This window comes from Equus asinus, chromosome 15 (genome assembly GCF_041296235.1).
Source record: "Equus asinus isolate D_3611 breed Donkey chromosome 15, EquAss-T2T_v2, whole genome shotgun sequence".
Classification (NCBI taxonomy): domain Eukaryota; kingdom Metazoa; phylum Chordata; class Mammalia; order Perissodactyla; family Equidae; genus Equus; species Equus asinus.
Window position 1 is genome coordinate 45,628,293 of NC_091804.1, and position 72,089 is coordinate 45,700,381.

At 49.6% G+C, this 72,089-nt stretch overlaps 1 long non-coding RNA gene across 5 annotated transcripts; it reads right to left on the minus strand.

Annotated features, from left to right (window-relative positions):
- Window positions 1–17,756: 17,756 nt before the first annotated feature.
- Window positions 17,757–59,986, minus strand: LOC139040346 (uncharacterized). Of its 5 annotated transcripts, none has more exons than XR_011494705.1 (4): window positions 59,767–59,986; window positions 59,505–59,555; window positions 58,265–58,443; window positions 17,757–19,067 (listed from the first exon to the last, which is right to left on the minus strand). It is a non-coding gene; the product is annotated as an uncharacterized lncRNA (long non-coding RNA). The 5 variants fall into 5 exon arrangements; XR_011494702.1 differs by having other exon boundaries at window positions 59,505–59,636; XR_011494703.1 differs by lacking the exon at window positions 59,767–59,986 and adding an exon at window positions 44,043–54,002 and having other exon boundaries at window positions 59,505–59,758.
- Window positions 59,987–72,089: the final 12,103 nt, after the last annotated feature.

A 72,089-nucleotide genomic window follows, 5' to 3' on the forward strand; every position in this document is an offset into this window, starting at 1 on the left:
CATTGTCAAGGGTCCCATTACCTTCTCTTTTTTTCTAAAATTCTAATGATTTTTCTGGGAAAAATCAGAATTCTGTTTGTGTTTGCTTTTAATCATGTATAAATTTGTATCTTGTCTTAATCCTTCTTTTTCCATCTTCCTCATCCTACTGACCACACCAGACACCCCAGGCTGGCCGAGGCTGCACAGGCATGAGGAGTGGGCCTGGCAGGAGGTAGGAGCCTGAGTGACACCTCCAGAGGAGGAAACTGCTGCCCTTCTGGAAGGTTCTTCTTCCCTGGGGACTGCTTTTGCTTTGATGCCCCAAGGTTGGGCATGTGACCCAAGCTGGCTGATCAGAGAAATTCACAGCTCAGGAGCAGCCACATAACCTAAGTAGGCCCAATCAGAGTCCTTTTGGGGAATGAAAGGAATTCTGTAGGAAGATTGTGAGCTTATCTCTGAGCTTGCTAGCTGTGAAGATAATGGAAGCCCAGAGCTGCTGGAGGCCATCCCTGCTTTGATTTGGAACCCAATCTGCTCAATAATGAAGACAACTAGAAATAAGCAGAGCCACGAGATGGCTAGAGGAGAGTTAAGGTCAGCTCTTTATCAAATGAGCCCCTTGATACAACTGTGCCTGAAGTTCACAAAACTGCCCAACTTTCACGCTACGTATGTCAGCAAATTTTCTGTTATTTTCTTTGTTTATCTAGTTTATGTTTCCTTCCTTGTTCAAGTCACAGCTAAGGAACATCCCTGTGGGTATTCTGCCCACCTTCCTTCCCTTTGCCCCTCATGTCCTGCCTTACCCAGGCACAGCCTAGATGTTAAAGGTGACAAGGATGGAGAAACCCTTCTGGAACGTTTTGTCCTTCAAGACTCAGCTCAGGCATCCCCTCCTCCAGGAAGCCTTCCCTGGTGCCTTAGCATGCTCTCCCAGGCTGGTTAAAATCCTGTCTCTGCCACCCCACAGGCTTCTGTGAGGATGCCACCATGCATGAGAGCTGGGTTTTGCAACCCAGACATCCCTGATTAGAATCCCAGCTCTGCCGCTTACCCAGGTGTGACCTTGAGCAAATGAATAACCTCTCTGTTCTTTGCTTTTGTCCTCTGTAAAATGGGAGTTCACCTCAGTAGCTACACACGAGTTTGTTGTGAGAATAGAACAGGTTGATCCCTGTTGCTGACTTGGGACAAAACCCAGCACGTGGTGAGGACTAAGTACCAGCCATCGTTTTTATGGTCTGCGTTGCCCTTTAGTATAATTGCCTTTGATCTTCTTGCTTTGACCCATAGCCCTTCCTCAACACTTTTATTTCAATACCCTTGCTCCCCGGGGCCTCACGCGGTACCTGGCATGTCGTGGGCACTAAAGAATGTTGGCGGGCCAGCGTGTGCCCCTAGAATTAACAGGCAGCCCACAGCTCCTGCTCTCCTCTACCCTTCAAGAAGGACTCGGACTTCGCCAGCCCGGTTCTGGTTCTTGTTCTAGAAATAGGATTAATGAGTGACGGGGGCAGGGGCAGAGAAGCAGAGGCCGAGGGGGGTGAAGAGAAGCGCTGGGGGGGTCGAGAGGACGGAGGGGTGGGGACCTCAGGACTAGGGGCTTCTCACATGTGTGGGGTGTTGACAAACATGCCCACTGCCCCAGACTCTCCGCCTGCCCGTCTGGGCGCGGCGGCACCCGGCTGAGCCCCGTGGGACGGAGGGTGCTAAAAAGCTTCAGCGTACGTTAAGAATGGAAGCTCTTTGACTGTTTCTGAGAGATTTCAGCAAAGGCTAAAATTGATTTTCAATTATTTCTGACTCTCAGCCGGTTGTTTATGTGACTGTGACCCCATCCTGAGACTGGGCACCAAGGTGACCCGGCTTCATCTGCTTCAAGCCAGGGAGTGAAGGAGCCGACGGGGGAGGAACGCAGAGGAGGCTCCGGATCCCAGGCCCACCAGGCGTCAGGGGGGAGGCAGCGGGAGGGGGCGGCGTGAGGCTCCGATCCAAGGGCGCCCAAGAAAGCGCAGGGCTCCTGCGCCCGGTGAGCCCAGTGGAGCCTGCAGGCCCCGGGACCTGGTGAGACACGCCTGGGACCTGCCCGAGCAGGACAGCCCATCTGTTTGTGCCTTGGTGGCCCTAGATGGAGAGACCCGGAGGAGGGCTGGGGCGAGAGGAGTCAGGAGGAAAGAAGACGCTGTTTCCTCTCTTTCACGCTCGGAGCCTGGGAGGCTGGGCTGGTTCCCCCACACACCCCCCCGCAGCTCTGACAGAAGGACTGCTGAAGTCTGTGGGCATCTGCAGAGAGGGACCAAGGTGTCGATTCTCGGCTGTCCATGCATGTAGCCACCTGGCTGGCTGGCCAGCCGGCATGCCACCAGGTAGGGACAGGGGCACTGGGAGGGGAGACACAGTCATATGACTCCTGGAGAAGGGGCAAGGATGCCTGCCCTCTGAGTCCCAGTATGTGCTCTGCACAGAAGGTCTCAGCCGGTTCCCAAGGCATCCGCTCACCCACCCATCCCACGGAGGTCGGGGCTCACCCCGTGAGATGATTGACAGACTGGGTCACGCAAACCCATCACAGTGGCTGGAGCAGTGAGAAGGCTGATGGTCAGGCCTGGTCACCTGGCACCTTGGAGCTTGGGGATGCAGCTGGCTCCCCAAAGTGCATAGATGGAGTGCAAGGGAGGGCTGATTCCTGCTAGAAACTGGGGATTTTTTAACCAGAAGAAAGAGGAATGGATGGCGCAAGACCAAAATAATGACATGCCCTGCTGAGGTCTGGAGGGCAAGCTCTGTGGGCTCCCCAAGTCTCGGAGCGCCCCCTCTGCGTGTCTCCATCCACTGCCACCGCCCTAGGGCAGCCTTCATCGCTCCAGGAAGGACCCCCACCATCGCACTGCTCCCATCTCCCCACACTGAGGGCCTGGTGGTTTAGGGGGCTGCAGTTTGGTGCAATTCAATCCACACAAGCGCTACCTTAGAGTCATTGGGAATAATCCTGGTTCTCCCACAAATTAGCAAGTTACTCTCTGTGCCTCTGTTTTCTCATCTGTATAGTGGGTATGATATGGGCACCTACCTTAGAGGGTTATCATGAAGATTAAGTGAGATAATACAGATAAAGCCCTCAGAAACATGAGCAAAATGTGATCAAAACACGTCTCTGGTCTGTCCCCTTCTCTCCACTGGCACCGCCACCACCTCATCCCAGCCACCGTCCTTGCTCCTTCTGGCAATGCCCCCGCTCCTTGTGTGCCCCACTCTCCAGCTTTGCTCTCCTCTGGCCCATTCTCCACACAGCAGCCAGGGTGGGACCCCTGCATAAAATAACAGATGCCCAGCTGAACAAAATGAACAATTTTCAGCAGAAGTGTGTCCCATGCTGTATTTAGGACATACTGATGCTAAAAAGTTCTTCATTGTTTATTTTAAACTGAAATTTAACTGGGCAACCTATATTTGTGTTCACTAAAGCTGGCAACCTCAAGCCAGGGAGAACTTTGTAAAGTACAAATCAGATCTTTTGCTCCTTCCGTGACTTCATCACACGCACAGGCCACCCTAGGCCGGCCCCGGGCACTGCTCTGACTGCACGGTCCTCTTGACTGTTAGGAAGTTTCAGCAGCGTCGCTGGCCGGGCGGCACCCTTTCTGGTCCTGCTGTGCTTGCCCCACACCGGGAATTGATCACATTTATCAAATGAATGAGCAGAGGAGTCGGACGAGAATCCATAGGCCGGAGGCCGGGTCCTCCTTGAGAGCCTCAGCAGCGAGCACAGCCGGGCTGACACCTTGAATTTGGACTCCTGGCCTCCAGAAAGACGAGAGGATAAATTTCTGTTGTTTTAAGCCACTGGGTACGTCTTGGAAACTAAAGTAACGTTTAAATGTCCCCTCTGGCTGAAGTAGGCAGATCAGCCTGTGGGGGCAGGAGGGGCGCAGGGAGCCACGCTAGAAGCTGTCGCACTGCTCCCCCACGAGCAGGATGGCAGCCTGAGTCAAGGCAGGGACAGAGGGGGGAGAGCAGAGTGGGGGATTGAGATATGTTTGAATAACAAGAAAGACCAATATTTTACATTATTCCCCTCTCCCGGCACCAAGCTCTAATGGCCTTATGCAAATTATCATGTTTAATCCTGAATTAAACCTGGATGTTGGTTATCATCACTGTCACCATTTTATAAATGAGTAACCAAAAGAACAGAGAGCTTAACCAACATGCTTAAGATCACACAGCTAGAAGCAGCAGGGCACAGCTTCCAACCCAGGTGGTGTGATCAAAAGCCCACGTGTTTAACCACCTATGACACAGTCATATCAATGGCACTTGCTGGCATGAGAGACGGATGGGTGATGACAGAGAAAAGGAAACAAGACTGGCTTATTATAAATTAATAACTAATGACGAAGCAAGTGCAGGCGATGCTATTTAGAAAGACGGGGCGCGACACGGGGCAGGTTGGGGCCTGCTTGGCTGACTGGGCGGGCACCTGTCTGCCTCAGGAGGAGAATGGCCATTCCACTCTGGGAAGCCCTGGAGGAGGGCGGCTCTAGGTGCCCCCTCCTACGGCCTGCGGGGTCTGGCCAGAGCCGTGGACCCACTGCGCTCTATTAGCTCTCCGAAGGCAAACACAAGCCCACGCGGCCCACGGAATCCGGAGGCGGTTTGCCCAACGGCCACTGGCCACACAGGTCTGCAGCGGTTTCTCTGCCCTGGGAGCAGCATCTCTTCCACTCGGACTGGCGTCTGCTTCTCTGGGAGGCCGTTGGTTTTCCCTCCCAGCTCCCCCCGTAGCGCCCTTTCTCCGAATCCTCCCACTTGCAGACAAGAACTCCACTTTGGAAACAATAAAGAGGGTTACCATGGAGACAGGAGGAGTTTCCATCCCCGGCCGCCGTCCAGATAAACTGTCAGGCGTTTTTGGCGGCCCCGCCTGGGTCCCATGACTAGAGCACTTGGGAACATTGAGAAGCTCGCGTTCTGCGATCCATCTCTGAAGCGGGTCAGAGCTGCGAGGTCCGGCCACTAAAGTCAGGGAGGGCTGGCACAGGAATTTCACAAGCAAAGCCCGGCTTCCTCGCTTTGAAACTTTCGAAAGCTCTGTTCAGATCCATGACCCCGCGTGCCTGAAGTGCTAAGTGAGTTAGGGGTAATTCGATACAATATTGATCGCTGTTGCCGGCAGTTTTCAGCCTTGATCAAACGTGAAAATGGCGTCTGTTAATCAAGTTAGAACATATTACTTTCTGGGAAAATTGAGCTGAGCTGAAGAAGCAAGGTAGAGGGAAGAAAAAAACATCTCAGACCCTCTGTTGGGGCGAATCCACGTCTTTTCAACAGAAACAGGCCCGTCAGCAGTGACTGTCAGTCAGTAAATATTCACTGAATAATGGAAACAGCAGGTACTCCATACATTCTGAGCTCCTCCCGTGCAATGGGCTCCATCTAAGTCCAACAGAGGGGCGCAGAAGGTTCTGGAAGGAAGAAGGCAAGGCGCTCCAGGGCAGGGGCCTAAGGAAAACAAGAAAAAGATATGTCGTACCTCACACAAGCCTGGTACATAGCAGGTGCCCAAGAGATGTTTTTGGATTGTTTTTGTTAAACCTCTGAGGCATAAAAATGAGAGCATTTGGGGAGGGGTGTCCCTCTGGATGCCTGTCCTGGGAAAAGAGGGAGAAGCGCCCAGGCAAAAGCAGAGGAGGTGCAGGACTGGGGGAGGCAGGAGAAGAATGTTCTAGGCTGAGGGAACAGTCTGTGGTCACCCTTCTGATGGCAAAGCAGACAGGGTCCTGGCGATGAGTACGCGGCCCTCGCGGGAGCCCCGTCAGCAGTGAGGGGCCCGGGGAGCAGGGGCCGCTCCCCCTGCAGGAGAGGGCTGCAGTTTGCTAGAAGGCAGGGAGAGAGAGGGGAGGAGGGCAGGGGAGCGGCTCCTCTCTTCCTCCTGTTGCACAGCTAACTGAACCTCTTTTGAGATGCAGCTCAAAAGAAAGCTACTGTCTGAAGAGTGAGCGCTGAATTCTCCTGCAGTTTACCTCTCCCAGGTGCTGTTGGAAGCCTTCACCCACAGCACAGCCAGGCTCCATTTGCCCCAAAGGGTTCCATGGGGCAGAGCCGTAAAGAGGCTCAGGCCAACAGTTGTGGCACATGGGAGGCCATGGTCTGCGCCCACCCACAACCTCAGCTGGAGCACATTAATCACAGGGCCACCTGGACAGGCCTGGGTGTGGGGAGAGCTGCCGGAGGCTTTGGGTAATGGGGTCTGGTGGCGTGGGGTCTCCCACCTGTGGAGGCGACCATGGGTGGGAGCAAAACGTGCAGAATGGCCATTTGGCCCAAGCCAAACCTCCATTTGAAGCTTCGCACTGTCACAGAGCTGGCAGGACTGGGAGACGAAGGCGCGCACAGTCGTCTTAAACGCGGCCCCACCGGCAGGCCACGTAAGGATTAGTCGTTTTTCTGAGTGCTGCAATTATCTGGGAAGGTGCAAATTCTGTCCAGGAGTGTGCTGCTCAGCCACTCTCCAGGATGAAGGGGTGGAGATCCCCCTGGTTGGTGGCCTTTACCAGTTTCCACGGTGTAAACGCCCCACTAAGGCTAGCTGCGGGCCGTCAGCGGTTTAGGAACCAGCTCGCGAATTTTCTAAACATTTAACAGTCGGCTCTCATGAGCCTCTTCCAGCTGGCGTCGTCTCACTTTCTGCACGTAAATGAGTGTTTATTAAAAGTGAGCAGATGAACCGTACCACCATTTTGTAAACCCCAGGAGCCTCAAAAGATTGAGAGGGTGCGAAGAGTCTGTCTCGATCTCAGAAATTACACTTGTATAAACCGCTCTGCTCTGCTCTGTTCGAGCTGTTTCTAAACCTGGGAAGGGTTTTGCTCCAATCTCCATCCACCGTGGTCCTCTCCATCCTTCCCGCCTTCCGCCTTTATTATTTCACTGCTATGCCCCCCAGAGCCACGATGGAATGTCCCGTCCCCATCACTCATGGTAAGCGGTCCCGTCACTCCTCTCCCATAGCACACAGACTTACCCTAGAAATCACTCACTCATTCACTCGAGAAATATCCCCTGGGAATTTATTATCCCCAAGGTATACATTCTAGGTGCCAGAATAATAATAAAGCTATCTTGTTTTAAGTAAACATTTGGGAGGTCACAATAGTAATACATGTTCACAGCAGAGCATTTGGAAAATGCAGAACAGGATACAAAATAATTTTGTAACCTGCAATTCCATTATCCAGAGATAACAACTGTTAATATTTTGATGTATTTCTGGCCAGTTATTTTTCCTTGTACAAAACGCATGTTTAAAAACCCTATCATAGCCATTTAATAATACATTAGGGGCCTTTCTATGTCATCAAACATTTTTCTGTACAATATAATTTTAATAACTGTATAATATTCCATTGTGTGACTGTGCCATGATCTGTTTGCTCAATTTCCTTTGTTAAACACTTAGATAATACTCACCATTCCACTATTCTCAACCAAGCTGCAATAAAAACTCTCATAATTAGTGTTTGCACAAGCCTATGGTTAATTACCTAGGACAAATACTATTTTCCAGTTCATTTATGGTATTCTTTTTGGCCCAAGAGTTATTTAGGAGAAAATTTTTAAGTTTAATCTGTTGTGTTTTATTTTATGCATAACTCCTATATTTTTAGTATACTTCTTATTGATTAACATACCTGTAAAAATATATCAAATCATAAATGTCAGCTCAGTGAATTCTACTAAGTAAACACACCCACGTAACCAGCATGCAGATCGGAACGGAATGTTGCCACCACCTCAGAAACCCCCTTGTGCCCCGATGCAGACATGCCCTTCACTCTCCCATCCAGGGAGAACCGTTATCATGGCTTCTAACACCATAGATGAGCTTGCTTGTTTTTGAATTTTAGATAAATGGAATCCTAAAATGCAAATTCTTTCGTGTCTACAAGATTCATCCGTGCTGCTGTATGTGATAGTGTGCACTCGCTTTCATTGTCGCATAGTGTTCTGGTGCACGAAAAAAATGCCATGATGCATTTACCCTTCTCCCGTTGATGAACGTCAGGGCAGCATCCAGTCGGGGCTATTACCAACAGCTCTGTGATGAACGCTCTATTTCTGACTTCTGGTCAGCAGTGTACTGAAAAATGTGCAACAACGCCTCTTCAGGAAACAAGGCCCTGAGTAGCGTTTGTCAGTTTCCATGGCGTAAATCCTGCCCCTGTGGCTGATTTCAAGCTGCCAACGTGACAGCACTGAGAGTGGAGTCGGGAAGAGCCCGCGTGAGCCGGTTCCAGCACGTGGTGGCTTTGGGGGACCCATGCAGGCTCTTCTCTGGGAACACACATTGAGGAGTAGAATTGTGGGGTCAGAGGGCGGGCGTGTGCTCTGCTCTAGAACCAATAGCCACTCTGACAGTTTCCAAAGTGGGCGAGTTATAAATACATACATTCTTTCGATGATCATTTTTTTCATTAATTATACCTGGTTTTTCATTATTATGGTTAAAATATGTCCACATGATTTTTTTGGAATTTATTGAGGTTATATGGTCATTATGGTCATTTTTTTATTATTAAAGATTGGCACCTGAGCTAACAACTGTTGCCAATCTTCTCTTTTTTTTCTGCTTTTTCTCCCCAAATCCCCCAGGACATAGTTGTATATTTAGTTGTGGGCCATTCTAGTCGTGGCATGTGGGACGCCTAATGAGCAGTGCCATGTCCACGCCCAGGATCCAAACAGGCAAAACCCTGGGCCACCCCAGCAGAGCGCGTAAACTTAACTACTTGGCCACGGGGCTGGCTCCCTCACTATGGTTATTTTTAATTTTTATTCTGGTAACTATCCCTTGGATATCTCATGGAAGAGAAAGTATGTAGGATCAAATTTATTAATTAAATTATACCTCTATAGGTGTACTTTTGTCTCTATGAATGAACACTGAACAAACTAACATCCCCACCATATTGTGTGTCACAGAGGTGAAAGAATCAGCCACAACCGCCCGGAGAGCTGGGGAGGGTGCAGCCCCAGCCGCCGGGCCCGGGCAGCTGAGGTCAAGCAGCTGGGAGGATTAGCTATGACAATGGAGTCTGAAAATCTCAGCCCACCGTGGGAGAAATGTCTATCTGTTAAGCATTGACTGCTTATTTTCATCTTTTAGGTAAAATGCTGGAAGGGGCTGGATGAATATTGAATGAATAAGGAATGAATGAATGAATGAATGAATGTGCACATGAACCCGAGTGTGTGTATGCCCAGTCCTGTTGCAGAAAGGGATCTTTGTGGTTTGCAGACAAGAAGGGATGTTTGTTCTGTGAGCCTCTGGGGGGTCTGCAGAGGTGCTGTCCCCGGGCGGCTGGACCTGCCCCCGCCCCCTGCTGCGATGACGGAAGCTGCAGGGCGGTTTTCCCGGCAGCTGCGGCGACCGGCCCAGCCCAGCCTGCCATGCAGACCTGGCACTCTGGGACTCCGGAGGGAAAGAACAAGAGTGGCATTGTTGTCACGTCCCCGTGCCCTCGACTGTTCCAGTTACTCATCAAGGATGTTGGCGGGCCCGGGCCCGGAACACAGCGTGCTTGTCCCTTGATGAAGTGGCAGACACGCTCAGTGGCCCTGCAGGAGGTGGCTGATGAGTTCATCTCTTGGCCATTCAGACGACCCAACCGCATGGACTTGGGGAGAAGATGGGTCAGTGGGAGGCCATGCGGGGTGGTCCCCTCCAGAGAGGACACAATGAGAACATCCTCTCCCCAGGAGGTGCCCGGGTGAGTCAGAGGGGAAGGGGTGGTTTTGTGGCCTCCTTGTGCAGAGACCATCTTGGAGGGGCCGCTCGTGAGAAGAGCCCTGCCTGCTGCCCCTCGAGGGGCTGGCTGTGTCTCCAACTGAGTGGCTTCTTCAAAAACGAGGCCTTTTTAAAAAAAAAATCAGTGCTCCCCACTGTGCTGTGTGAAGCCCCGTGTGGCTTCCCGCTGCCCTTCCAACAAAGTCAAGGCCCCTCACGCCCGGCCTCCATGATGTGACCCCACGTCTTCCCGTGACCCTCGGCTCACCGGGTTTCACTCACACTCACGCGATTTCTGACCCTGAGACCACAGTCCGCTCTCCCTCAGGCCTTTCCTCTCTCCCCCCAACACTGCTCTCCAGGGGGCTGGCTCCTGGCGGGGCCTGCAGCTCAAGGTCAGGACACCTGGAAGAGGGCGCCCGAGGAGCTGGCAAGACGTCCGTCCAGTGCCAGCATAGGCCCGCCCCTGGAAGGCGCTCAGTAACGTGGGAGAGAAGGAGGAAAAGATGGAGAGAAAGTATAGTGTGACTTAAGTCACGCAGAGAAGGGAGGTGAGCAGAAAGGGTACCCTCTAGGGTTCCTCACTTGGCCCTCCCTTCGCACTGCCTGTGGCCGGACGCATTTCGTCCCCCACCACCAAAAGCACTTCAGGAAAGGGGCTCTACCTCGCTGAGTTGGGGGAACTGCACCCTAGAGCAGTGCGAGGTGGGGTCCCCGTCCCCTAACCCCATGTTGACCTCTCGTCCCTGCTCCAGCATCAGCTTCATCTCTTGAGGATCAAGAATGACAACATCCACTCACATCAAGATAATCCACACACAGACCGGTGGGACAATCGGTTTCTTCATCTCCTCAGTAAATCCTTTGTTAGGCCTACGATGTGCCCAACACAACATCAACGCGCAGCCCGCCTTCGGGGAGCCCCAGCCAGGGGCGCTGGGCAGACAGAACACCCCTGGCACGCGGAGCCTCATGGAGCCAATCTTATTTTTGCTGCCCATCACCCTCTTCAATTGGAGAGAACTCCGGCAGTGACGATGGCTTTGCTGGAACCCCCGCAGCAGACAGCCCTGAGATCAAGGTAAGTCACAGACACAGTGTCATTCAGCAATTGATAAAGCCCCGGTCTGGGGAAGAACCAAAACTTGCTCAGTGCTTTAACACGGACCCGCCTCCGGACGGGCCTGCAGCGAGCCGCCTCTGGCTGTTGGGGAGCCCTCACCCGGCCCAGGCATGAAGCAGGGCGGGGAGGCCAGGTGAGGCAAGGTGGACTCCCGGCACTGTCCGGGTCTCTTCTTTGCTCGGGGCAGGGTCGGAGCTCGGGAGAGGCTCCTCCGATGGACTGAAACTCCTGGCCGGGAGCGGGGACCCTCCTAGTCGGCTCCAGCCCTGGGGAATACCCTGGTGGCCAGGGTCCTGTAGAGGAGCCCTTTTCCCTACAGGAAAAGGGGGGGTCCAGGATCCTGGTGCCCAGGATTCCCGCAGCATTGGCTCCCAGATGGAGCCAACTAGGCTACCTTTCCCCATCAGGCGTGAGCACCCTGAGCCCCCTAGAGGCAGGGACGCATGGAGAGCCCTCTGAGGGTCCCAGAAAGCCCCTGCCGTGCGAGAAGTGAGGGGCTGCTCCGCCTCCCTCCCTGGGGGCCATACACCCTGTGCCACTGCAACTCACAAAACCTTCTCCTGGGCTCCTGCACACCGGCCAGCCCTCAGGCAGGACGTTCACCCCTCAGCCTCAGTGTCCTTGTCTGGACATTGGGAATGGTACTCCCTTCCCAGGCCTTGGGGGGAACCATGAGAACACATGTGTGAACTCGTGTAAGGCTCTGCGGGAACGTTTTTCCTATTATGGGGTATGTGGTCTCGGTGTGGAGTGAAGATGGAGGAAATCCTCCAGAACCTTCCAGGGGTGAGGAATAAAAACCTCCCTGACACACAGCCTGGGCTCAGCTAAGGGTTGGCTCCAGGCCCTGGAATCTTTGCACACTCTGAATTCACTGCGTTCCCAGCCTGAATCGTGACTTCTGAGCCCTTGCCGAGAACTGGGGTCAAGTCCACTGAAGTACTTCCTGGGCTGGGCCGGACTCTCTCCCGCCATGTCCAGCCAACTGTTTCCACATGAAACAGAGTGTCCCCATCAGAACCAGCAGGCTGTGCACATTTTGTGGTCACAGAGTCATTGCATCCTGCTGCAGACCAGAAACTTTCCGTGGGAATCCTGTGAGCCAGAGGCAAGACAGGTGCCCAGCGGCCAGGGCAGGGACGTCCTGGAGCCCAGCCAGGCACTGGAGTGAGGTGGCCATGTGTTCCCTCCAAGATGTCTCTGAATCTGAATTCCTGGCTGCAGCCTCTGGGAGAGGTGGGGGGCAGTCAGTCCGGCGGTCCAGAGGCAAAGCTCTTCCCCAGAGATCAGGGGGCAAAAGCAGGAAGCAGGATGAGATAAGGCTGGCTCTGGTCCCCAGCCCTCACCCGTCCAAACTCCAGGTCATTCATTTATTCTCTCATCCATTTCTTCCACAATTTTCATCAAGCACCACCTGGGACATGCAATTTGGACGGAGCAGAAAGAGAATAGACAAGGCCCAGGGGATTTAAATGCTACGAGGGACGGGAAATGACAATAAACAAGGAAGCAGACACGTCAACAAGGTAATGTCAGATACAGAGAGGACAAATGCCAAACAGAAAATACACCAGGGGTCTGCCTGAGAGTGTCAGTGGGGGAGGGGCTGCTTCAGCCCCCTGAGCAGGTGGAATGCCCGCAGCAGCCTGACTATGACAGCCTCGCAGCCGTGTGCAGGGCCAGCCAGCAGAACCATCCAGGCAGAGCGGCTAGCCTGGGGAGAGGGGCGGGGAAAGGCCTGGGCTGCCTTAAATAAGCAATGAGACGAACACTTCAAGACACAGCTCAAAAGACCAATGAAAAGCTTGTTTTTTCTATTGCCCCTTTATCACTGATGGTTCAAATAGCAAAATAGAACCTGTAGGAGATAAAGAAGAGGTTTATTGCAAGGCGTGGGCTTAGAGGACTGTGTGGGCTGGCTCAAGAGGTCCGAAATCTGTGGGGCAGGCCGTCTGGAAGGGCTGGAACCCTCAGGCCTGGGCCGAGGCTGCTGTCCACAGTGTATTTCTTCACCAGCAAGCCTGACTGAGCTTACAATCTTTCAACTGATAGGGTCAGGCCCACCCAGGCCATCTAGGATGGTTTCCCTTACTTAAAGTCACCTGATTATGGACATTAGTCACATCTACAAAACACCCCCACCCCTACCGCAGCACCCAGAAGAGTGAGTGATGGCTAGCTGGGGGCTGGGACCTCCAGGTGGACACCCCAACCTGACCGACACAATTACCTACCCAGACCCGTATGAAACATCAGGCAGAAACTGCCAACCTTCTTCTGATGGGATTTCTTCTTTTTAAAGTCGGGGTAGTTCTGGAGCCCCCTTTTTGAGGCTGGGCCCGCAATCAGTGACTCCTTCCCACGGGGAGGCACCCCGCCCCATTCACCACCTCCTCCCCGGCAGGGACCACGGCCAGCCATGCCCCATGACCTCCTCTGAGGCGAGTGCAGTGGGCAGGCTCTCAGGTCCCCAGCAGTGGCGTTAGGAATGCCAACAAGCATGCCTCACGACACGAGTGGGTGTTTATGGTCCCCTCTCTGGGACGGATGCTTCTCACTATCTGTGGGAGTTCCTCAGGGACGATGGGTCACGTAACCCCAGACGACGCTCCCCTGCTGGAGGGGAGACACGTGGACTTTACAATGAGATCGGAGGAGCTGCAGGCCCACAAAGTGGGTCTTCCAGAGAAGTCCATGTTTTTACATCTTCTTAAGCTATTGATTTGAAAAAGATAGGCAAGATGTTCTTTGAGAAATATTCCTTTATTTAACCCACTGATGTAAAATAAAGACAAGAGGCTGGCGGCCTTTACTTCTAAGGCTGATCATGGGCAGCCCCATTAACACGAGACAGTAACAGTGTAGTGCTGGCAAAGGCTGCTGTTTCTAGACGAAGCCACGTTTTCTTCGGCAATCTGGAGACCTCCATTTCCAAGTCTTTAAGTGATATGAAGTTTGTGTCATATATTTGTCTAGTTACTCGTCCTTTTTTTTAGGGCTCCCACTACCACGTAGTGACTTTTTGTATAATGCCAGTCATGTTTGGGGGTCATCTGTTTTTATCTCCTTTTGGTTTCGCTTATATGAGGACAGCGGAAGAGGGAGATTGTCATTTTCTCCAACACACTCTTCCCAGAAGTGATGTTTTCAGTCCTCGTGGGTTTCACCTCCGGAAACACACACTCTTTCTGAAGTGACTCATCTTTGCTTTGCCAGCAGAGAGCATCATAAAAGAGGGGACTGTCCTTTTACTCGGAGGTCCCACAGTCACATCAGGAGGCTGGAGTCTGGCTTTTGTGCTCAGAAGAGAACTTACCAGCTCGATAACTTTGCAGTCTACAGGGCATGGCGGCCGGTCGCACCAGGTGGGTGTAGAGTTAGGGGCCTTTCCTGGGGGGACACAGCTTGTGGTGGGTTTAGCAAAAAGGCTTGTTGAGGGCACCTTGTTTAATCCCCAGAGGCAGGCGTTACCAATACCGCTTCACAGAGAAGAGCGAGGCTCAGACAAGAGAAGGCATTTGCCCAAAGTCAACTCATTGTTGGCTCCAAACCCAGAAGACACTGAGTCCCAGGCCCGGCCCTCGTCCGTGTACCCACTGCCTCCCAAGGAGGGAAGGGCCACTGTTGGGAGGGCCTCAGAGGCGAGCCGGTGGCCAAGGCTGCTGCCGGGGACAGTGTGGCCGTGGGAAAGGCACTGTCCCTTGGGAACACGGTCAGCTGGACACAGTTGGCCGGGAAGCGCTTTGAAGCTGGGCAGCATCCAATGCACCGGCCAGTCCCTGGGGCCCCCCGGAGGCTGGGAATGCGGGCCTCTGCTCTGACGCGCTGCTCAAGCGCCCACCAGGCCCTTTGTGTGGGAAAGGGGACAGCCCAGCAACGGGCGACTAGAGTGTGGAGTGGAGAGAGGAGCACATCCCAGAGATTTGATGTTGGGCTGTTCCACAAAGAAAGGGCCCGAGGTCAAACCGCCTGTCCCAAGGTTCGTCAGCAAGTGCACGATCAATGGCAGCGGTGGGTCGCTCAGAGGGGCCTTCCGCTAAGCGCTTTATGCACATTATCGTAGGAGACAGACAGAGACTCTGCGAGCAGGAGGCTCAGCTTCGACCCTGGCTTTGCTGCTTCCTCGCTGGGCAGACCCGGGATTCCTCTTGAGGTGGGGATAGTAACACGGCCCACCTCGCGGGCAGATTCATGGGCAGGTGTACGTAAGGCACTCAGCATGTCCTGGTAATAATAGTGCAAGCCCCTGTCTCAGATGAGGGACCAGCAGCAAGGTGAGGATGAGCAGCTGGCACAAGGGACCCACTTTGGCAAAAGCCAACTCGATGGCAGCCAGAGCTCTGCCTCTTGCACAGGACAGGAAGGGGGAGTGACCTGACTAAGGACAGAGAGAGTATGAGGGGATTCGGCTCCGACCCAGACCCCTCGGACCCCAAACCCAGCACTCCAGGGTGGCCAACTCTGCCGCAAATGGAAAATGAGGGAGGCAGGAGGTTGGGCATGCCGGGAACTGAGGAGCTGGGCGGCCTCTGGGCCTCGAGAGGGGAGGCCCACCAATCAGCTCCAGCCACTTGTTTTCAGGCAAGAATGTGGCCCAGTGAAGCCAGAGCTCAAAAGATTTCCAGGAGAGTCAAGAAATCTGGATCTCTGTGGGAAATAATCTCACTTTTAAAGTCGACTACTAATTCGATGAAGATGTGCACCACGTCAGATGACTATGGCTCCCAGGCCTCTGGTTTGAGATCTCTTCTCTATCTCGTGCTGCCTAGAATCTTGCAAACCACATTCTCTCCATCCGTGGCCAACAAATTTCGGGAATTGCCTCTTGCAGAAAGGCTATTCGCACGTCAATTCACTCATGCATCCATCCATGCACCCATCATTCATACATGCATCCACCATTCCATCCACCCGTTTATCCATTCACCTACCCACTCATCCATTTATCCCTTCACCTACCCATCCATCCATCCATCCAACCATCCAACCATCGTCATCCATCCATCCAACCATCCAACCATCGTCATCCATCCATCCATGCATCCAACCATCGTCATCCATCCATCCAACCATCCAACCATCGTCATCCATCCATCCATCCATCCAACCATCGTCATCCATCCATCCAACCATCCAACCATCGTCATCCATCCATCCATCCATCCAACCATTCGTCATCCATCCATCCATCCATCCAACCATCGTCATCCATCCATCCAACCATCCAACCATCGTCATCCATCCATCCAACCATCCAACCATCGTCATCCATCCATCCAACCATCCAACCATCGTCATCCATCCATCCAACCATCCAACCATCGTCATCCATCCATCCAACCATCCAACCATCGTCATCCATCCATCCAACCATCCAACCATCGTCATCCATCCATCCAACCATCCAACCATCGTCATCCATCCATCCATCCATCCAACCATCGTCATCCATCCATCCATCCATCCAACCATCGTCATCCATCCATCCATGCATCCAACCATCGTCATCCATCCATCCATGCATCCAACCATCGTCATCCATCCATCCATGCATCCAACCATCGTCATCCATCCATCCAACCATCCAACCATCGTCATCCATCCATCCATCCATCCAACCATCGTCATCCATCCATCCATGCATCCAACCATCGTCATCCATCCATCCATGCATCCAACCATCGTCATCCATCCATCCAACCATCCAACCATCGTCATCCATCCATCCATCCATCCAACCATCGTCATCCATCCATCCATGCATCCAACCATCGTCATCCATCCATCCAACCATCCAACCATCGTCATCCATCCATCCAACCATCCAACCATCGTCATCCATCCATCCAACCATCCAACCATCGTCATCCATCCATCCAACCATCCAACCATCGTCATCCATCCATCCAACCATCCAACCATCGTCATCCATCCATCCAACCATCCAACCATCGTCATCCATCCATCCATCCATCCAACCATCGTCATCCATCCATCCATCCATCCAACCATCGTCATCCATCCATCCATGCATCCAACCATCGTCATCCATCCATCCATGCATCCAACCATCGTCATCCATCCATCCATGCATCCAACCATCGTCATCCATCCATCCAACCATCCAACCATCGTCATCCATCCATCCATCCATCCAACCATCGTCATCCATCCATCCAACCATCCAACCATCGTCATCCATCCATCCAACCATCCAACCATCGTCATCCATCCATCCATCCATCCAACCATCGTCATCCATCCATCCAACCATCCAACCATCGTCATCCATCCATCCATCCATCCAACCATCGTCATCCATCCATCCATGCATCCAACCATCGTCATCCATCCATCCATCCATCCAACCATCGTCATCCATCCATCCAACCATCCAACCATCGTCATCCATCCATCCAACCATCCAACCATCGTCATCCATCCATCCATGCATCCAACCATCATCATCCATCCATCCATCCATCCAACCATCGTCATCCATCCATCCATGCATCCAACCATCGTCATCCATCCATCCAACCATCCAACCATCGTCATCCATCCATCCAACCATCCAACCATCGTCATCCATCCATCCATCCATCCAACCATCGTCATCCATCCATCCAACCATCCAACCATCGTCATCCATCCATCCAACCATCCAACCATCGTCATCCATCCATCCATGCATCCAACCATCGTCATCCATCCATCCAACCATCCAACCATCGTCATCCATCCATCCATGCATCCAACCATCGTCATCCATCCATCCAACCATCCAACCATCGTCATCCATCCATCCATGCATCCAACCATCGTCATCCATCCATCCAACCATCCAACCATCGTCATCCATCCATCTATGCATCCATCATCCATCCATCCATCCACCCATCAGTCCATTCATAGATCCACCCAACAACCCATTCATTCATTTATCCATCCATCCACCCATGTATCTTTCCATCCATTCATGGAATACATGAAGCACACCTACCATGTGCTGAAGCTGGGAACACAAAGATGCAAAATGTGGTACAGGCTTACAATGGAATATTATTCAGCCTTAAAAAGGAATGAAACTCTGACAGATGCTACAACATGGATGAACTTTGAGGACATTATGCTAACTGAGTAAGCCAGTCACAAAAAGACGAATACTGTAGTATTCCACTTAAATGAGATCCCTAGAGTGGTCAGAGTCATAGAGACAGAAAGGAGAGTGGTGGTTTCCAGGCACAGGGAGGAGGGGAGAATGAGGAGCCATAGGTTAATGTGCACAGATTTTCACTTTCACAAGGTGAGAAGAGTTGTGGAGATGGACGGTGGAGATAGTTGCACAACCTTAAGTACGAACACACTTAATGCCACTGAACTGGACACTTAAAATGGTTCAGATGGTAAATTTTATGTTATGTGAATTTTACCACAATTTTTAAAATTGAAAAAAGAAAACAAAGAATGAGAAATCCCCAGGTCCATCCACCTGGCCAGTGACAAATCCAAGGATAGAATCAAGGCTCCTCCTGCTGACGCCACAAACCCATCTCCTCCACCACCAAACCTACCCAAAGGCCCTCACTTCTCCCTGGCCCCTGGGCAAGGCCAGCATCACCTCTTCTGAACGAGCACACCCGCTGCCTGGCCGGCCCCCCATTCCCACTGTCCTTCTTTCCCCTCCATCCTCCACACAGCAGTTGATCTTCTCAGAAAATCCTCTGTATTGCTTGACTCTCCTGCTTAAACTCGTTCCATGGTCTCCCTTTGTTCCTAGGCTTGCGCTCCAAAGCCGCGGCCCCACACTGTCTCTCACTGTTCTCCTCTGTCCGCACCGAACGCCACACATCGGCCTTGGTTCAGTGCCGCTTCCTGCCCCTGGGCATTTGGTCAAGGCTTCTCTGCCCGGAATCCCTTCCTGCCCCATGATTGGCTTCTTCTGCTCTTTCAGGTTTAGCTCAGATGTCACCACCTCTGGGACCCTTTGCACATTCTCCCCCAAACCCATTTCCTCCATGGCGGTATCACAATTTCTGGTCACGCCTTTGCTTCCTGGGTTATGTTCCATCTCCTCATGGACGGTGAAGTCTGTGAAAGCAGGGACTGCGCCTCATCGGCCGTGTGCCACCAGCCCAGAGACAGCATGCAGCAGGTGCTCAATAAATGTACCTTGAACAAATAGAGAGACAAATGAGTGAATAACAAGCCCTTCCTGTACTGCCAGTGGGCATGAAAGAGGACTGAGATGCAGAGAGAAGGAAGGGAGAGAACATTGGCGTAATTCTCTGATTTTAGTGACATTATTTTGGGTGTTTATTTATTCAGAGGCCATGAAGAAAGCTTCGAGGCCTCGGCAATTTTTAAATTTCTATGACTCAATCTCTGGGTTTGGAAGCATTTGCCAAATTTTGTCCACCACTTCCTGTCTCTGGGAGTTTCAGATTCCCTCTTTTAAAAAGATGAAGAAAATGGAAAAGGATTAAAATTCAGAAGCGTTAAGGACGAGGTGAGGTCCCTCTTTGTGTGTAGACGTCTATGTTGAACTGGGTACTTTGTTAAGCAAGACTATGGATTTCCTTTAAGTATATCTTGGTGATTTTAATAAGAAATTTTATTAGAAAAAGCAGAATTGAGTGGGAGATCGTGCTCTTCTCTCTGGTGCGGTGGGTCAACCTCCTGCAACTCCTAACCTCCAACTCCTGAAAATCGGGCCAGGAGGCGTGGCTGGGATGCAGCAGCCTCGGGGCCCAGAGGAAACGGGCCAGCCTCAGACTCAGGCACAAATGGAAAAGGCATGGCTGCCGTCCTCCCGTCCATCCAGCCAGGCCGCCAACAGCCAGCTCTCGAGGACTCCCAGCAAAAATGTCCAAGTTCTCTGCCTCTCCCCTCTGTAGCGCTCTGGCTCAGCTGGAGAGTTCACAGCAGGCATTTGCTGAGCACCGAGCGTTCAGAATACATCAGCTCGTTTCATCGGAGTACACAGGTCTTAGCTAGTACCGTGATTATCCCCATTTTTCAGATAAGGAAACTGGGCAGAGGGACGCTAAGTAGTTCATCCCAGGTCACATTGCTAGTTAGGGGTGAAGGCACTAAAGGGGCTAGAGCTGCACAGCCCTATGAACTCTTGAACTAACCCATCAGCGTTCCCTTCTGAGATGGGACCCAGACTGATGAGGAGCTGCTGGGCGTGGAGTCGAAATTGGCCGGTACAGGATCAAGAGAGACAAAGGAGCGAGAAGGTCTGGACGAGGTGGGGGTGGGGAGCAGAATCAGCCACCACGATTTTTCACACCACACAGAAACAGCAGAAAAGGACGATCTGGGAACCACAGCTCTTTCTAAAAGTTCAGCAAAACTGACCTCATGTGGAAGTGAGTAACGGAAAAGCACTGAGGTCAAACCCCATGCAGAGTTATAATCACTGAAATAGAGTGAAGACCAGGATAACATCCCTGCAGAAATGAAGTCATGCCAGGTAAACTTCTACTTCAAAATGAGGCAAAAATATAAAGAAAATGATGCAAGACACGAAAAAACAGTGTAAACCAGAATCAGAAAAAACTCAGAAATGAAGTGACAGAACTCAGGAAAGAACTAGAAATAAAGGAAAATAATAATTATAAAAATGAAGACTAAACTAGAAGAAATACAGGAGTGAATAAACACAGCAAATGACGCCCTAAGAGAATTAGAACATGAAAAAATTTTAAACTCCGAAATAAAGAGCTTGCAGCCAAGATGTTGTAAAGGGAGCAGATTTATGTTCCTGCCACAAACACTAAAAAGCCAAACAAAATACTTGAAACGATGATTTTCAGACATTGGAAAACAGGCGTCACAGACAGCCATTCCCTGAGAAAAAGAAAGAAAAAATGGACACCAAGGTGAGTCCTTGCAGCTCACAGCTTACTGATTCCAGGGCATCGTGCTAGGAGGAGGGACCCCAACAGCTTGGCAATCTCCCTGAGGTGAGAAGACAAAGTCGACAATTCAGGGAGGTCAAAATGGTTAGAACTTCAGCAGTGTCGCAGAGAAGAGAGAACTGCACAGAGAGAAAATTCCAGAAATCTACCAAGGGTTTCTCCCAAGTCGTCAGGCAAGTACTGACCAGTGCGTATGTGTGAAGAAATGCCCCAGAGCTGGGGGCAGAACTGCCAGAAAGAAACAGGCTGAGCAGTTCCTGGAGCTCACACAGGCGTGGGAATCACCACCAGCCAGGACAGGAAAACCCAGGAATACACAGGATGTCGGGTGGAGTACTCAGAGGGCATTGCCTCAGTGGTTGGGCCAAAGTAACCCTGGACTGTCGTGGTCTGGTCTGAAAATGATTAAAAACAAACTTCAAAAGGAGCAAAATGTTTTCAGGAAACATTACTGCATTCTAGAACAAAGCTCATAAATTAAAGGAATACAAAACTATCTAGCACCCTCAACAAAGTAAAATCTGTAATTCCAATTTAAAAAGCATGAAAATAATGAGAAAAAAGTTAATCACTATACAGATAATAGAATTAGCAGACAATATGGAAAAGTTATTATAACTATGTTCTATATGTTCAAGAAGATGGAGGAAAGTGTTAAGGAGAGACATGGAAAATAAAAATAACCCAATCAAACTTCTGGAGGTGAAAATAATAATGTCCTGACAAATACACTGGATGAGATTAATGGCAGATTAGACGTTGACAGAAGAAAAGATTAGTGAGCTTGTATACATCATAATTGAAAATGTCCAAAAAGGTAAAGAGAGAGGAAAAAACAACAACAAAAAGAAGAGATCAAAAGCATTTCAGGAAAAATGACAACTATTGAAGACTGGCAAAGAAGATCTAAGGAAGAGATAATAGGAGTCGCTGAGTAAGAACACCAAAGCAAAGAAACAGAACCAATGCTAAGAATGATAATTCAGGAAAACGTTGCTGAATACAAGGAGATTTGAATCTACACATTGAAAGCATGATGGAACTGGTTTATATCTTGATCACAACGGTGGTGGCGTGACTATGTCAAAACTAATAGAAATGTACAAGATAAAGAGTGGATTTTACTATGTGTAAATTATACCCCCATTTTTCAGGGTGATTTGAAATTACATACTGCAACAGAACACATGTAGAAACCTGCGAATGTCGGCCCAGGAGGACCATCACTGGGTCATAAAGTCAAATTACAGGACTTTAAAGAAAAAAGAGAAAAAATCCATTGGACATTTGGGCAAAAGCAGCAAGTGATTTATCAGAGAAAAGAAAATTAGATTACCATCACACTTCTCGACAGCAGTGTTTTACGCCAGAAGACAATGGAATAATATTTTTAAGGCATTCAAAGAAAACATGAGCCAAGGATTTTAAACTGCACAAGCCGCCTTGCGTGTGTGAAGGGCACAAACTGTAATGAACGTGCCAGAGGTCAGGGACACCCTCCCCGCGAGTGCTTCCCAAGGAATCTTGCCAGGAATGAAATCCCTTTCAAACAACCAAAATGACCAGAGAAAAACTGACATGAAGATTGATGGTGAATATTAAACATTTGTTTACTTTTAAACTGATAGTAGAGAGGGTTAAAGGGAGAGAACGTAGTGTGCAATGGCAATATCTTCCTCAACACGATACAGGGCAAGTGTGCAAAAGTGGAGAGAACAGGGAGGGCAGGGGCACAGATGCACTGCTGTCAGTGCAGCATCACAACTAAGCTGCTCTCCGGGATTATCTTGGTGGTGTTGGTATTAGAATTATTCTGAGACTGTTGTGGTGTTCTATGAGATAAACTAAGAGAATAGCTGTGGGGTATATTAATTCTGTCATCATCTGTGCCGATGAATACCTGGGTATTAAGTGAAAAAATCAGTAGTCCTAGATTTTCAATTTGAATACTTAATCTCCTAGCTCTGAGTGGGACAATGCCCTAAAAACAATAATCAGCCTGAGAGCAATGAGCGTCTGAGGGACCGAGAGTGCAATGTCAAAGTACCATTGCCCATCAGGAGAAGCCAGGGCTTCTTGGAGAAACGGCTGATTCAAGGTCTAGGGCAGAAATGTGCTCAGTGCGCCCAGAAAAAGTGAGAAAAGAATCCAGGTGTGCTAGAGTCATGTCAAAGGACAAAACAGCCAACTCAAAGAACCTTCCAGTAGCCGAAGACAAGGCAATTCGAACTTCAAAGACGATACTCTTTCTAACGGATTAAAACCCATCACATATGGTTAGATCGATGAGTTCATAATGATATTTAAAAAGTAACAATTGGTCATCTTTGAAGGATGATGAGGAATCAACTCATCATTTTGGAAATTGATGCAGGAAGAAAAAGGACCAGCTGTTCTATTTTACTCCTGTGAACTGTACCACTGGGTAAATCAGATAATAGATGAGGAGAAATATCTCTTTACACAAATATTTCAGCTAATAAGTGATGAAGGAACAATGGAATTAGAATATGACCATTTTGCAACCCCCGCTTAATCGAGAGATGTAAGCATCGAGCACCGAGAGCTGCTAACATCAGAAAAAGAGAGACATCGGAAAAAGACATCAGACGAGGCTCGCCTCTTGATGAAAGAACACAGCATCATCGTGGTCCAGCTAAAAGGATGGAACCTGGGTCTGATCAAGCCTCTGGACCAGCTGCCAATTTACAGCAAACACAGAGGAAAAGGAACATGTTGACCTGCCTAGAGTCTGCAGCAGCCAAGCCCAGACCGCAGGAAATTCTGCAGGTCAATTTTCTTGGGTTCGCCCAAGAAATTATAACATATTACAGGGGGAACAAGGAGGAAGGATGGAGGAGGAAAGTGTAAACTAACAGACATAACAAGTTTTTTTTTAAGAGAAGACTAAACCACAGTGGCTAAAGTGCAAAGCAGGTAATAAAACTATGAAGAAACACGAGAAAGCGATGGCCACAAAAGGTGGGGTCCTTTTACGGGCGTGGTTGGGCTATGTGGAGGGTCTTCGAGGGCAGAAGGCCAAGTTCTGCTTCTTCATCCAGGCGGGGCTGCGGGGCTGTTCTCCCGTAGTAATCCATTCAGCTGTAGAGCTGTTTTGAGCGCTTGTCAATCTGTTGTGTTTTACAATAAAAAAGGTTAAGAACCTGCATACACAGAATCATCTTGATGGTACTTAAAGCACATCTACTGGAAGGACAGAACAGAATCCCTGAAACAGCGACAGTGACCGTCTCCAGGAGAGAGGACTTTTCTTCGTGCCTTTCCGTATTTTCCACTGTGGCCTTTTAACCGGAGAAAAAGTTGTGTGTCTATTTTCGGCTTCTTTAATCTTTGATCTTTTAATTGGAGGTCCCAGAGGGAGGAAAGGTCTGATTTGGATTTTTCTGTCCTGTTAACCACTGTATCCCCAGTGCCTAAAACAGATGCCAAAATGTAAAGGGCAGTCGATACACAGTTATTGAATAAAGGAATGGCTGGACAGAGCCAGCATGTTTAAACATCCTGCGAGGGGAAAAGTAATTGGTCTCCTCACCCCAGCTCCTTTCAGAAAACAATTAACTCATCCATCAAAACTCACCGCCACCTTCCCACCTGACGCTCTGGCTCCGGAACTGGAACATCATGGCCTTGTTGAGCGCTGGTCCCTCTGTCAGTGGACAGCTGGCCTCCAGGACATTGCTGGGTACACTCCTGCTGCTAAGTCATCCCCACAGAGGAAACATGAAGACAGCTGCTGTCCTACCTGAGCGCCTGGGACGCGCCCTCCAAATTCAACCCTGCAGTGGGCTGGAGCAGGTGCCACCCAGCATGTCACAAGCATACAGCATTTGGAGACGAAGCAATGTTCATGTCACAAAAACAGAATCCTCATGAACACCCCTCCCCTCAAGGAAAACATCAAAGTGCTACTTACCAATAGGTGTGTTGAGGCAGAAAAAATTATGAGCACCATTATATCATTTCAGTAACGGAAATGCAGCAAAATTGTTCTCTAGGCACAAAAGTCATGATAGAAAAGCAGTTTGGACCAAACTATTTGGAGTGTTTGCTATGTGCTGGCCACTGTGAAATAGTTCATTGACTCCTACAGCCATAACTCTATGAAGGAGTAGCTATTATCATCACCAGGGTGGAGGAAAGAAAACTGATGCTCAGAGAGGTTAAGTAATCTGCCCAAGGTCACACAGCTCTTAAGTGGCCAGGTTGGGATTTGATCCCACTTCTGTCTAACCTGGAGCCTATGCTCTTAACCTGATGCTGGAGCTTGGGGGAGGTGGGGTGGGAGGCAAGATGCCCCCCTGCTCTGTAACTGTATCACCTTGGAAGTGACAGGAAATCGATCTCCAAACTACCTGAGAACCATTATTGGCTCATGTAGCAGGAAATCTGGAGAAGGCTGGGCTTCAGCAGCTTGGTGACATCATAGGGACCCTCCCTGGTGCCTTTCTATTTTGTTCTGCGGATCACTGTGTGTGAGACAGCTCCTGGGTGGAACGGCACCCACTCAGACGGGGCAGATACCAAGAAGCTCAGGATGGGCTCTTTCCGATGGTGCGGGGACCACAAGGAGCAGCGACCCCGCCCTTCATAGCAGCCACAGAAGCCGTCAGCCCTTTCCCAAGGAGGGGCCATCAGCACCTGGCAAGACCTGCAGCTCGAGGTCACCTGACAGAGGCTGAGGAATGCAGGCGCTGTCACCCCAGCTCAGCCAGGGGGAGCCAGGGGCATCAATTCCCCAGCCCCTCTGTCCTCCCGCCCTCCAAGCAAGTGCTGGGGCCTCCCATTGTACCCCCCCCCAACCCCAAGCTGGAGAGCAAGGGATCCCGGCCACACAGCAGTCCTCCAGGACACTGGGGCCCTCTGGCCTCAGCTTCTCCACCTGCCAAATGGGTGTGAGCTGCTGGACGCAGTGGTCGGAGGATCAAGTGAGGCGATCCTCACCGACGGCCTTGGAGCTCTTCACAGAAAGCTCCCTGGGGGGCTGCCCGTGGCCGAGGGGTTAACTTCATGCGCTCTGCTTCAGCGGCCCAGGGTTCCGCTGGTTTGGATCCTGGGTGTGGACATGGCACCGCTCATCAAGCCATGCTGAGGCGGCGTCCCACATAGAAGAACTAAAAGGACCTACAATGAGGGGCCAGCCCGGCGGCGCAGCGGTTAAGTGTGCACGTTCTGCTTCAGCAGCCCGGGGTTCGAGGGTTCAGATCCCAGGTGCGGACACGGCACCCCTTGGCACACCATGCTGTGGTAGGCATCCCACATATAAAGCAGAGGAAGATGGGCACAGATGTTAGCTCAGGGCCAATCTTCCTCAGCAAAAAGAGGAGGATTGGCAGCAGATGTTAGCTCAGGGCTAATCTTCCTCAAAAAAAATAAAAATAAAAAAATAAAAGGACCTACAACTAGAATATACAAGTATTTACTGGGACTTGAGGAAGAAAAGAAAAGGAGGATTGGCAGCAGATGTTAGCTCAGGGCCAATCTTCAAAAAAAAAAGTTCCTGGGCTCTGAAGGGGAAAGTTCTCACCCTCGGATCCCCCGCAGCTGGCTGAGTGCCTAGCAGTACGTAACAGGCACCTTTTAACCCCTCCTGGCTCCCCCCTCACTGAGAAACAAAGTCCTGACAATGGCTCTCAGGCTCTGCAGCCCCCAGTTGTCACCTCTCTGCCCTCATCTACTCCTCCCCCCGGACTCCCCTCCAGCCGCAACACACCACACTCCCTCCCACCCCAGGGCCGTTGCACATGCAACTCCTTCTGCCCAGAACACTCTCCCTCCCATGTCCACAAGGTGTGTCTACTGCTTTCAGGACCAAGTTCGAATGTCACTTCCTCAATGTGACCATCCTTGACCAGGGGTGCCTGAACCCCAGCCCGTTCACCCAGCTTTATGCTTCTTCTTGGCACCTGTCCCTTCCTGACACCTGAGCAGGTGTTTATCGCCCTAGAACCACATCTGTGTCTTGTTCCCCACTTCATTCCCAGCATTGGCGCCTGGCACATGGGAGACACCCATTACGTATCTGTTTCGTTACCTGAACCTGTATCACACACTCCTCATACATTCCTCGTCATCCTTATTACTCAGCACTTGGCTTCCGTCTGCTCACTTCATCCTCCAACAACAGCGCATCCTACAGCGGTGGCTGCGGGCGCTCGAGGTGCAGCCGGCCTGCCTCTCTTGGAAGCGCACAGCCAGACCTGTGCTGAGGGCTGTCTGAGCAACGCCCTGCCCGTAACCCCGTGGGGCAAGGCCTCCCCGCCGAGAGCCGCACACACAGCGAGCAGACTGCAAATGAACGAGTGAGTGGGCAGAAGTGTCACTGTGTGGTTAAACCGTCCCCCGCATAGTGTCTGAAGCGGTGGATTTCCTCTTCCCTGGCTGGCTTAATCGGAATTTCCCATCCCCAAGCGGGTCTGAGGGCTTGTTCCCAACCGGAGCCCACGAGGAAGGCTCCGGCAGCCTGGCGCTCTCTGCCTGTTGGAGAGCGGTCTCCCAGCCACCCTGCCTCGCCCTCCGCCTGGCCGGCGGAGTGGACAGATCCCTAGCTGCTCCCCTTTCTGTTTTATCAGCGTGTGGAGCTGTGAAGATGTTGAGTGGCTGCCACAGCGAGAGTTGCAGTCGGAAGCTTGGCAGCCTCTGGTCCTGAACCCTAACCACCGAGGACGGATGCCAGGGAGGGCCTGGGAAGAGGCCAGCAGGCAGGGCTGGGGACGCCCACACGGTCAGCCTCTAAGATCCCCCTTTGTCCCATTAGCTCTGCACTGCGCTGTGGGAAGCTCATGGCCTGTCCATCAACTGAGCTTGCAAGTTGGCATTAAAGACAATTTTCTGAGAACAACACGGGGCTGAGTCCAGGGAAGCACGGGGGCCCTGCCTCCTGTCCACGTGCTGGCCGGGCCAAGGGTCGCTCTGCAAAGAATGGCCATTGTCGAGGACATCAGAGGGCTGCCACCCCAGTGCCAAGCCCTGGGGTTTGGAAGTGGCTCTCTGGGAGCAGAATAACCGGCAGGCCCCGATGCTGGCGTGGGCAGGGCGTTTCCAGTCCCCGAGGCCCTAACGGGGATAGGAGAGAGGTCACCCAGACCCCGAGCCCAGTACAAGGCCAAGTAACCACAGAATAATTGCCGACATCTATGACGCACACAGTGTGCCAGGCTGGGACCAGTGTGAGCACTTAGTCATCCCCAAAATCCTGCACAGAAGAGGCCGTTCTGCCCACGTGAGACAAGAGCCCTGGGCTGGAATCCAGATCACAGCTGGGAGAGGCGAGACCAGCCATTTCTACACTCACAATTTGGCGCCCAACTGCCTGCCTCCTTCTTGCTCCTTCCAGTCCACTCAACACCCTGCAGTCAGAGCCGGTGAACAGAGACCTGCTTGTGCCCTGCCAAGCTCCATACCATTCAGTGGCTCCCCAGTGCTCCGGGGGGGAAAGCACAAACTCCTTGATGCGGTTCCCAAAGGAGCCCAGCAGCTACCCGGCCAGCCTTTCCAGCCCCATGCCCACCATGCTCCTCCCTTCTCATTCCTTCGTCCCCTCTCTCTGTCTCTCTCTTTATTTCTCTCTCTCTCTGTGTCTCTCTGTCTGACCTAAGTTCCTTTGTTCTTTCCAGGGTCCTGGTCTCTCTTGCTTCCATCTTTGTCCTAACACAGCACTTATCAGACCTTGCAGTAAGCCCTTTGTAAATTATGGGCATCCCTACACACACACACACTCACACACACAATTATAAATTCCACGAGGAGGGCAGGGACCATGTCTTTCCTGTCCACACTCCATCCCCACACAGTGCCTGGCGGCGGGCAGGTGGTCGGTGCACGTGTGTCCAGGCTTCAGTGATGGAAGTCCGCTGCTGAGGTCCTGGCTCTTTCCTCAACACCTCGGTGCTTCACAAGGTAGCTCGCTGTGCACTGGGGCTTGGTTGGTTTGGGGTTTTTTTTCCTTCTAAAAATGCAGCTCTGTGACTGTTTGAAGGTTAAGGGAAGTTCGGGCTTGTAGTCGGGGCAGACTTTCAGCAAGGAGCTGAGTCATCACTGTGCTCCCTTAAGGTCAGACTTAACCATTATTTCATGATCGTGTTCCGGGGAACAAGGGGCAAAGCCCTGAGTGGAAGGGGTGGTTCCCCTGCTCCGGGCTCATCCTTCCGCCTTCCGACCGAGGCCTGTGATGACGGCCGTCCCCTCTCCTATTTGGGTTTCTGTGAGGGTGGGAGAAGGTTATGCATTCTAAGGCTCTTTGAGTTGACTTTCTTTTTCCAGTTGTCTTAGTCAGTTTGAACTATTATAATAAAAATACCATGCACTGGGGGCTTAAACAGCAGACATCTATTTCCCACAGTTCTGGAGACGGAGAGTCCAGGGTCGAGGTGCTGCCGACTCGGTTCCTGGGGAGAGCCGCTCCTGGCTTGCAGATGGCCTCCTTCTCGCTGCGTCCTGGCCTGGCAGAGAGAGCATCTTCCTCAAGTCCTGTCTTATCCGGGCACCGATCCCCTCATGGGGCCTCCACCCTCACCACCTAACCACCTCCCAGAGGTCCCACCTCCTAACATGCTCGCAGTGGAGATTTGACTTCAACTTACGAATCCAGGAGACACAGGGTTCGGCCCGCAGCACCAGGATTAACCCGCCGCCCTGGCACTCTTCTCGTCCCTGCTGACTGCTGCGCTGCAGGGTCCTCAGACTCGGCAGGCACAAGAATCCATGGGCTGGGAGCCTCCCAGGAAGGTAGGCTGCTGAGCCTGCCCTCGATTCAGATTCAGGAGGACTCAGGGACCTGGAAATCTGCATGCCTGACAAGCCCTCCACATCACTCTAACGAAGTGGTCCATGCAGCACACTTTGAAAAACGGCGTCTAGGGTGTTGGGGATGCTCCACTTCTGTGTCATGAGCTGTCATTTCCTTGAACTCAGAAGCATTTTGCAACATACGAAGAGCCATGTAAATAAAAACAACTTAGTGTCAGCCATGTGCCAGACACAGTCATCGTTCATCTCATTTGTTACCACAGCAACCCAAGGAGGTCGTGCCGGCCTCCGCTTGCTAGGCTGCTAGGCTGAGGCTCCGGAAGTTACAGATCCTGCCCCAGATCACGCAACACGCAAATACCCAGGTGTCGCCCACCGAGGTGCTCGGACCCACGACGCCTCAGGCCTCTCCATTGGTTCATGACGCCCTGCGGGTCCAGAACCAAGGTCAAGCCAGGGCAGGCGATCAGGAATGAGACTTCGCAGGTTCATCTAGACTCAGGCAAGCACTAAATGGCGAGCAGACGGTGGACCATGGACAGGGACTGTGCTGGCCTTGGGCAGGTGGCAACTCTCTGCCTCAGCGGCCTCGTCTATGAGGCAGAAATCGAATGCCGACTCCACAGGGCTGCTCGAGGATTGCAACACGTGTCCAGAGCCCGGGACACAGGAAGCGCTCCGTGAGCGTAGTCATTGGGACCGTGGCAGATGTGGCGACTGTTGTGGGAGGTTGAGATGTCTTCGCTTAACAAGGTGGCTTCACCGATACAGATGTGGGCTTCCATTAAGCTTTTAAACTAGTTAATTGGCTGTTGAAAACATTTTAAAGATTAAGTAGTAAAAAAAATTCATTTCTAGTTAATTAGCAACTCACTCTATTATTAGTTTTCAACCCGTAATTTTTACAGCCCACGCTCCTCTCTTCTGCTCCGTCCTATGACTCGTCACCATCTCACCCAGGGTTGCTCTGTTTCCTCGTGACACCTCGTTGTCAATGTTGTTACTTAAGTGTGCGAAGCCTTATGGGATACGTTTGGAACAAAAGTCACTTTGCGAACAGAAATGAAGCTGACATACATTGCATTCAGACCTCTAGTGGGGACCACAGAGGGGACAAGGGAGAAGAGCTCATGGATGCCCTTGGTTGTGGGCTGAGAAAAACCGCCTCTCTCCCTGCCTGGTTGACCAAGAGGATGTTACTGAGAGAATCTCCCTGGGGAGGGAAAGAGTCCTTCCTTGCTTATGATGCAAACTGAAAATGAAAAGATAACACAAGAGCAGAGTTCCTTGTCTTCTCCATTCTGCTCCTCTCAGGGACCACGAAAGAGACACACAGGCTCTTTGCAAGTTCTTTGCAAGTTCTATTTCCATATCTGTGAAAATAAGAATTTGTTGGTGGTGGAGGAAGTGAGAGGAATGGGGCCAGTCCCTGCTGTCCGGATAGATTTGGGGCTGGGGCATACCAGCTGACGGATTTGAAAAACAAACCAAGAGCAGAGATGCTTTTAATCAAAGAGACAAACTCAAGAGTAGAACTACAATTGACCGCAAACCTGCTGGGAGCCACTCTTTGGCAAGTGGTGGGGGAAGGGCAGCTGGACATGTTTGGGGACCCTGGTTACAGGCTTAAAGGGTTTTGCTCACTTCTCTCCACCGGGATGTCCAGGGCAGCTGCCAGCCCATATGGTCCCCTTGTGCAAGTTAGGAAACACGTTCCCTCAGAGGGGGCTGCTCCACACCTGGCGGTTGAAATAGGGGCAGCCGGGCTGCATTTATACCCTCTGCTGAGCCCAGCGGATGCAGAGAGAGAGAGAGAAGCCATGTGTGGTATGCAGGGGGAAGTGCCCTGTCCCCCTTCAAGGAAGGACCGCCCAGCTATGTGAGCATCCTCCACGAGGTTCCGGGGCAGCTGGCATCGGTGACTGAGCCACGCTGGGGCACTAAAATCTGGCTCCTCAGGCTGCAGCCCCCGCCAGCGCCTGCATGGACTTCTCCCTCTGCCCAGCCCTGCTTCCCCCATCTTTGACTTCCATCGACAGGTGTTGGTCCCTAATAAACATGTCAGACCACAAATTCCATGTCAGCATCTGCTTCTTAAGAACCCAACCTGCATCTCCACATCCTGCCCTTTCAGTCCAGTTGGGGAGACAGACATCAGTAAAAGAATCTGGAACATATATGAAAAATTGCAGCTAAAATCTCTGGAAAAGGGGAGCTGCCTGATGGTGGAAGGATGTGGGGAGAAACAGGTCTGGGAGGGGCCTTGTTCAGGATGAATTCTGTTGGGATGGTGGGGTTATCTAGGGGAGGGGGAGAAGAGGAAGGGTCTTTCCAGGCTGAGGCACAGGCACAGGTCCTGGGGGGCAGGGGACAGAGAAGAGGCTGAGGTGGGGGAGCTCAGACCAGGAGGAGAGATGTGAGAAGAAGCTGGGAATCTGGCAGGGGCTCGACCGTGTAAGGTCTGGTGGACAGAAGTAAGGAGTTCGGCTTTTATTCTAAGGCTGATGTTTTTAAACCTGGGGTGATCTGATCAGATCTGCCTTGTGAAAAGCTCCTTCAGCCTGCTGGGAGGTGGGACGGGCCACGCGAGGCTGGGAGGGGGTCTGGACTATTTGAACACAAGGAACCACAGTCTTTCCCGTGCAGCTAAGGGGGGAGCTGTGCAGAGGGGCTGGAAGGACATTCCTGGGGCCCCAGCTTGGCTGTTTTCGGGCACTCCCCAGGATGCCTTGGCCAGCCCATCCTGTACTCCACCCATCCAGGGCGGGTGGGCTTCGTCAGCCCCCGGGGCCAGTGCCTCTGGGATGAGCTCAGCTCTCTGGCTCCTGCCTGCGAGGTGGCCTGCCCACAGGGACTCCCTACCAGAATACTTGCTGGCATTTGGGAGTGCCAGGGTCGCAGCCTTGCGTGGTCCTGTATTTTTCCAAGCCTGTGGGACGTGGGAGGCGAGAGACAGCAGTGAAGTGGTGACGGTGAAGGCAGGCACATGGTCTGTCACTGCAGCCCCGGATCCTTATTAGAACATTCATCAGGCGGACAGGTGGGGGGAGCAGGAAGGCGGCGGGGGCGGGGAGGGAGCGCTGGGCAGAAGTCACGTGAACTCGAGGAATGCCCTAGCTGGCATTTGGAGCTCTGGGATCTAGAGCTTGAGAGGCAGAGTGGACTGTGCTCCCTCTGGAAAAATGTCAGGTGTGGCTGTTGAGGGGAAAATTGAGAAGGGCGTTGTAAATTGTGGGGACTGTTGACCAGGTTCTACCTGTCCAGCCCATCTACACCACCATCCGAATGGACTGTTACGACCCCCACTTACGGGAGGGGAAACGACGTGCAGGAAGGTAAAGACGTGCTTGAGGCCGTACCGCTGCAAAGGCAAGGCCAGGATTCCCACCTGGGTCTGGGGGCACCAAAGCCACCCCCCAAGTCACCTGCCCACCTTCTGGGGGCCCAGGGGGAGCAGACAGGGCCCTTTGTGCAGGGAGCTGGCGGGCCAGGTGGACACCAGGCAGTAGCTAAGTGCTGGGCACTGGGACCCGCGGTGCTGTTGATAAGAGGTCCCTGACTGCAGGGGGCCTCCCGTGTGCAGGGCACCTGCGCGCCTCATTCTCACCTCCGCTCAGCAAGGGAGGAAGAACAGAGATTTAATAATAATAATAAAAATATCTTCCGTGGATGAACTCTTCCGTGTTCCTCCTGCTGAGGACAACTAAACCTGTCAGGGATGTTTGAACTCTGGCCGGACCCCGGCAAAGCCGGGGTTCCAGAGGACTCGCTGACATGGTCCCCACGGGCAGCCTCCTCCCGGGGAGAGGGAGGGATGGGGGGGTGGCTCTGAGGGGCAGACACCCAGCACAAACCGCTCCTTCCCCCTCCAGACTCAACATCCCCTCCCCATCTGCCACCCACCGCAGCTTATCTAGGCTCCTTATCACGGACCAAGTCAGGCATCCATCCAGTCCATTTGATAAGCACCTACTGTGTGCCAGGGATGCTTCTAGGCCCCAAAGACACAGAGGGGAAGACAACACAGTCCCTGCTCTCATGGAACTTGAGGGTGGAAGACACAAACACCTAAACTCATAAATGGATAAGGGGACTTCAGATAACACGACTGCCATACAGGGAACAAAGCAGGTTGATGTGCAGGAGGGCGACCAGGCGGACAAGGGCCGCCATGAGCCGAGCGGTCAGGGCAGTCTCCCCGACATCAGATGAGGAGCCGGGGCACCAGCTCCAGGGAGCTCTTGGCAAAGAGAACAGGGACAAAGGGCCTCCACGGGCTTCCCAGGTCCACTCCAGGTACTGGGCGTGGCTAACGCACGAAGTATATTAACACCTGGGGTCACAGTCGGCAATAATGGAGATCCCAGTGCAGTCATTTAAGATTCCTTGAGCTTGTTTCTCCAGCAAGACGAGGAAAGCTGTTGAAATCTATGTGATGAGTAGCAGGAATTCAGATCCCGGCTCCACCGTTTCATCCTCCTGAGACACAGTCTCCGATGGGCTCGGGACATCCCCTCCGAGGTTGTCGTGAAGATTAGTTCAGATCAGGACTAGACGTCAGTCAGTAGGCTGCCCTGAGCACAGCAGTTCTTAACATCCTTTATTATGGGTGGCAATACTGCTGTGAATGATGGAAACTAGCATCCATTAAGCACTTCCCATATGCCAGACGTTATTCTGAGTGCCTTACATAGATTAACACATCCTCACCACCCTGTGAGGGGGGACTATTATTACCCCCATTTTATAGACAAGGGAACTGAGAGACAGAGAGGCAAAGTCACTTCCCCAAAGTCACACAGCTGCTGAACAACAGAGCTGGGATTCGAACTCAGGCCGGCCTGGCCCCAGGGCATGATGCCAATGTTCCCGCTGGATTTTATCCCCCCAATAGCCCCACGAGGAGGGCAGGGTGGACAGGATTAACCTCGCTTCGTGCCTCCATTGCCATATCTATAAAGGGGACCTCAGTGTCTTGTTCAGAGTCACCGCAGCTCAGAGGCAGCAGAGCGCACAGGAGCCGGGACCTCGTCTCCCGGTTTGGCACCCAGCCCCGCACCGCACACCATTGCTCTCAGCGCCTTGCACACCCTGGTATTTGGCCGGTACCTAGTGGTCGTTTCTGAATTTTTCCCAGGCATTTTCCTTTGGATCACATCTCTTTCTAGACTTGGAGATGAAACTAGATACAACATTGCTGCAAAGCTGAGACCAGCCTGACTTTTGCCTGCTGCTGAAAGGTTGCTCCCTCCTCCTGAGGCTGAAGACACGACTGGTGATTACAACCAGCAAGAAAACCAGTGATAACGGAATCCGCCAATGTGAACGAACGACCCTCCCCAGCGACCGGTGCCACGTCTTTATGCTACAAGGAGACAAAGGCTGACGATTTCTTTTCAGATTTTATCACTTGCTTCCAAAAAGGCAGAGGCCCAGGCAGGGGGACTATCGGAGGATGGATGGGCGTCTGGCATTGATTGGTACCCAGCCTGAATAATATATCAAGGGCCAGTGACTTCATCACAAAAGCCTTGAGAGCCAGCCTCCTGCAAACCAGACTCCCCAGGGACTTGCCTCACCAGGTGTCTGAAATTGGAAATAAAGTGAGAGGAAAGTTCCTCACCAGACTCTTCAAGTCGGCCTCCCAGGCTGAGGGATGAAGGCAAAGGAGCGTTCCCGAGGCTCCTGGCATGCCAGGCCTCATAATAGGCCCTTGTGCCCCAGGGGTAGGCCCCCACAGCTCCTCTTGAGTTCTAGATGAGTCGATTGGTAAGGTAAGGCTGCCTCCTGGGCTTTGCACACAATAAGAGAGACACAGGAAGGAAGCGATGCTTAGGAAGGAGTGATGAGGCAGTGGGCCCCTGGGTGCCAAGCCCTGTGCTATAGGCTGCAAACAGGAGAAGGATGAGCAACCGGTCCTCCTTCCTCCCTCCTTTCTTCCTTCCTCAAACATCTGCTGAAGTTCTGGCTATATGGCAGGCACTGTGCTACGAAGCAGGCACACAGCACTCGACAGGCTGCCTCAGCCGCTGCCCCACACCTGCCTATCACTGATCATCTGTCCAGCACTGACTCTTGTCACCCACAGGATCAGTGGAGGATCAAGCCCACTTTGTGGAAGAGAAAAGGGAGACTCCAAGAGAGGTTATGCTCCGTCACTAGCCCTGTGACCTTGGGCAAGTGGCGGAATTTGGACCCATTTTTCCCACCTTATGTCCAGCTCACTCCTCTCATGCCTCCTTTCCTTCTATGTAGCTCTGTGCAAAAGGGTCAGATCTCCCAGTAGGAGATAACTCCTTGCTCATCCCTGTGTTCCAAAAAGAACCTAGCACAAACCCAGACACCATGGATTTTTTGTAGGGTTTTTTTTTTTTTTTTTTGCTGAGGAAGATTATCCCCGAGCTAACATCTGTGCCATTCTTCCTCTTTTTTTGCTTGAGCAAGATTAGCCCTGAGCTAACATCTGTGCCAATCTTCTATTTTATATGTGGGTCACCACCACAACATGGCTGATGAGTGGTGTAGGTCCATACCTAGGAACTGAAACCATGAAACTGGGCTGCCCAGATGGAGCATGCTGAGCTTAACCTCTAGGCCACGGAGCTGGCGCCCAGACACCATGGAACGAAGACAAGAACCCTTGGCCTTCCAGGTCATGAGCACCCTCACCAACTAGGTCTGGCTGCTGTCCATGGTACCACCCAGAAGCACGGAGCGGCTAATGTTGGGTGGCTACAGCCATTCTTGGGAAGCTAAAAGACCGTCATCACCCGATTCGTGGTTTTGACAGCCACCAATGGGTTTGATTGGGACTTGCCAACATTTCTTGCCTGCCTCCTTCTTCCTCTCCCAGGATCATTTCCATTGGCCAGTGGAGGCCTTGGATCAGCTGTCTTAGTCTTTTTTGTCTCTCGTTTCTTCCCAAGTTATTCTTAACCTTCAAAACAGAGAAAACTCACCACCAGCTGAACCTGGTGTAGCACATGCAGTTCCAATAGCTCTCAAGTTGTTAATAAAATATTTTCCTTTGTATTCAATATGTGTAGCTCTGTTGTCCATTATACCACATTAACAGAGACCCCAACTGTAATATATATTTGTTACGTGGTTTCCCAAATGTCAATCACCCTCATGCCTCCCACATGACCTTTGCCATCTTCTTATACCACCTGCTATTCCACATTGAATACATTTCCTCAAACCAACTCACTTTTCGAAAAGCTTTAATAGACCTTATATTTTACAGTGGTTTTAGATTTACAGAAAAATTGAACAGAAAGTACGGAGGGTACTTTCCCGCTCTTTTCTGCACGCATTCTCCCTGTTATTGCCATTTTGCATTAGTCTGATACATTTGTTACAACTGGTGAACAAACATTGATATATTATTATCAACTAAAGCTCACAGTTTACGGTAGGGTTCATTGTTTCTGTTGTATCGTTCTATACGACAAACCTGAGTTTTGACAAATGCATAATGACATGCAGCACACAGAATAGTTTCCCCACCAGAAACCGCCCTGGGCTCCACCTCTTTATTTCCATTCCCTCCCCATGAACCTCGGGCAGCCACGGGTCATTTTACTCCTTCTACGGTTTTGCCTTTTCCCCAATGTCATATACTTGGAATCATACAGTATGTAGCCTTTTCAGACTGGCTTCCTCAATTAATTTTTTTGACTTAAATAAGTTTATTTAAAAGAGAAATTGTATATCATCATCACAGATAGAGATTCAGATTCATTTAGAATGAATAAAAAGAAACCATAGGGATTCAGCGAAAATGGCAGAGTAATGATCTCTGAAAATTCTCTATTCCACAAAAGTCACGACAAAAGCTGGCAAAAATGTCAGGATCAACTTTTTCAGAATTCTTGAAATTAATGAGAGGCCTAAAGCAATCTGGAGAGAATTTAGTCAAAAAAATGACTGAATATCAGTAAAAACAGTGAGTTTCACAGCATATTAACTGGCTCTATCTACATCCCTTTTTCTCCAGCTCTGAGTTAGCCTTAAAAAACAACAGCCCATGACCACGGGGAAAACCTACAGCCTGGCAGCCCCTGGAAGGCACAGAATAAGGGTGGAGCCCCTTCAAAGCCTCTCTGAGAGAATCTTCATTATGCGACGTGTCTGGTGGGTCCCTGGAGGCCTCTACTTTCAAGGCTGTCCTAATTTGACCTTACTCAAACCCTGCCCAGGGTGGAAAGCCTGGGCATTTGTCAAAAACGATTAGGAGTAAATGATTAGCTTCCTGGCTGCCTGAGTGTTGAAGACACGCCCCCACATCCACGCAGAGCACCACAACAAGAACTGGGGCACTTAACAGTTCCAAGCATTTCAGGAAATCTCTATCCCATCGTTGGCTCACCAGTAAGCAAACTGAGCAGAGACTTCAGTGGCCACACATGAAAAACAGTATAATACACCGTATTGATAAAATTACGGCAAAAGCCACACAGTCATCTCAATAGAGGCAGAAAAAGCATCTGACAGAGGCAACATCCTTTCATGGTATACACAGTGAACAAATTAGGAATAGAGAGAACCTCCTCAACCTGACAAAGGGCACCTGTGAAAAACTCACGGCTAACGTCATACTTCATGGTGAAACACCGGCTTTCTCCCTAAGATGGAGAATAAGACAAGGACAGCTACTCTCACTTCTCCTGTTCAACATTGCACTGGAGGCTCCAGCCAGGCAATTAGGCAGGAAAAGGAAATATAAGGCATCCAGAGGGAAACAAAGAAATGAAACCATATGTATTTGAAGATGATAAATCTTGTCTACAGGAAATCCTAAAGAATCCACAAATAAACTGTTAGAGCCAATAAGCAAGTTCAGAAAGGTTGCAGGATACAAGATCAATGTAAAAAATCAACTGTTTTCTACACATTAGCAATGAACAACTCGAAAATGAAACTAAGAAAGTGATTCCATCTATAACAGCATCCAAAAGAGTAAAAGACTTAGGAGGAAATCTAACAGAAGAAGAACAAGACACATACACTGAAAACTATAAAACGTTGGTGAAAAAAATCAAAGAAGATTTAAATAAATGGAAAAACGTGCCAAGTCCACGATGAGGAGACTTACTGCTGTGAAAATGACAGTATTCTCCAAGTCGATCTACAGCTTCAGCACAATCCCCAACCTTGCATTAGGCAACGGTTTATTAGATACAACAGCTAAAGCACAAGCAGCCAGAGAAAAAATGGATAAATTGTACTGCATCAAAATTGAAAACTTTTATGCTTCAACAGACACTAGCAAGAAAGTGAAAAAACAACCCACAGAACAGCAGAAAACATTTGCAAGTTGTCTGACTGTAAGCCCAGCTGTGCAAGCTGTGAGGAGAAGGCAGCAGAGAGACGGAAGAAAAGAACCTGAGAAGGCGTACGAGACATGAGCGTTTACGTACGGGGAGTCCAGGAGCGGCAGGCTGGATGGAGTCGTGTGCCACCACCACAAACAGAATGGGCGTTGCTTAAGTAGGCAGAGGAACAAAGGCAACCTACTTACCAAAACCAACTGTCCTTGCAGGACCAGAATTCCAAGGACCAGCAGCTCACATGGAAGGGCTCTGTGTTCCTTCAAGACGTAATGCTCTTTGAGATAAGCAGATGCAGCTCTGGATTATTAAAACACCAGATGGTTGGTGTCACACTTCGAAGAAGGCCAGGAGGACCCATGGTTGCTATAGGATACATAGGTTATTACTGGGCAAGCGAGACCCTACACAAGTCATATATCTGAGAAGGATCTTGTATCCAGAACACAAAAAGAACTCCTTACGACTCAACAATGAAGACACCCAATTTAATGGGTAAAGAACCTGAATAGACATATCTTCAAGGAAGACACACAAATAGCCAAAACGCATATGAAAAGTCAACTTTATTAGTCATTAGAGAAACACAAATCAAAACAACGAGATACTACTTCCTACCCACTAGGATGACTATCAAAAAGAGGAACGATAACAAATGTTGGTGAAGTTGTGGAGGAATTGGACCCTTCACACATTATTGGCAGGAATGTAAGAGCGTGTGGCCACTTGGAAAACAGTTTGGCAGTGCCTCAGAGAGTTAAACACAGAGTTACCACATGACCCAGCAATTCCACTCCTAGCTACGTATCCAAGAGACCTGAAAATATATCCTCACACAAAACTTGTACAGGAATGTTCATAGCAGCATCGTTCATAATAACAAAAAGTGGAAACAACCCAAATGTCCATCAACAGGTGAATGGATACAAAAATGTGGTATAGATTCATACAATGTGATATTATTAGGCCATATAAAGGAATAAAGTATTGGTACATGCTACAACATGGGTGAACCTTGAAAACATGCTAAGCAAAAGAAATCAAACACAAAGGGCCACATATGATATTATTCATTTATATGAAACGTCCAGAATGAGCAAATCCACAGGCAGGAAGTAGAAAAGGCATTGCCAGGGGCTGGGAAAAGGGGAGAAGGGGAGAGACGGCTAATGGGTATGGAGTTTCTCTTGAGGGTGATGAAGAAGTTTTGGAATTAGACAGTGGTGACGGTTGCACAACTTTGTGAATATACTAAAAACTACTGCAATGTACACCTTAAAAGGGTGAATTTTGTATATATAAACTATATCTTAATTTTCTAAAAGACAATCACTAAAGTAAATACCATGACAAGGAAATAGTTGCTGTACATTAAAAGACAACATTAAAATGACAAAATTAAAAATAAGAAATGAATGTAACCATTTCACAAAAATGTATTCTTGAAAATAAGTTTATCGATGAGAAAAGGAAGCTCTATAAGTCACTAATCAAGGAACACTCTGTTTGATGTGGTTTTGTTTAATACGAGGCTTTATGTCAACTCTGTGACTTAGCGTGGACGTTAACCAGCACTGCGAATTCCAGCTCATCCATGTACATCGTCAGAAAGGACAAAACCTACGCAACCACTACGTTAGTTAAGATAGACGTGCCGGACATCAAAGCAGCTTAAACAAAAGAGATGTCACTCTTCCCTGCCCCGTAACCATCCGCAGCTAATAAGGCAGTTTCCTGGTGCTGGGCACCAAAGACTCCTTCCATCCTATCTCTCAGCCTCGTCTAGGGGGTAGCCGTTGTCCACATGGCCCCAAACAACTGGCCACCATGTCCCTTTCACGGTGAGGGGAGAAAAGGAGCGGAGGGCATTCCCAGACCTTTGAGGACATAACTGAGAACTTCTGCATATCACTTCTTCTTCTCATTCCCATTGGCTAACACTGTGACCACGCCCAGCTGCAAGGTAGTCTGGGAAATGTAGTCCTAGTCTGGGCGGCCATGTAACCAGCTAGCATTGTGTTGATGAGAGAACAGATATTTGTGGGGCAGGGGGCAAATGGCTGTCCCTAAGTCAACCTTCTCTGAGCGGTTGGATAATGAGGATTAATTAGGATGCAGGTGGTTTACAGACTGACTCAGAGGAAACTCTGCCTAGGCCAAGGAAATTGGAAAGAGTAATTGTTTACAGCCAGATTAGAAGAAAGACTGTAATGATTGAACTCGGTTTCCTGCTGAAAATGTGCTTTAAATAGCCAGGTTGGTCTTGAAGTTGGAATGACGATACAAATAATAATAATTCATGATTTGTGTGTTATTTGCCGTGTGCCAGCTCTCGAAAACACTGTAGGAGGAAAGTACTATTACTGTTCCATGTTTCAGAGGGGGAAACTGAGGCTCAGAGAGGTTAAGAGGCCTGTTCAAGGTCACTCTGCTGGGTAGGTGGTAAAGTCACACTCACACCCGGCACCAGCTGGCTGCAGAGCTGTGTTCCGGGCTTCCTCGAAGGGGTCCCGGTGGCGGGTCAGCCTGGAGATTCTGGGAACAGACGTCAACGCCAAGGTGAAGGCTGAGCTCCTCCCAGAGCTTCTCTGCTTCATCCCGACCGCCACGTGCCCGTCTCCATGCACGTTCCACACGAGGGAAGTTGTGACTGGGTCTGGGCTTGCTTTCAAAGCCTGTTTGTGAATATCAAGTCTTCCGGTTGAGTCCTCATTGAATGCTTTTGAAGATTTCCAGTTGTTAGGAACAAAGGAGAATTAAAATCCAAAGCTTGCCATCTGAGGCACCCAGGCTCCTGACATCTGGCTGCTCGTGACATCACCGCCCACGGTGCCCCTCCTGGGGCAGCGCCTTTGGATTCTGCATGAGTCATAGGACTCACTCGGCCCAAGGCATAAGCAAACGCCTTGTTTGTCTGGTGAGGACAGGGCCCTGGGGCAAAGTCACTGGTATTCTTGAAAGAAATGTTCCCCAGTCAGTAAGAGATGGGTTCACGGGGCGGGTTTGGGACCCGCGTGTCCCGTGGAAAATAGGACAGAAAGCATTTGATGGTGGATAGGCGAGCATCCTCAGAGCACCAGCAGAGCTTGGGGCTTCTTAAGAGCAGCTAGTTGGTTTCATTAAAGGATCAGGTCTCGTGCTAGAAACCGAGCCCAACGATAGAAGCAGAAATACCCGCAAGGATGCGTGTGATCATCCTAGCACTGCTCTGCTCCTCTTAAGGGAAAGAAAGGAGCGGGGAGAAGAGGAGGAAAGGGAGGGAGACAGGGAAGAAAGAAGAGGGGGACGGAGGGAGGGAGAAGGAAAAGCTAAATGCCCTTGGGAAGCCTGGGGAAGCAGCGGTCCCCGACAAGATGCAGTCGGCACATCGTGGAAGCCTGTTTCTAACACCCACAAACCCCACCCAGAGGCCCTTTCGTCGTGAACATCTGGAGGTTCCTGATGGAAAGGCACAAAGTCACTAATTTGCATCACACACCTGCCCGGTGCCAGCCCCTGCTGGACTCTGGAGCGTACCGATGGGAATAACAATGCATCCGATAATAATAACGGCCAGCATTTACTGAGCAGTTACTATGTGCCAAGCAATATTCTAAGCTCTTGATACGTATCAAATTCCTTAATTCTCATCACAACCCGGTGAGGTAGCGGGGCATATTCTCTCCATTCTACAGAAAGGGAAAATGAGGATCTGAGCAGAACTTGCTGAGGGGAACCGGCTGAGGAGCAGCTGCGCCTGAATTCCGGCCTGGCTCCAGAGCCCCCCTCTCACCGTGGGGAGACCTTGCCTCAGCAGCCCCAGCCTCAGGAAGCCCACAGGCCAGGGAGGGTGACCAGGCTGTAGGCAAACCCCTCCTAGCATAGGACGCACCATGAGCGAGGCACAGAGGAGGGAGTGGCACGTCACTGCATAGTGAGGCAGGGAAGGAAGAGGACAAGCGAGTTTGTGGGTCTGAGGTGGGCGAGACAAGGCATCAGGGGTCCAGATGGGAGGAGGCCCCCGGGTGGGCTGAGCTAGGAGCTGGGCTTTGTCTGGGGCAGGCAAGGGATCCTCGGCACAGGGCAGCTCGCCCAGGCTCAGCTCGGATGCCAGGCATCCTTCCAGGGCAATAACCCTCCTCAGGCTGCCCTGCCCGATGAACAAGCCCGAGCCCCTCCAGGTGGGGGGGCTCCTAATCCCAGGCGGGCACCCATCCCACTCCTGATGGGGCTGGGAGTGAACTCAAGATGCCTGTTCCAATTCCAGGCCCTTCCTTGTGGAACTTTCCATTTCCTGTGGGATGACGTGCTATTTGAGCTTCTGCAGCCACTCCTTTTTTTTCTTTTCTTTTCTTTTTTTTTTTGAGGAAGATTGGCCCCAAGAAAACATCCGTGCCCATCCTCCTCTATTTTATTTGCAGGATTCCTGCCACAGCATAGCTTGATAAGCAGTGCTGGGTCTGCGCCCAGGATCTGAACCTGCGAACCCCGGGCCTATGAAGCAGAGTGCATGAACTGAACTTAGTGCTACGCCACCAGGCCAGCCCCAACTTCTGCAGCCACCTGTGCTCTGTAAACCCACATGGTAGCGTGTGGCCTCAACCTCACCCACTGCAGAGAATAAGAATCGTCATGACGATGCCGACGACCGTTTAGGAAGCACTCTGCGCCGGCACTGTGGTGCACGCGCTGTCTCATTAAGAGGAATAGCGACACATAATAATGACAGCGATCCTGAGGGCCAGTGCTCCGGGGCTCACTGTGTGCCTACAGGTGCCCACGGACTGGCTGCACAACGACCTGCCGAGGCAAGGACAGTGGTCTTCCTCCTCTCACACTCTGGGTCACCGAGGAGCTTGTCTGAGAGCTCGCTGCCGGACAGAGACCAGAACTCAAAGCCAATGACTGACGACCCGAGTCTGTGTATTTAACCCTGGCGTGGACAGCACAGATTGTCCAAGAGCCCTCACAGCGTCCACGGGGCCCAGGGTGTTTCCTTAGTCGGTTGCATTTTCTTCCTGTTTTATGCCATTGTTTCGTAGAAGTGGGACCCAAACTGGAAAGTTGGGTCCCTCGTGTCCGTGATCTAGAAACGAACTTGTAGAAACACAGGCTAGAACTCGTACATTAAAAGAGCTCCTCACCTGGGCTGGTAAGAGCTCTCCTGGGAACGTCCTCCCGATGAATCCTCAGGACAACTGGGTTTACGGAGCACGCACCACGTGCCAGGCGATATTCCACAGGAGTTACCTTACCGAGGAGGAAACCGAGGCACGGGAGCGGAAGTCACTTGCCCGAGTCGCACAGCTAGTAAGTGGCAAAGCAGCAGCTTGGACCCAGCAGTGAGCTGCCAGAGCCCAGCAGGGCCGGCCGGCAGCCCCTCCCCAGCGCCTGAGAGTCCCAGTGAGTCGCGCGGTGACCTGCTCCCTCTGACACAGGGACTTTGTTCCTTGCGCTCCGGGAAACACTTCCATGCACGGAAGTCTGCCACGGCCAGAGGAGAATGTCGTCTTTCGGGGCCTGCTTTCCAAAAGGCCCGAGCAGCCCCCAGGTCAGGGCCTGGACTTAGTGATCTGCTGTTTCTTGAGCTCACAGAGCCTGGAAAGCAGCCCAAATTCATGGGTGAACCAGCAGACCCTCAGACCGACATGAACTAGACACACGAGCACTGCAAGATGAATCCACGTTTCAGAGATGATAAAATGCGAAGGAGAAGAGAAGAGCCTCAAGGGGTCAATGAGATGTGCTGCTGTTAGTATTACTAAAGGTGTTAATTTAATGCTAATTCTCTTGTTTTTCCTTTCCCCCAACTACATGTTTAGACCTAAAAACCTTTTCAAGCTTAAACAGTGAACACAGAAGGCAACCTAGTGTCATGGCTAAGAGTACAAATCCCTTCTCTGCTGCCACTCACCAGCTGTGTGATCCTGGCCAGGTTAATTTACCTCTCTGATCCTCAATTTCCTCACCTGGAGAAAGCAGACAAGGAGAGTGCCTGCCTCACGCATGTAAAACAATTAGCAGGTGGTCCACAAGTAGCAGCCACCCAATAAAATGGTGGAAATTATCAGTAGCAGTAGTTTGAAAAATCACTTATGTTGACCAAGCTAGTTTCCATGAAATGCCCAGAGATCCAAGATTCCCCCTGGGAGGCCTGGGACGGCGCCTGCAGCCTGTGGACACAGCCAGGCTCTGCTCTGGGCCTGAGCGAACACGCGAGGGTCCCACTGCCCCAGGGACTCGGCACTGCAGGGAGAGCCACCCTCTTTCTGGCTCCCGGTCATCTTCCAGCCAGCCCTGGGCCCAGCTGGTCTCAGGCTTGCACAGTGTGCTGCCAAGGTGGCGATTCTGGGAGGAAACTGGTTCCCTCTGTCATGGGGATGTATGTTTCCTGACTTAGATCCTGTCTCTTTGCGTCCCTTCCCCAGAGGCAGGGTGGGTGAAACGTGGGCGTGGGGACACCATGATGGTGGCCTCACCCCCTGTTGGGACCCGGAGTGGCCCGAGTGATGGAGGCCCTCGGAAACGATGGGAGAGGACTTGGTCCAGGGCCCCAGGGAAAGCCAACAGGAGTGCCTCTTGTGTAGTCAAGTGTCCTCTGACCAGCGTCTCTGAGAAGCTGCCGTGAGACTCCTCGTGAGACTGCGTGGTCCTCCAGGCGGGATGGCACAGTGAGCTCAGGCGTCAGCACCTCCTGCGGCTGCAGACTCATGGCTGTGACCGAGTCGGCAGAAAAGCAGAAACTAAACCCCCAGACCCGGCCCTCGTGGTGTGAGGGCCCTAGGCCCCCCCTTCCCACCATGAACCCCTGTAGACGTTTGTACGGAGCAGCTTTTTTCAGGCATTGGACAGCAGACAGTGCAGCTCCACGACCCTCGAGAGACGGGGTCCCACAGGCGGGTCCCACGTTCACCCAGGCTTCCTGACAGAGGGCAGGGGGGCGGTCTTTACAAACTCTGGTACAGGGAAGTGGAGCCCCAGCAGAGCAGTGGTCTCCATGGACAGAGAGGCAGAAACGAGTGTCCGGGGCTCCCAGTGCAGCTGGAATTTGCAAGACGGAGAGCTTCAGAGGAGACTGCTGCACACAGAAGGAGCTCCAGAAATCTAGAGAGGGATCCCTCTAGCCTTTGGCTGAATGCTGAGCTGCATATGCACGCGGCAAGCTTCTGTGACGCCTGGCGCGGAGCAGCGGGAGCTGGAGGCGGGGAGGGGAAGGGAGATTGCGATACGGCGCAGAGCTGGTAGCACGGGAGTTCTCCCCAGCCAGAGTGGAGGGCTCTGCACACCCTTATTCGGTTGACAGCCCGCAAAATCCACTCTTGCAGGACAGTTGGCGCCACTCTCCACTCATCCCAAGAGAGTATGAAACTCAATAATATACAGCATATAGACAAAACTATGAACACACTGGGAAGGATTAATGGCCAATTAGACATCACAGGACAAAAAATTAGTGAACTTGAAGTCATAATGATAGAAAGTAACCAAAATGAACCACACAGAGAAAAATGAAAGGGAAAAAAATGAGCAGATCATGGGTTGGCTCTGGGACGACTTCAGGGAGCCTAATATGTGAATAATTGCAGTACCCTAAGGAAGAGGGGAAGAGAAGAAAATATTTGAAGAATAATGGCTGAAATATTTTCCAAATCTAATGAAAACTATAAAGCCACAGAGCCAAGAAGCTCAATGAAGCTCAAGCCCAGGAAATATGAAGAGAACTACCACAAAATAAAATCAAGTGGCACAAAATACATGATAAATAAAAAATTTGAAGTGCTGCCAGAGGGGCAAAGCAGATCTCATAGAGAGGAACACACACAAGGCTGACAGCAGATGTCTCGTCTGAAAAGAAGGCAAGCCGGGAGGCAGGAGAGCATGGCCTTTCAAGTCCTGAAGGAAAGAATCAAAACAAACCTAGAATTCTATACCCAGCAAAAATATCCTCCAAAAACAAAGATGAAAGAGCAGCTTTTTCCGATGTACAAATGCTAGAGAATGCGTCAGCAACAGACGCACACCGCAGTAAATGCAGACAGAGTCCATGGGGCAGAAAGAAACGGACTCCAGATCCCCACAAAGGGGCACAGGGCACGATCCCAGGTCCCTCGTGTACCACACAAATGTTAGAACTAGCTTGTCCATTGCTGCAAAGACCCTGCTGGGATTTTGTTTGTTTGTTTGTTTGTTTTGGGGGGGTTTTTTTGAGGAAGATTAGCCCTGAGCTAACTACTGCCAATCCTCCTCTTTTTGCTGAGGAAGACTGGCCCTGAGCTAACATCCGTGCCCATCTTCCTCTAGTTTATATATGGGACGCCTACCACAGCATGGTGTGCCAAGCGGTGCACTGTCTGCACCCAGGATCCGAACCAGCAAACCCTGGGCCGCTGAAGCAGAACATGCGAACTTAACCGCTGCACCACCCGGCCGGCCCCTGGGGTTTTGATTAGGACTTTAGACAAGAACAAAGTTTGTGGACTCGCACTGTCTGATTCACAATTTACTTAAAGCACAGCATTCAAGCCCGTGTGGTATTGACACAGGGTTAGACAAACAGGCCAAGGGGACAGAACAGAGTCAAGAATTTGTAGGGTCCATTGATTTTCCACAAAGCTGCCCAGGTAATTTCCTGGCACACCTGCATGACCCTGAAATTTTGCCTTCTTCAATTCTGCGTCCTCAGCGCCCACAGGCCTCTCCCCAGTCCCAGCCCAGCTGTTGAACAATCACCTAAAAATTACGGTGGATGGAAATCTTCACTCCTTTGGGCCTGTATCAGACTCGCGTCCTACCGAGTTGGCTGAAAACTCCTGGAGGGCTGAGGTCCCATCTGCCGCGTCTTGTTCCACGATTGGGGCTTAATTGACACCCAAACCAAATCATTTAATGACCCCCAAACACATACACGTCCAGTCTCTCAGCTTTCCCTCAGTGACACCCCCTAAGAAATGGTCCCCTTCTTCTTGGGCTGACCAAGAGTCTCTTTGCTGGTTTTTAATTTCTAATTAAAGAAATTTAATTAGCTGATTAATTTAATTAACCTAATTAATTTAATTAACCTGATTAGGAACAGGTCGGCTTCCCCTGGAAACGAGTCTAATGACCCAGGCTGGGCATCAGGCCCTTCTTGCTCAGTCGAGCTGTAGCAGGTGCTGCCTGTGCCAGCCAGTTTCAGGAGACAGCCCCCCACACTCCACAGCATGCCCCCCAAGCACCTACCCCTCGTTGCCCGGGCAAGCTCTGCCTGAACACCACAGTTTCCCTGCCCCTCCGTGCGACTGCTCCAGGCAGCTATCCACACAGTAGCTCGGGGACCCCAGGAGGACTGCACCCCAGTTGCCCCCAGCATTAATAGCCCATGTACTGGTTTTTCCTCCCTTCCCTGTCTCTCTTTCCTCTCCCTCACCAGCTTCCTGGATCACCTTCCAAATAAACTACTTGTACCCAAAGCTTGTCTCAGCTCTGCTTTGGGGGGGACCCCAAACTAAGACTCAAGTTTCATCGGCATGTATGGGAATTCCAACAAAACTCCAATTTGTCAGACCAAGGGGCTGATTTTTCTCACCAATATGGGCATCTACTCTAAAATTAACATTTATAAACTGAGCTGAGAGCATCTCATGGGTTTGCTCAGTGGTAAAGTGGACCATGCAGCAGAGGGCAGGAGGGATCTAAACCTAGATGAAGTGATGTCACATTGCCATTGATTAGTGTCCCCTTTGCAGAGTCATAGTGACCCTCGTTGCAGAGCCTGGGTGGGGACATTAATAAAATCCATACTTGTGCCTCGGTATTTCCTCATATTCCGAAAATGTCTTTTTAAAGCTGAAACAAGCAAGCAAAAAACAACCACCAAAAATAAGGATGATGATGCCTTACATCCTTGCCGTTCAAAGTGTGGTCCCCAGACCAGCGCAGCAGCATCACTGAGACCTTGTCAGCAACGCAGAGTCTCGGCCCCAGCCCAGACCCACTGGGTCAGACCTGCTCGTGAACACGAGGCCCAGGCAGCTGGTGTGCACACGGCAGTCTGGGAAGTGCCGCTTTAAGGACAGCAGACACTGTACGGGGCGGGATGGCTAATGTGCGGGGTCTGGAGCCAGGCTGGCTGGATTCGGATCCTGGCTCCGTCACTTCCTGGCTCTGTGGCGTGGGGCCAGTCATGTCACCTCTCCAGACCTCAGTTCCCTCATTGGCTAGGTGCCTCCCGCATCGAGCTGCTGTGAGCCTTGACTGTGATAATAATCAACGTAAATGGACACAATGGACACAATAACATGACAGCTGGCACTTGGGAAGCGCTCCACAAATTTTAGCCCTGAATGTATTCATCCCAGCAGCGAGCTGAGGTCAGTCAGTGGACCCGGTTTCTCACCTGTACTTGGAAGGTTGCGCAATGACAAAATGTTGTGGATACACAGTGATCAGGGGTCAGAGGTCAAAGTCCTCATCTCAGCTCTGTTAGTGCCACCAGAACGAACGACTCCCGTGGCTGAGCCTCTGCTTCTCCATCCAGAAAATGAGAGAGCGTCCCTCACTGCCATGGTTCCCAGCCCTGACTGCCCAGGCGCATCGCCTGGGGGCTTCCAGCATCCTGGCAGCTGGGCCTCTCCCCGGGGACCCTGAGGTAGTGGCCTGGGCTCCCCAAGGCTTTAAAACTTCCCAGGTGACTGTCGTGACCCCCCAGGGGTGAGCAAGCACGACCTCCTCAGGCCCATCACCTTGGGACCACCTCCCGCAAGGAGAACTCGGCATGCAGTGAAAACCCACGGGGATATTTAACCCGAAAGATCACTTTTTAAAGTGCGTCATAAAGCCCCGATTTATCTTTCGTAGAAACTAAATTCCATGCAGAAAATCAAGATCTGCGTGCACAAGCTTCACGTCCATCTCCCTCCCACCGCCCAACGGCGTCTCATCAGCCCAGAGTTCGCTCCACATGGACCTGAAATCCGCCGCTCTCCCTCTTCTAAGAAGCTTTTGTTCTGTTTTTTGCTTTTTAATTGTCCTGTTATTTTCCCTTGGGATGAATTTTATGAAATATCCACAAATCCTCTAAGAAACCAGGAGGAGGATAAATCTTAAGAAAATGTAACTACAGATGTAATTCATCAGCAGAGTCTGTGACATTTCCGCGGATCACTCGTGAGCAGGAATAGCACATAACTCCGGGGAAGAGGAGGCCCATGTAATTGATCCCCCCGGTTTGATGAGCGCGCTGCCTCCGAGATTTCTGGCTGTGGAGGAACTATGAGGATTCATAGCAGCGCCAGCGAGAAGTCCACCAAGCTTTCGAGAGGGACGGACGAGGTGATGCCCCTCTCAGGACCGCGACGCCCCTGCCTCAGCGTCGGCACACCTCCACGCGGACCCCTTCCCCCCTCCCCAGGGCTTCCTAGCCCCCTGCATAACTAGGATTGCCAGACTGAGCAGAGGAAAACACAGGACGCCCAGTTCAATTTGAACTTCAAACAACAAATAATTTTTTAGTGTGAGTATGGCCTGTGTAATATTCAGAACATACTTACACTAAAAAATTATTTGTTAGGTGACTGTCTGTATTTTGTCTGGGAACCCTACTCATAACCTCCCAGCGTAGATTAAACCCCTCTGTCCCAGTGTCCGCGGGAATAAACATGAAGCAGGTGTATTGTTCCAATCACTGCTTTCCAAGAACTCTGGCAGGTGTCCTTTCCTATCTCAAGCAGAAACTGCTATTTCCCCCAATACCAGTCTTTACTTCTACTTAGTAATAGAATTCCATTGCCCACTGCCATCAGTTAAAAGACTATGCTCCCCAGTGTTCCTTATAGCTAGGTTTCGTCATGTGACCAAATTCTGGCCCATAAGACATAAGAGGGAGTGTTGTGGAATATGCCTGGGAATATTTCTTAAAAAGGAGTCTTCCTTTCCTGCATCCTACCTCTTAGAACATTGTTGTGATGACTGGAGCTCTAGCAGCCATCTTGGACCACGAGGACAAGGGTCACCTTCTAAGGATGGTGAAGTAGAAAACTGGAAGGAGCCCAGGTCCCTGAGAGCTTCATGGAGCAGAACTCCCACATCAGCCCTCAACTCCCACTTCCAGCCATTTCTTCTCAAGAAAGAAAAATCAATTTCTTTCTTGTTTTAGCCAATGTTATTTACGGGTTTTCTGGTTTTGCAGCCAGATCAGAACACAGCATCCTTTAATGACATCTTGGGCAGATCCCATCAATTTCTGGTCACAATCAGGGAAGTCCAGTTTAAAAATCCAATCTTGTATTCAATTTAAATCTTCTCTCCTCCCTTTGACTTGGGGTTGGGGGAGGAGGAAGATAAGACAAGCCATAGTAACTATGAGGAAAAGGAGACGCAGGCATCGAAGGATGCTTGCCAGAGGAAGATTGTTATGATGGAGGACCACAGAATGCTTCCGGCCGACAATGGTCCTTGAGAAACTGGGGTGTGATTTTGATGGACCGACCCTATGTGGGGTGGGGGCTGTGGCCTCAGTGAGGGGCTGAGCAGTCACCAAGGTGTGAGCTACACACAGCCTCAGGAGTGGAGATCAGGGACACAGAGTTCCGGGGCCCAGAGCAAGGCTACCGGCACCCACCCGTGGGCCACCGAGCACAACCCTCCCACGTGCGGCTGCCAAAAAGGGTTGTTTCCCAGCTCCACGAGGCTCCCTGCCCAGCTTCTCAGAGAAAACAAGTCCCCTGACCCTTCCGGGTGGGCTTTCCGACCCAATTTCTGACGGCCGCATCTGCTCACTCCCACCCTCGCCCGTCAGCAAATCTGAGCTAACAAGGGAAGCAACTCCCAAATCCAGGGTCTGCTTTGGGGTATTGAGCTGCAGTGGCCCAAGAGACACCCCCGTTCTTAGGGGATGGCCCCTCACCTGTCCAGGCTCGTGGGTGGACAGTCTCTCTTTGTGAGGCCCCGTACCCCTCGGTTACAGCCGAGCGGACAGGAATGTGTGCCTGCCCCTGGCTGGCCCCGTCAGAATCTCTGTCCTGGGGATTTGGACTCAGGACTCCGGTTTAGAGCTCTGCGCACAGGGAGAGCCCCTAACCCTTCCAGTCAATTCCCACGAGAGGCCAGCCTCTGCCCCAGGCAAACACAAGGACCATGATGAGGTCCTCGGGAACCACGAGTGAGTTTCTAAGCCTCTCGATGCCTCGGTGTCTCCGTCGGAAGAATGGGGAACGCAGCGCCAGGGGCTGTCCCCTCAGCCTTCACTGCACCCCTACTGTGCGCCCAGCAGCCACTGCTTCCTACGGGGCTCGAAGCCCCTGGAAAGCACCGAGGAACGTGAGGCTGCAGGTGTGCACGGCCTCGATATTACTGTCATCATTGCTTCTCCGGAGAGCCATCGACTCTGGCACACAGGGACCCCTGGAGTCAGTTTCATTAGAGAAAGAGCCAACTTAATTCCAGCCCAGCCAGGAGGCTCTGAACCAAGCGGCCGCCTTTTCCCTCAGAGCATCTTCAGGCTGACCCCGGTGCCTCCCAATCAGGGAAAGGACTGGCCCGCCCGGCAGTTATCGACAGAGATGGCAGGCGGACATTGATTGGGAACACGGGACGAGTCGCTTTCATTTCCAGGTGCCAGCTGCAAGTGAGTGACGGACAGTCTTGGGGAGATTTCGTGTCTCCCGGAGCTGGGTGATATGGGGACGTCGGTGAGCAGGGTCTGCCTGTCTACACAGTTCAGGGACATAATCAGCTGCAATGAGTCGCTGACCTTTAGAAGGAGAAAAATAATAATACGACCCAACAGCAGCTCCTGACCGATGGGTTTGAAACAGTGAAAATGTAACGCTTAAGTGACTTCAGAGGAGTAGCTGTCTGCGTTCTCAGCACACACATCTGTCCCACTCCCCGTGCCCCTTCCTGTCCCCGCTGCCCCTGCCCTGCAGACGTTTCCTCTCCCAGGAGGTCGCAGAGCTGGTCCCCTTGCCTCTTCATCCCCCAACTCGGGTCCATCCCAGAGCTCACGCCAGGGAAGAGCGAGTCTGAGGAGGGGATTGGGGTGCTCACACCAAAGGGGAAGGGAGCAGGTGCTGGGCAGGCTGGGTCTCAGGGCCCCAGGGCAACCTGGCTCTGAACTCAGCTGAGCCTTCAAGACACCCCCCACCCCAAGGTAGCTGCTGCCCAACACAGCGGTTACCGTACTGCGTCGCACACCTGCCTTACAGACCGTCCTCAGCATCACACCCAGGACCCCACCCATCGTGGGTGCCTCGTGAGCATTCCAGAAAGGTCTGGAGAGTTCCTGCGGCCGGGTGCTTCAGCAAGGCTCATGAGCCTTGCTTTCCCTCCCGGGGGCACGGCTCTGCATGCTGGCTCTGTCTGGCTCTTTCCCGCCCTCCCATGTGCACAGGCGTTCTTTCAAGCGCAGACACCCTGGCTCGCCATGAAGGGATCAAAGGTCCCTGCCAGGCAGCCCCTGTCAGCAGGGAGGGGTCTGGGAATCGGTCAGCGGCGGCGCCTCTCCCTGCACCGTCCTCTCTGGGATGGGGAGGGGAGCGAGGGACGGCCGGTGGCAGGCAGATTTGTGGTCCATGAGGTGCATCTGTCTGCCGGCTCGTCTGCGTGCTGTTCAGGGTTTCATCTTTCTTTGCCTTTTACGTAAGGCCTCAAACTCCTCTGGGCACTAGGCAGGGGCACAAAGGTCACGTAAATAAACAAAAACGGAGATGTGTCCTTGGGCATCGAGGGCTGAGTAGAGTGGCCCCAACACTCGGTCCTGCTCTGCTCAGTGGCCGACCCTTTCACGGGGACATTTCTGCTCAAACAGTGATGGAAACCGAAGCCTGCAGGCTGCCCTGGACCGTGAGCATCGGCGGGCAGGGCCGTCTGCTCCTGCTTCAGCTCACCACCCGCCCGGCAGGAGCGCAAGGAACGCTGAGTGATCGAGCGATTGATCGAACGGATGAACGAACCATTGATCGAGTGGATGAACTGCTTCGTCCTTCCTCGCCTTCTCCGTTAGGACAGCGTGTCCAGAGAGCAGCCACAGGCGGGGAAACTGAGGCAGCAGGGGCTGGAGCCTGCTCCATCAGGTCGTCCAAGGCCTGGAGGTGCCGGGGTGGAAGTGGGACGCCTTCCCGGGGAATCTGTTGGAAAAGTGCTCATCACAGCACAGATGTTTGCCCGGTCCCTGAGGAATTACCACTCCGCCTGCTTTTCGTGTGCGTGATCCCACGTGAGGCAGACTTTCTTGTCCCCCAACATCCCGTGCGGCCGCCCTGGCCCAGGCCACCGTCTCCCCGCCTGGCCCCCCTGCCTCTCCCCTTCCACGCCACCATCCTCCTCCTGGGTGCTGCCAGACCTGACACTTCTAAACAGGACTCTGAGCCTGTCGCCAGCCAGCCCAGAAACTTTCAGAGGCTTCTCATCGCACAGAACAAGATGCAGGCCCCCCCCCCCCCCGGCCAGGCCTGCAGGGCGCCGCGGTCTGCCGCCAGCCCGGTCCGTCTCGTTGCTCACCTGCCTTCGCATCATGCACTCTGCTCCCCCAGCAAGGACTCTGCGTGGCCCTTGAGGCACCCTTCGTCTCGATCGCTCTTTCCCCCAGTAGTCCCAAGTCTCCCTCCCTCCTTCCTCTGTCCCTGCTCAAACGCCACCTCCTCTGAGCAGGCTTCCCTGATTGTTCAGGTAAAACAACTCGGTGACCACTCGACTCGCCACCCACTCACCAACGTCTTACCTTCCCTAATACACCTCCCCGCCCGATGTCACACTGTGTGCAGATTCATTTGTTTGCTTACTGTCTGAGTCTCTTATCTAAAAGAGAGCTTTTGGGGCTTGCCCCGTGACCAAGTGCTTAAGTTCTCACGCTCTGCTGTGGCAGCCCAGGGTTTTGCCGGTTTGGATGCTGGACATGGCACCGCTCATCAGGCCATGCTGAGGCGGCGTCCCACATGCCACAACCAGAGGGACCTACAACTAGAATATACAGCTATGCACTGGCGGCTTTGGGGAGAAGAGGAAGAAGAAGAAAGAGATTGGCAACAGATGTTAGCTCAGGTGCCAGTGCTTAAAAAAATAAACATATAAAAAAAGAGAGCTTTCTGAGGACAGAGACCATGTCTGTCCAGTCACCACTAAGCCCAGTGTCTGCACACAGCAGGCGATCCCTACTCGTTTACTAAACTCATTCCCAGTTTAGAGACGAGGGGACTGAGACTTGGGGAGGCCAAGAAACGGCACGGGAAGATGAGTGCAGGCCTGCCAGGCTCAGCTCTTTCCAAGTCAAGGTGACAGTGGCCACCAGGGCAGGCGCAAGACCCCAGAAACGTGCCTGCCAGGCGCAGGTGTCTCCAGGCCCTGCCCAGATACCATTTTTACAGGTTATTACACTTGGCGAGAGACAGATAGCCATGTCCCTCGTACCACAGGAGGAGTGGCCTCTGCGAGAGCCCGGACCATTCTGCAAACCAGCGTATTACTAAATACAAATGTTTAACAGGCTTGCCCTCCCATCTCCCTCCTTGTCCACAGGCGTTTAATGTCATCTTGCAGCCGAAATTCCAACTCGGCACAGTCTTATGTGGGAGGAAGGAGATTTCAAATACACTCAAGATCCCAACTAACTTTCTTTTTTCTACTCTTAGTAGCAGATGAAAAAACAAAAGCAGATAGAGAGAACGTGCTGACAGTTCTAAAAGCCCCGTTGGCACTGTGGGGGGTTGAATGGTGTCCCCTCGAAATCCATGTCCACCCAGAACCTCAGAAGGTGACTCTGTTTGGAAATAGGGTCTTTGCAGATGAGATTCACTAAGACAGGGCATATTGGATTAGAATGGGCCCCAAGACACAGGGATGGTTCAACATCCGCAAGTCAGTCAACGTGGTACACCACATTAACAAAATGAGAAACAAAAACCACATGACCATCTCAACAGATGCAGAGAAAGCTTTCGACAAGTTCCACATTCATTTATGATAAAAACTCTCAATAAAATGGGTATAGAAGGAAAGCACCTCAACATAATACAGGCAGTATACGACAAACCCACAGCCAACATCATAGTCAATGGGCAAAAAACGGAAAGCCATCCCTCTGAGAACAGGAACAAGACAAGCGTATCCACTCTCACCACTCTTATTCAACGTAGTACTGGAGGTGTTGGCCAGAGCAATTTGGCAGGAAAAAGAAATAAAAGGAATCCAAATAGGCAATGAAGAAATAAAACTCTCGCTGTTTGCAGACGACATGATCTTATATATAGAAAACCCCAAAGAATCCATTGGAAAACTTTTAGAAATAATCAACAGCTACAGCAAAGTTGCAGGGAATAAAATCAACATACATAAATCAGTAGCATTTCTATACTCTAACAACGAAGTAACAGAAAAAGAACTCAAGAACTCAATCCCATTCACAATCGCAACAAAAAGAATAAAATACCTTGTGGTGAATTTAACCAAGGAAGTGAAAGATTTATACAATGAAAACTACAAGACTTTCCTGAAAGAAATTGATGATGACATAAAGAGATGGAAAGACATTCCATGCACATGGATTGGAAGAATAAACATAGTTAAAATGTCCATACTACCTAAAGCAATCTACAGTTTCAATGCTATCCCAATCAGAATCCCAAGGACATTCTTTACAGAAATTGAACAAAGAATCCTAAAATTCATATGGGGCAACAAAAGACCCCGAATTGCTAAAGTAATCCTGAGAAAGAAGAACAAAGCCGGCGGAATCACAATCCCTGACTTCAAAGCATACTACAAAGCTACAGTAATCAAAACAGCATGGTACTGGTACAAAAACAGGTTCACAGATCAATGGAACAGAATTGAAAGCCCAGAAATAAAACCACACACCTATGGACAGCTAATCTTTGACAAAGGAGCTGAGGGCCTACAATGGAGAAAAGAAAGTCTCTTCAACAAACGGTTCTGGGAAAACTGGAAAGCCACATGTAAAAGAATGAAAATTGACCATTCTTTCTCACCATTCACAAAAATAAACTCAAAATGGATCAAAGACCTAAAGATAAGACCTGAAACCATAAGGCTTCTAGAAGAAAATGTAGGCAGTACACTCTTTGACATCAGTATTAAAAGGATCTTTTCGGGCACCATGTCTTCTCAGACAAGGAAAACAATAGAAAGAATAAACAAGTGGGACTTCATCAGATTAAAGAGCTTCTTCAAGGCAAGGGAAAACAGGATTGAAACAAAAAAACAACCCACCAATTGGGAAAAAATATTTGAAGTCAAAAAATGGGCAGGAGAAATGAAGAGACATTTCTTCAAAGAAGATATACAGATGGCCAATAGGCACATGAAAAGATGCTCATCATCACTGATCATCAGGGAAATGCAAATCAAACTACACTAAGATATCACCTTACACCTGTTAGAATGGCTAAAATAACCAAAACAAAAAGTGACAAATGTTGGAGAGGTTGTGGAGAAAAAGAACCCTTATCCACTGCTGGTGGGAATGCAAACTGGTGCAGCCACTATGGAAAACAGTAAGGAGATTTCTCAAAAAATTAAAAATAGAACTACCACACGATCCAGCCATCCCACTACTGGGTATCTACCCAAAGATCTTGAAATCAGCAATTCCAAAAGTCCCATGCACCCTCATGTCCACTGCAGCATTATTCACAATAGCCAAAAGGTGGAAGCAACCTAAGTGCCCATCAACTGATGACTGGGTAAAGAAGAGATTGTACATATATACAATGGAATACTACTCAGCCGTAAAAAAGGATAAAATCGTCCCATTCACAACAACATGGATGGACCTCTAGGGTATTATGTTAAGTGAAATAAGCCAGATAGAGAAAGACAATCTCTGTATGACTCCACTGATATGTGGAAGTTAAACATGGAGACAAAGAGAACAGATTATGGCTACCAGGGGAAAGGGGTGGGTGGGGGCGGGCACAAATGGTGAAGTGGTGCACCTACAACACGACCGACAAACAATAACGTACAATCATGTACAACTGAAATTTCACAAGGTTGTAAACTATCATAATCTTAATAAAAAGTTAAAAAAAAAAAAGAATGGGCCCCAAGGCCACTGACTGACGTCCTTAAAGAAGACAAGAGGAGACAGAAGAGACGCACAGGGAGGAGCCGTGAGAAGAGGGAGGCGGGGACGGGAGCAATGTGGCCACAAGCCAAGGACACCTGGAGACGCCAGAAGCCGGAAGAGACCAAGAAGGGTCCCCTCCGAGCCTCCGGAGGGAGCACAGCCCTGCCGACCCCGTGATTTGGACATTCAGCCTTCAGAACTGTGAGAGAATATGTTTCCGTTGTTTTAAGCCTCTCTGTTTGTGGTTGTTTGTGACAGCAGCCCCAGGACACTAACATAGGCACTTAGGAATTTCCCAGGGCCCACCTGAGCTCCTTTCCGTCAGAGAGCCAAGCCAGGCCAGGAGGGGCACGTGAGCAGCGGTTTCTGAGTGCCTCAGTTTCTGAGCCCTCACATGGGCTCCCGGAGCCCTGCCTCCAGGCGATCACTCTCCTTTCCTCTTGAAGGCCCCTTGCTTGACGCACTAGCGTTTCTGGTGACGCTGCCTGAAGGGACACGGGCTGTGTCAAGGCGACACCAAGGACAGGCTGCACGGGGTCAAGAGTAAACCGAGAGCACCTGCAAAGAGTAAAACTCAGGGCGACCTGGTGCGCCACGGGGCCATCTTTATCCCCGACTGTGACCTGGATTCCCTGCCCTCCCTCCCGCTCCCCACGCCCACAGCGACAGGTGTCCCACCCCCATCGGGGAGGTCGGCCCAGGCACCGAGGGAGATGGGACGGGTGTCAGCCTGTGCCACCCACACCCGACGTGCCCAGAAGGCCCCGGGCATCCTGTCCAAGCCCAGGTGCTGATGCAGCAGGCGGAGGCCTGGGGGGGAGACCCCGCATTTCTAACAAGCCCCAGGGGATGCAGCTGCCACTGAGCCAGGGGCCACACTCGGTGGAACAGCTCTCTGCTCTTTAATCTCTGACTGGTCTGTCCCCTGAAGGGACCGGATGTTTCAAGGATCAAAGAGAATGAACACGCCCCAAAGCATCACAGAGAGAACAGCGTCCGTGCTGGCTCTGGTTTGGATTTGTTCAAATAGGGAAGTCGATTTCTTCTCTGGCAAAGGAGAGAGACACAGCAGGACAGCCCTAAGGAGAAATGAGCATCAACACTCTCTTCTTAACAGCAAGAAGGGGACAGGCAGGAACAGGAAGTCGTATGGCTCGTCTACCCAGCAGCACCCTTACAGATTATTCCAGAACATTTCTGAAAATCATCTGAAACACTTCTGAAAAATCATCATTTCTCCAAAAGAGAGGAAAACTAACCTTAGCTGTGCACTCTGAGCTGTCTCCAATCCATTGACTTGTTTCATGCTTATGAGCACTCTGTGAGATGGGTGCTGGTGTCTCGTCTTACAGATGAGGAGACAGAGGTTCAGAGAGGGTAAGTGACTTACCCAAGGTCACACAGCCCACAAGTGTTGTGTAAATCGAGAGCCCTGGCTCTTCTACTATGTGACATGTTTTGAGAGTTAAGTGACTTTCAGGGATCATTTCCCACCTGGAATGATCCTGAGAGAACAGACAGGGGAGGGGAGACTGGGGGGACTCACCAAGAGGTGCCAAATTCTGTAAACGAGGACATGAAGCTCTTCGGCCCCTTCCTGGTGATTCAGAGATCAAGACAAAGGGACGATGAGGGGGAGGATGTCTGTGCCTCTCCGGGGAGGAAGGAGCAGAAGGAGCTGGAGGAGATTAGAGGCCGGTGGGAGGACAGCGAGATGGAGCCGGGAGAACATGGAGAATTGCCCAGCTCTGCCAGGAACTCCACCCTCCCTTCCCCCCCCACCCCGGGGAAGCCCCTGCTCCCCTCACCGCATCTGCCAGGCTGGGACCCCGTCAGCGAAGGCCCCGGCGCCTCGCGGGGAGCTCACTTTGGAGATGGTAGCAAACCTCAACCCGGGGTGCCAGTAAGTCCCTCACTGTGAGCCGGTCCTCTCACGCTGCTCAGGGCGGCACAGCAGAGAGCAGGCCCAGCCGCTGACCAGGCCTGGACTCTGGACTGAGACAGACCTGGGTCTGACACGGGGCCCAACGCCTCCTGCCCGAGTGGCCTTGGGCGTGCCGCTCAGCCCCTCTGTGCCTCCTCCCCCACGAAAGGAGGTAAGCCACCTATCCCCGGCTGAACTTTAATGAACCAACTTCACCCAAATCGAAAGAAGCAAAAGGATCCAATCAGGCAGTGGCCCCAAAGGGGACTTCCCCACCAAGACGGGAGCTTCCCCCAGGTCACACTCTGCTGCATCTTCTGGGGACCCCCAGCCTGGAGGTTCCTCTCTCTAGAGACCTCAGTGCCAGAGGAATAAATGGCTCAAATATCTTCTCTTTTTGCCCTAAAAGACAGACCATTACCACCAGAATGGACCCAAACCATAAGTCCCGGAAGCAGCGAGGCCATGCCCATCGTTCCCCCGTCAACTGCCAGCCTCCAGCCCGGGGCCAAGCGCACGGCACGTGCTTGATAAATAATTCTCAGTTTATGAAAAAGCGAATGTCAGAGCCAAGCTCTGGAAGTCCCGGGAGATCTTTTAAAAAGATGCTTTTTTAGGGCTGGCCCCGTGGCCGAGTGGTTAAGTTCGCGCGCTCCGCTGCAGGCTGCCCAGTGTTTCGTTAGTTCGAATCCTGGGCGCGGACATGGCACTGCTCATCAGACCACGCTGAGGCAGCGTCCCACATGCCACAACTAGAAGGACCCACAACGAAGAATACACAACTACGTACCGGGGGGCTTTGGGGAGAAAAAGGAAAAAATAAAATCTTTAAAAAAAAAAAAAAAAGATGCTTTTTTAAAGACGTATTCCCAAATTCTCCAGCCGGGATGGTGACTGATGGCTCTGGAAGCAGCGCAAACAGGCCGGGCCAGGCTGGCGCTTTACAAGGACAAACGCGGATCAGGCGCTCCGTGCCCTCAACGGAGCCGCGCTTTATCTCCGCCTGCAAAACGCATCGATCTCGACGTCAATCAGAACCAGCTCGCCTCATAACTCACACGACAGGCTGGGGAGCTGATCAAACGCTCTGTTAACGCGGCACTTTAATAACAATATCGCTTAGATCTCAACTGCTTAATTAGATTTCACTCATTGCCATCACTTGCCTCATTTGAACGGCTCGTTTATAATTTACGGTCTTTATGCATTTGGTTGTTCATTTGTAAAATAGGAGAGAACAACCACCAGGCAAAGGAAAGCGCAAGAAGAAATGGATTTGACTTCTCCCAGGGGCCAAGGGGCCTGCAAGTGGGAGGCCTACGGCCAAGCGGAGAGCAGGCTCAGAATCTCTTGCTCCTCTGCTAGAAGCTTCTACGGTTCCTCTGCACAAGTACCCCCGGCCCTACGTCTTTGCGGTTGGCGCTTCCTCCAGCTTCAGACATAGGCTCCGGCCATCAGCCTGTCTGACTCCGATCAGCCCCAGGATTAGTTCAGGAATAGGCACATGATCAACCCCACCCAATGAGAACGAGCCCTGGGATATTTGCTGCAATTCCCAGGACAGAGTCTGCAGCGCCAGGGGGCCAGCCTCCCTCCCAGGTGGGCGGGGCGGTGGATGGAGCCTACACAGAGGGAAGCAGGACTGGGAGATGGGGCGGACAGGTTTCTGGCGACATTTCTGAGCACCTGGATTCAGTGACGCCTGGACCACCCCCGGATATTTTCATTTTGTAAGTCAGAATGTTCCCTGGTTTCCTTAAGCCTGTTTGAGTTGAGTTTCTTCCACCTGCAACAGAAAGCTGCTCAGCTAACATAACGTCAGAGGCAATATCATATCCTCGCCAGAAGAGCCTGGTCCCCAATTCTTGTACAATCCCAATTAGCCACTAACTTCTAAGCATGAAAAAATGCGAGAAGTGCTCTTATGATGTACAAGATGCCGTTTTGAATTCAGAGGAAAGAGAACAGTTGTCTTTATGAGGCTTTCCTGAGTTACCCAGAATTTCAACGTCACCTCAACCCCTCAAAACATAACACACCCCCTCGCCCTTCATTATTTTTTCTCCTTAGCAATTATGTTCTAACATACTAAATATTTCACTTCTTGAATATATCGCTGTTTACCTTTTTTATCATCTGTCTCTCCCCACTGATTATCAGCTCCACAAGAAAAGGGATTTTTTTCTGTTTTGTTGACTGGTCTGTCTTCATGTCAGTGGGGACTGGTACAGACTAGTCATTCAATAAGTTATCATTGTATCTGACTATAGCATGAATTAATCTGTTGTAGGAATTACATTCAATTACTGGTAAGAGATGGAAAGCAAGCAATGTAGGAGTTTATTTCTCATGCATGTAAAAGAAATCCTGAGGTAGATGGTCCAGGGCTGGTGTGGTGACCATACAGTGTTCTCTGGGACCCAGGTACCTTCTATCTTTATGTTCCTCTGTCTTCAGTGCATAACTTCCTTCTTCAAGGTCATCTTATAGCCCAACATGGCTGCTGGTGCTCCAGCCCTGTCATCTGCATTCTATGTAGGAAAAAAGGGGAATCCCTTTTAATGTGCTTTCCAAGAAGAACAATTAAACAACTTCTAAATACATTTCATTGGTCACCCCTGACTCCAAAAGAAGTTGAGAAATAAGTACATTGCCACTCACAATAAAATCAGTTTTCTTTTACTAAAGAAGAAGAATGAAGGTGGATCTAGGGTAGCAATCTCTGTGGGGAAAAAAAAACACCTGGAATCCATGCAACAAGCATAATCAAACAAACCAAACAAACAATATCATTTTAAATGATAGTACCTCCATAAAATAGAAAACTATCCAGCCATTAACAATCTAGTTTTTGGAAAAGTCTTACTGTGACCGGAAACCAGGCAAGGAAGGGGTTAAAGAAAATCTGAGCCATAACCAAACATAGTCCGTCAAATGTTTTCAGACAAGGAGAAAGTGAAATGTGCTGTTTTTCAGAAGCTGACGTCCTCGTTTTTGCAGATGCTGCCATCCTACAGTGAAACTCACGTGGTTGCAGCAGGACCGCTGCAAACTGCTCCAGCTCCAAGTGTCCAAAGTTCCCACGACCGCTTATGTAACGGGTGCCGCCTTGAGCTCACTGTGTAACCGCATTGAGCTCATTATGTAATGGCCTGCTTTGGGAGCTATCCACCGTGCTCTCCATTGCTTGTGCAAGCAATAAAGCTTTTTTCTTCGCCCACTTCAGCCTTGGTTGTGCTTTTCAGCTCTACACTCACCAAGAGGCAAACTCAATTATGTTAATAACAGGAGAGAATGTCCAGGATACAATGTCACATGCCAAAAAAAAGCATATAAAACTAACCAAAGACGTCCATTTTTGTAACCACACTTCCCAACTGCACACACAGACTCATACAGACACACACACACACACACACGACAAAGACTTCAAAGAAATACACCTCGATTTTCATATCATTTCTCTAATTAGAGTAGTTACAGGTGGCTTTTACTTTCTTTTTAATGCTTCACTTTATTTTTCAGATGTTTTCAATAAACATATGTGGCTTCATGGTGAAAATAGACAAGTTGTTAAAACTTCAAGTAAAAAGTAGAAGTGAGTGGAATCCTGCACCCTGGTTTGGGTTGGTGCCATTTTACCGTGCAGCAAAGCCCCGGGGTCAAAAGGGAAAGAAAGAGAGGGAATGGAAACGGGAAAAGACAAAAGAAGAGGAGAAAAACAAAGAGGAGAAGGGAGGGGAAGTGGCTACAGAAAGGAACAATCAGGAAGGAGAGAGAGGGGAAAGCAGGGTGGAGGGGCGGGGGCAGGGGAGGGCAGAGGAGAGGAGAGGAGAATGGACAAAGATTTCCGAGATGCTGTGCTTTTTGCTGGGAAGGACTTCAAAAAGAGCCCTGGAGCTGTGTTTCCTCCACAAACTCCCAAGAGCCCCTGCGCACCCTCACCCCTCCCACCCCACGACCCCATCCTCTCAAGGGCAAGCTCTGAACCAGGCCCTTGGATGTTTTCTTTCATCTCGGAAACCCTGCAGCAAGCCCCACAGCGACACTGACTCATTCTCTCTCTGCATGTCCCCTGCCCTCATTTTTGGCAACCCCTGGATTCTACGAGCCTTGCAGCTGTTTCAACTCAAAAACCTCCCCCAGACCTCACCCCAGGCTTGGGCTCGCACCCAGCGGGGGCTGGAGATGGGGTTCATCTCTAGGCAGCTATGCCCTAAGAGGAGACGGAAATCAGATCGGACAGATAAATAGAGCGGTTCACCAGCCCTTCCAGACGTCCTGTTTGGGGCAGTCATGCCCTGGAAAGGTTCATGGGAAATCCTGGGATCAAATGCTTATTCAGCAACCACAAGCTGTATCTTGGATCTGAGTCCCAAAAAACAAAGATGTAAGTTTCTTTTAAGATGCTCTCCTCTCCTCACCAGCCAGCACGCCATTTCCAAACATAGGGGCCTCCAAAAACAATCCTGAAACAGAGCTCAAAATTTAAATCACATTCTCAAAACTTGTGCAGTCAGCGTCCTGCTTCGGCTGCCCAGGGTTCGCTGGTTCCGATCCCAGGTGTGGACCTACACACCACTTGGCAAGCCATGCTGTGGCGGGCGTCCCACATGTAAAGTAGAGAAAGATGGGCACGGATGTTAGCTCGGGGCCAGTCTTCCTCAGCAAAAAGAGGAGGATTGGCAAAAGATGTTAGCTCAGGGCCAATCTTTCTCAAAAAAAGAGAGAGAAAAAAAACCTCATGCAGTCAAAACACAGGTCTGATGTAAGAGCTTACTGGTGATGGGAAATGTGGTCCTACCCATGCTCCCCTCTCAGAACTTCCAGCCACAGAGGAATTCAGGATGTGGCCAGACCTGGACTGCTCGGTTCAGTGGCCATCAGGAACATGTGGTTATTGAGCACCTGCAACATAGATAGTGCAACAGGGGAGCTGATTTTTTATTTTAAGTTGAATAAGCTTTCATGTTAAAATGGTACAGCAGGGGCCAGCCTAGTGGCTCAGCGGTTAAGTGCGCACGTTCCGCTTTGGTGGCCCGGGGTTCACCGGTTTGGATCCTGGGTGCGGACATGGTACCACTTGGCACGCCATGCTGTGGTAGGTATCCCACGTATAAAGTAGAGGAAGATGGGCATGGATGTTCGCTCAGGGCCAGTCTTCCTCAGCAAAAAGAGGAGGATTGGCAACAGATGTTAGCTCGGGGCTAATCTTCCTCAAAAACAAAAACAAAAAAAATAAAAATAAAATGGTACAGCAAAATATTTTTCTGTAAGGCAACTTTATTGTTTTGTGGAGCTACTGTATTCATTTCCTATTGCTGCCATGATAATTTACCAGGAATTTTGTAGCTTATAACATGTATTTTCTCTTGCAGTTCTGGATGTCAAAGGTCTGACGTGGGTCTCACTGGGCCAAAATCAAGGTGTCTGCAGGGCTGGCTCCTTCCCCGAGGCTCTGGGGAGAATCCCATTTTTTGCTTTTCTAGCTTCTAGAAGCCACCCACATTCTTGGCTCTATCTTCCTGTCTTCAAAGGCAGCAATGTTGGATCTCTCTGACTACTCTTCCATAATCATAGCTTCCTCTGACCACAACTTTTAAGGAAGGTTATGGTTTCATTGCGGCCTCTCTGATAATGCAGGAGAAGCTCCTTATTTCAAGATCAGCTGATTAGTAACCTTAATTGCATCTGCAACCTTAATTCCCTTTTGCTGTGTAAGGGGACATATTCACAGGTTCTGCGAATTAGGACATGGCCATCTTTGGGGCACCATTATTCTGGCTCCCACCCTACAGTTGACACTAGCTTTTCATCCCATCAGATGTTATTGTAGTACTGCTGCGCATGTTTCCGGCAAGTACACATAGAAATAGTCCATTTACGGTACGCATCAACGCATCACTGATTTAGTTGGTATCAATGGATGAGTCCAGTTGCAATGATTATTTTTCTATATACTAATTTAACCTCGTAATGGTTTTATGTTATGCAGATAGTACAAGTTACCATGATATCTATGTAATGGAGTCAAAATTCTTATTATTTTAATTTTAATATAAATTATTTTTCTAGTTTAAAAAATAAATATGGACAAACTTTTAGATTTAAAATGGAGGAATCCTGCTGGTTCAGAGTCAAGCAGACATGCAGAACCATAAAGAAAACCTGAGACATCACAAATTTCATGATGAATAGTAATTGCAACTTCCTTCAACAGGAAAAAACAAAAAGCTTTCTCTTTATTGATTAAAAAATGAACAATAGTAACAGACACTTTTATTGAATACATAATGAATTTGAAAATAAATTTCCTCTGAACAGTCAAAAAGGAATCAACAAAATAAGTCAACTAGAATCAGAATGAGGGGCCGGCCGGTGGCGCAGCGGTTAAGTTCGCACGTTTTGCTTCCTGATGGCCCGGGGTTCACTGGGTTCGGATCCCGGGTGTGGACATGGCACCTCTTGGCAAAAGCCATGCTGCGGTAGGCATCCCACGTATAAAGTAGAGGAAGATGGGCACGGATGTTAGCTCAGGGCCAGTCTTCCTCAGCAAAAAGAGGAGGATTGGCAGTAGTTAGCTCAGGGCTAATCTTTCTCAAAAAAAAAAAAAAAAGAATCAGAATGATATGTCCAATAAAAAAAATCTTAATGAATTTTGACAGGATCTGAGCTTGCAACTCTGGCCAGCTAAAAAGTAACTTGAATTCTTGCACAGAAAAAGGAACTCATTTTTAGATGCAGAGATATTTTTTAATTATTATGTCGGTTAAAAAATTTGTGTTAGAATATGAGGGAAACACTAAAAGAGATATTTTGCAAAAAGTATAAGATCTTCAATTAAACCAGCAAATAACTCACTGTAGAATTCAAAGCCTTCCAAAAAATGTCAAAGATTACAACTCCTAGCTAATATAAAACAAGGAAACAAAACAAAAGGTATACAGATTGGGAAGGAAGAAACAAAACTGTGTTTGTTCACAGATGACATGATTATCCATGTAGAAAATCTGAAAGAATCTATAAAAAATTTCCTAGAACTAATAAGTAATCAGAGCAAGGTTGCAGGATGCAAAGTTAATAACAAAAGTCAAAGCCTCTCCCATATAGCAGCAATGAACAAGTGGAATTTGAAATGAAAAACACAATACCATTTACATTAGCACCTCCAAAAATCAAATAGTTAGGTAGAATTTAACAAAATATGTGCAAGATCTATATGAGGAAAACTACAAAACTTTGATTAAAAAAATCAAATAGGACCTAAATAAATGGAGAGAGATTCCACTCTGTTGGTTAAGAAAACCAATACTGTCAAGATGTCAGTTCTTCCCAACTTGATCCAACTCTCCAATGTAATCCCAATCAAAATGCCGGCAAGCTATTTTGTGGATAGCGACAAACAGATTCTAGAGTTTACGTGGAGAGGCAAAAGACTCCGAATAGCCAACACAGTATTGAAGGAGAAGAACAAAGTGGAAGGCTGGCCCCCTCTGACATCAAGACATGCTATAAAGCTACAGTTATCAAGACAGTGTGGTACTGGCAAAAGAATAGACAAATAGATCAATGCAACAAAATAGAGAGCCCAGAAATAGACTCACATAAATGTAGTGAACTGATCTTTGACAAAATAGCAAAAGCAAAACTATGGAGCTAAGGTAGGCTCTTTAATAAACGGTATTGCAACAAGTGGACATACACATGCAAAAAAAATGAATCTAGACATAGACCTCACACCCATCACAAAAACTAACTCAAAATGGATCACACACCTAAACATAAAATGAAAAACTATAAAACTCCCAGAATAGAACATAGGAGAACACCTTGATGACCTTGAATATGGCGATGACCTTTTAGATACAACACCAAAGGCACAATGAAAGAAATAACCAGTAAGGTAGATGTCACTGAAATTAAAAACTTCTGCTCTCTGGAAGAAAACGTCAAGAGAACGAGGAAACAAGCCACAGACTGGGAGAAGATATTTTCAAAAGACACATCTTATATAGGACTGTTATCCAAAATATGCAAAGAACTCTTAAAATGCAACAATAAGAAAATGAGCAATTTGATTTAAAAGTGGGCCAAAGATCTTAACAGACATCTCATCGAAGAAGACACAAAGATGTCAAATAAGTACGTGAAAAGATGCTCCTCATCGTATGTCATCACGGAAATGCAAATTCAAACAATGAAATATGACTGCACACCTAATAGAATGGCCAAAATCTGAAACCCTGACAACACCAGATGCTGGTAAGGTTGTGGAGCAACAGAAACTCTCACTCACTACTGGTGGGAATGCAAAATGGCACAGCCACTTTGGCAGACAGTTTGGTGTTTCTTACAAAACTAATCATACTCGTACCATGTGATCCAGCTGCCACATGCCTTGGTGTTTACCCAAAGGAGTTGAAAACTTATGTCCACTCAAAAACCTGCACACAGGTGTTTATAGCAGCTTTATTCATAATTACCAAAACTTGGAAGCAACCAAGATGTCCTTCAGTAGGTGAATGGGTAAATAGACTGGTCCATCCGGGCAATGATGTATTATTCAGAGCTAAAAAGAAGTGAGCTATCAAGCCATGAAAAGATATGGAGGAACCTTAAATGCATATTACTAAGTAAAAAGCCAGTCTGAAAAGTTTACATACTGGATGATTCCAACTACATGACATTCTGGAAAAGGCAAAACTATGGCGACAGTAAAAGGATCAGTGCTTGCCCGGGGTTGGGGTCACTGGGCGGGGAAGGCGTGGGGGGGGGGCGGGGGATGAAAGCAGAACACGGAGGATTTCTAGAGCAGAGAAAATATTCGATATGATACCATAATGATGGATGTGTGTCACACGTTTGTCCAAACTCACAGAATGCTCAAAACCAAAAGTGAACTGTAATGGAAATTATGGACTTTGGGTTATTATGATGTGTCAATATAGGCTCATCGATTGTAGCAAATGCATCGCGGTGGAGGCGGATATTGACAGTGGGGGAGGCTGTGCCTGTGGGGGGTACGGGGAGGATGGGAAATCTCTATACTTCTCCCTCAATTTTTCTGTGAACTTCAAACTACTTTAAAAACATTATCTTCATTTAAAAAAATAGAACTCGAGGCGTAGATAATTTTGACTCTTCTGCATCTGTCAAAGAAGAATTTCAGCTAGAAATGAGAAAATCAGTCTCTATGACAACAGGTGATGCTTCAGCCACGTTAGGTCAAAAATTCAGATTTACTGGAATTTTAAAACAAGAGACCGATGTTTCCCTTAACGTTTCGTCCCACTCCGTGATACATATAAAATATTTGTGTTCGGTTTTCTGGAGCAGACTCTGAAAGGTGTCATGGATACAACAGTCAAAATCTTCTCCTATTTACGTACAAATGCTATGAGTCATCCTCAGATTATAGAACTGAAGAGAGAAATAGAAGACAATGAATTCCACCATCTTGTATTCTTTGCTCATTGGCTGAGTCACCAAAGAGTTTGACAGAGATTTGCTGTAGCGTTAACTCCAATTCAAGATTTCTTTGAAACAATAGATATACTTGCCAAACGTTCAATAATCAAAGACAAAAAAATGGTGACTTGATTTAAAATTTTCTCCCTGTTATCACACAACCTAAGAAAGAGCTAACTTTGAAGCTCCAAAGAAAAGAAAAGCTCATTGGTGACCTAGCTAGAGAGGCGCAAGAATTTATGTTGACATTTAACCCTCTCATAATACAAATCAGTAATAATGACTTTCATTTTTTCTCCAGCATGAACCACAATGCAGAAGATTTTGGTTGCAATTGACAGCATTATGTAAATTAGCTTCAAAAACTATAAGAAAAATGTGAAGGATGCTTTGTGGATAATGATAAATTTAGAGATGCTTTCCAATTCTGTGATGCTCCTATTGTATCGATGTTAGTAACCCTGAGTGAGCGCAAGCGTTAGTGAATTACTTAACTTGGGCAGTTTTAAAACCGATGTGTTTCTGCTTCAAAGTCAAATCACGTCTAAAAAAAGATGGTCCAGTCTTGTCAATGGGCTTGCAAATATTATAGGAAAATGAGTTTTTTATGCACAGTTCAGTTATTGGAAAATTTTTCAGTATGTCTTGGACAATTTAGATATGGGGATCTAGTACTTTTTCAACTGTGAACGTTACAAAATCTAAATACAGATCAACTATTTCTGATGAAAACCTAGCAGCTAAATTGAAATGTACTATAAGGATAAAGTACACCCACTAGGTTTCAAAGATTTAAAGCAAAACAAAAAGAATATAAAATATCTCATCAATAATGTTTGTATTTATTACATGTTGAAATGATAATTTTGGATATACATAAAATATATTTTAAAAATTAATTTCATCTGTCTCTACTTTTTTTAGCGTGTTTCAAATTTCTTGCTGGAAAGTTTAAAATTATACATTTGGCTGACGTAGTCCCACTCAACAGTGCAAGTGAGACTTCTTTTCAGAGAAACTGAAGATTACAGTAAGAAGGTGTCCTTCCCTCCTTTGGCTCCTTGTTCCAAATCATGGATCCAAGTCCGTTTGAACAAAAGTTGCAAAATGGTGGCCAAGTCCAGTCAGCAAATTTCGGTCCATGTCGGGTGTTAAAAAAAAAAAAATGCACTAGCTGCCGGGACAGAAAAATTGGAAAATCACACACAAACATTCAATTCTTGGCCTTCTTTGAAAAATCAAATCCACCAATCTGAAGGCGTATTTCCAAGTGGTGACACCTGGGCCAGAACCCAGCTCCCAGTGCTCCTCCCCTGCCCGGTGGGGCTCTGTTGCTGAGCCATTTCATCAAAGTCGGGCGTCCAGAGTCTCCGGTCTCATAAAGTGGATTGAGAAGAGTGTACTCCTTTTCAGTGGTCTGCTACAGTTTAAATGGAATTACCTCTTCAAAGATTAGCTTGATAAAATCAAATTCATGTAGGTGTTTGTTATAACAGATCTTTAACCAATTTTTAAATTTCTTCTCCGTTTGGTCTACGTGGGGATTTTTTAAGGCTTCCTGTGTCAATTTTACGTATTTATTTTATTCAAGAAAATTTATTGTTTCACTAGATTTTTAAATATTCTCTTATAATTTTGAAATATTCTCTTGTAGCTTAAAAAATCTTGTTCATATCTGTGACCATATATACTTTCTCTTTTTTTATGTTGCAAGTATTTGTTTTACTCTTTTTATAATATAAGTTTATGAAGTGATTGTCTATTTTGAAATAACCAACACTTATCAACTTTACTATTTTTCCTAATTAATTTCTGCTTTAATCTCTAGTGACTTACTGTTTTCTGGCTTGCTTAGATTGTTTATTTTCTATGTTATTTGTTGAATTATTAGTTCATTTATATCACTCATTCTTTTTTTAATAATAAAAGTATTTCAGGCTATGGATTTTCCTCTGAATACAGCTTTGGCTACATCCAAGGTGTTGCTACAACATATTAACATCCAAAAGAGCTAACATTTAAGTTTTAATTTCCTCCTTGATCTAAAAACTATTTAGAAGAGTATGTCTTAAATTTCCCTGGTGAAATTATCTATCAACTAGAGAAAGTGGTAAATTCATCCAAAAAAAAAATACTACATAGGCTGATACACACAACAGTATGTATGAACGTCACCAACATTATGTTGAGCAAAAGAACCCAGACACAGCAGACTACATACCATGCAATTCCATTTGCATAAGATTCAAGAACAGACAAAGCTAGTCTATGGTGATTGGAGTTTGAATCCTGGGCAGGGGGCATTGACTGGGAACAGTGCAGGGGAATTTTTAGAAGGTTCTGAATGGTTTTACATGTAAAACTTCATCAAGGAGTATATTTAACATTTGTGCATTTATAGTGGTTAAGATATATTTTAATTGTTTTATTATTTTTTTAAATTTTTTTTTATTTTGAGGAAGATTAGCCCTGAGCTAACATCAGCCACCAATCCTCCTCTTTTTGCTGAGGAAGATTGGCCCTGAGCTAACACCCGTGCCCATTTTCCTCTACTTTAGATGTGGGATGCTGCCACAGCATGGCTTGCCAAGCAGTGCCTAGGTCTGCAGCTGGGATCTGAACCAGCAAGCCCTGGGCCGCTGACACAGAATGTGCAAACTTAACCGCTGCACCACCGGGCCAGCCCCTATTTTAATTTTTTTTAATGAGGGAAAAAACCTAATTTTCTTACAAATATCC